The 72,089-nt window shown below is 37.0% G+C and overlaps 3 protein-coding genes across 11 annotated transcripts; all 3 read left to right on the top strand.

Annotated features, from left to right (window-relative positions):
• Window positions 1–41,173: 41,173 nt before the first annotated feature.
• LOC114310378 (2-oxoglutarate (2OG) and Fe(II)-dependent oxygenase superfamily protein) lies at window positions 41,174–44,969 on the top strand. Of its 3 annotated transcripts, none has more exons than XM_028256348.2 (4): window positions 41,174–41,575; window positions 42,889–42,920; window positions 43,877–44,078; window positions 44,446–44,969. In XM_028256348.2, the coding sequence occupies exons 1-4, from the start codon at window positions 41,338–41,340 to the stop codon at window positions 44,463–44,465; spliced, it is 492 nt and encodes a 163-aa protein (XP_028112149.2). In that variant the 5' UTR covers window positions 41,174–41,337; the 3' UTR covers window positions 44,466–44,969. The 3 variants fall into 3 exon arrangements, with proteins under 3 accessions (XP_028112149.2, XP_028112147.2, XP_028112148.2); XM_028256346.2 differs by having other exon boundaries at window positions 41,176–41,575; window positions 43,877–44,083; XM_028256347.2 differs by lacking the exon at window positions 42,889–42,920 and having other exon boundaries at window positions 41,213–41,575; window positions 43,872–44,083.
• Window positions 44,970–46,681: 1,712 nt separating this feature from the next.
• ALG3 (asparagine-linked glycosylation 3) lies at window positions 46,682–57,816 on the top strand. 7 transcript variants are annotated; one of them, XM_028256344.2, is made up of 14 exons: window positions 46,682–46,937; window positions 47,492–47,749; window positions 47,836–47,870; window positions 47,974–48,111; window positions 48,946–49,014; window positions 50,320–50,477; window positions 50,556–50,622; window positions 50,733–50,786; window positions 51,132–51,220; window positions 55,819–55,935; window positions 56,417–56,517; window positions 56,657–56,735; window positions 57,193–57,249; window positions 57,345–57,816. In XM_028256344.2, the coding sequence occupies exons 2-14, from the start codon at window positions 47,599–47,601 to the stop codon at window positions 57,514–57,516; spliced, it is 1,287 nt and encodes a 428-aa protein (XP_028112145.2). In that variant the 5' UTR covers window positions 46,682–46,937; window positions 47,492–47,598; the 3' UTR covers window positions 57,517–57,816. The 7 variants fall into 7 exon arrangements, with proteins under 7 accessions (XP_028112145.2, XP_028112143.2, XP_082760361.1 ...); XM_028256342.2 differs by having other exon boundaries at window positions 46,710–46,959; XM_082904232.1 differs by having other exon boundaries at window positions 46,729–46,900.
• Window positions 57,817–67,593: 9,777 nt separating this feature from the next.
• Window positions 67,594–71,385, top strand: LOC114310379 (heat shock factor-binding protein). The gene is made up of 5 exons (XM_028256349.2): window positions 67,594–67,759; window positions 69,627–69,680; window positions 70,102–70,125; window positions 70,213–70,255; window positions 70,993–71,385. Exons 1-5 carry the CDS (start codon window positions 67,634–67,636, stop codon window positions 71,133–71,135), a joined length of 390 nt encoding a protein of 129 aa, XP_028112150.2. The 5' UTR covers window positions 67,594–67,633; the 3' UTR covers window positions 71,136–71,385.
• The last annotated feature ends 704 nt before the right edge of the window (window positions 71,386–72,089 follow it).

The following is a 72,089-nucleotide window of genomic DNA, read 5'->3' as shown; positions in this document are numbered from 1 at the left end:
GCTCTAAAAATTATGCCAACTACAATGGCGTAATCGATTTCGGGTTCTGTGGCCAATAAGGCCTTCAATTTAATTCCCGAAGCGGTAAAATCAAACAGATATTCCTACGGTGAACAGATAGAAATTCAAAATCACATATTTTCACATAATGGCATACAAAACCAGGCTAAACACATAACCATAAACAACTTAAGGACCAATTAGCATAATACAGAACAGGAATGTCACAATTACACTCTTATGATAATTAATTTTTAGACCCGAGAGCAGCTCAAAGCATCGTAAAATTCTTTTGATATTCACCACTTCCTCCCAGTTAGCTTCACAAAACAAGATAGTATCATCCGCAAATTGTAGATGGGATATAGAGAATCCAGATGTTCCCACTTGAGCTCCTTTTAAAAGTCCTAGCACTTTTGCTTTAGACAACAAAATATTCAGGGCCTCAGCTACTATGTTGAAGAGGAAAGGTGACAAGGGATCGCCCTGTCTTAGACCCCTTTGAGGATGGTATTCAGGGGTTGGTGAACCGTTGACCAGGACTGAAATCTTAGTAGAAGATACACAAGCTTTGATCCATTTGATCCACTTGTTGCCGAACCCAAAGTTGGATAGCATGGAAAATAAGAAGGCCCAATTAACGGAATCAAACGCTTTTTCAAAGTCTAACTTGAGAATAAGGCCTTTACTTTTCGATTTCCTCCACCCATCAACAATCTCATTTGCAATCAGAACCCCATCAAGTATATTCCAGCCACCCACAAAAGCTGACTGAACCTCACTAATGATCCTAGGCATAACCAATTTCAATCTATTAGATAACACCTTGGCAAGAATTTTGTAAAGGGAGCCAATCAAACTAATAGGCCTATACTCATTCAGAGAAGAGGGGCTATCTGTTTTTGGAATCAAGGCAATGAATGAGCTATTAATTCCTCCAACAAAACATGCATTGCGATGAAACTCACACATGAAATTGACCACATCGGATTTCACAATGTTCCAACATTTGTTAAAGAATGCCAAATTAAAGCCGTCAGGCCCAGGGGCTTTATTACCCTCACAAGTCCTGATAACATAGCTGATTTCCTCCTCAGTGAATTCACCCTCTAAGTGGGCTATAGCTTGTGCACCACCAATGTTCTTAAAAGGGCCAAATAATTTGGGTCTGGAACCCCAAGGTTCAGAAAAAAACCTGGAGAAGTGATCAAAAACTGCAGCTCGAACCTCTCTAGGCTCCTCCATCCGAGAGCCATTCACAAGCAAAGAGCCCAAGGTGTTCCTACTATTTCTACTGCAGGCCATGATGTGAAAGAATCTTGTATTTCTGTCCCCTTTCAGAGCCCAGTTTTGTCTAGATTTCTGGAGCCAAATCCACTCTAGCCTTTTGTTCAATTTCCAAGCTTCGCCCCTTATTTCCTTTCTTCTGCACGATTCTGCGGAGAGTTGTGGCCTTACCTCCGCTAGCAGATCTAAAGCATGAGCTTCCTCCTCGAGACTTTTTAACCTGGATTCAACCCTTCCAAACACCTGCAGATTCCATTGTTTTAATGCCTGTTTCAGAACTTTGAGTTTCATAAGACATTTATATCCTGCCCACCCTACTACTTGCATTTCAGACCAGCTTTGCTTCACAAAAGGAATGAACTTAGGATGCAATAGCCAAGCATTGAGAAATCTGAATGGTCGCGGGCCCCAGTCTCTATCATCCTCCATCAAGATAATTGGGCAGTGGTCTGACAACTGTCTAGGCTGCCCCCAGAGTTTGAGAGAAAAGTTTTGAATCCATTCATGATGAACTAGAAATCTGTCAATTCTACTCCAATTAGCCCTATCCTGAGAATTACACCAAGTAAATTTCCTCCCAAGCATGGGTATGTCCAATAGATCCATTTGCTTTATCATGGTGTTGAAATCCCTCATACCTCTATCTCTGTTGGAGCATCCAACCCTCTCAGATAAATTCCTAATTTCATTGAAATCCCCTCCCAAACACCAAGGCCCTGGGAAGTTGGGTTTGAGGTTCACTAAACTAGGCCAGAGCTCTTGCCTTTTTGCCACATCATTAGGAGCATATACATTAACAATTACACAAGGGAAACTAGAAAATAATGTACCTGAAAGTAGCAGGAAACTATGATTACAGCAGGAGCCCATAAGTTGGAAGACGGCCGGATTCCAAATGCACAATAGACCCCCAGCTCGCCCAACAGCATCGACTGCCAAAAATTCAAATTGATCACCGGGCCACATGGATCTTATGAGACTTATGCTTATCTCAGACTTTTTAGTCTCTTGGAGTAAGATAATATCCACTTTCCTTTCAACAACACCTTTCTTGATCTTTCTCCTTTTTTCAGGTCTGCCAATCCCTCTAGTATTCCATGATTGTATCTTCATATGGACAAAGTTATACTCTTGAACCCCAGCCAGCCGTAGCCTAGTTGGCATCCCCAACCCGAGCTCTAACCTTCTCCATATCTTCAGCATCCATCTGCAGCAATTTGCTAATAACCTCTTCATCCTTACCTTCAAAATCGATGCCCAGAGTTTTACCCAGAGCCAAGGTAGCTTCCGGTTCAGACATAGCGAGCCTCCCTCTACTGGATTTGCTTGCCATTGAGAGTGAAATGGCAGCTGCTGCTGATCTGAAAACAGCCCTCTTCCGTAAGTTTAGTGTCGCTAACCCAAAGCTAGAAGTTCCAGTCCAAAGACCTTTCATCCTCCGAAATTTCCTCCCTGGTGCTCTCTGCTGAAATCTGGAGCTATTTGGGGGTGAGCTAGTGGCATTCAACCTCCATGTGTGCTTAGGTTGAGGATGATTCGGAGCCCCCACACCATGGGTTATTGGGGCTGAGAGTAGTGATTGTGTTCCTATATCAAAAGGAATGAGCCCAGCAGTTGGAGGGGCTAGGCTATTTGGGCCGACAGCCAGATGGTCTGAAACTGGAGCCTCAACCAATCCATAACATTCATGGGCCGGGGGTTTTTACAAGTCCACAATTAAATTAATCCCACGAATCAAATTGTCAGGCCCAGACAAAGTTCTAATCAATCCAGAACTTTGAAATTCAAGTTCAGACCTCCCATCATCAACGGCTCTCAGCAGTCTTGCAGGGCTCTTCTGATGTACGTAGCCGATTTCTTCTTACATGCCTTTCTGTAAATCTGATTCGGCCACTATCGAAGTGTCTCTGAGCTGATCGTCTTCTACCATGGTGTTGCTGCTATCATGTGCTTGCACTATTTCATGCTCAACCCCTTCTTCATGCTTGCTCCCCATATCTGCGATCTGATTGCCAACTGTTGCAAGAGTATTATTTTTGATGCCACCAAAGTGCTCTTCGGAGGAATGGCTGAGACCGGCCATCTTCATATCTTGAATGATAATGATTTGTTCCTCGCACACCCTAACTGGGTATGTGACGCCCTTGCATTCTAAACTGAGGGATTGATTAATGGGATCCATGAAGTTTGTCGCAATCTGCACTTTTCCACATTGGAAGTGATTTAAATTTTGAGTATCCTCATCCAAAGTAGTCACCAAACCCCACATCTTACCAATGTTGATGAAGGTATTGCAACTCCAAAGGTGTAGTGGAACTCCATAACAACTGAGCCAAACCTTCCGTTCTTGGGTAATTGACATCCCCTGTTTCCATTCAAGAACGGAATCGCACCAGTCATTTAGCCAGCTCTTCATTAACACAAGTTTTTCCTTCATGATTTCCTGAGAATGAAATGTTAGAACCAAGTCTCTTCCTCCGCCTGCCCTTACTTGAACTTCCCCCAAATCTCTTCTTACTATTTCTGCCTTGAATTCTTCCGCAGCGTAGATTGGTTTCAACCTAGCTATGACACTCTCGTATAACCAACCATTGCCTTCCTCATAGGCTTTGATAATGCATGAGGAGTTAGTTGCTAATGCCTTGCCACTCACCACCTCCGCAAAAGAGCTCTTGCCTTGGTATCCCACATGCGAGCTGTTGCGTTTCTCTGCAAACTTCCCAGGCTGCATTGATGGACCAGCTTGCTGTTTCGTACCATAATCCTTACTGTAATCTACCTTTTTTACCTTTATAGCTTTATCATCGCACCAAAGCCCATTGGCTTTTTGAATAGCCATATCTGCTGCAACAGGACATCTGTATCTGACAAAGCCAAATCAGAAATTCGTCGTTTTCCTCCTCTTGTTTGGAATAAAGGTATCCACCACAACCCCATAGTTGCAGAATAATGAGAACAACCCTTTAGCTCTCATGGTTTCGGGTAGATTATCCACGAAAATAGAATGGATAGACCCATTCATCCATCTATTCCGAACTCCCCTACCGCCATGTCTTCGAACCACCGGCTACCAAGACGGCGCATGATGATCCAGCTTTTTATCGAGTTGTCCACCTACCAATCACGTGATTAGATCAGATAGCTATAACAATTTTGGCAGATTTTTAAGAGTTGATTTGTTAAAAATATACTGACCTTGCGATCGATTAACTTGAGGAGCTCGAACGGAATGTCGTGGAACTTCTCATAAACCGGTCCGATGACGGATTTCACAGTGCCGTCAACGGTCTGAACCCCCGATTTTGGTGGACCAGAGTTCTCCTTGGCTTATTCGTACAAGCTTGAGAAGAAAACGATGACGTAAATCGCTACTACTTGGACGAAATCAAGATATTTAATCCTCTTCTCGTCATCTTGGACCTTCAACAAATAAACAAATCAAAACATCAATATTAAACCCATAAATCTTTGAATCAAGACAAAATCAAATTGAAACGAATCATTCTTGAAACAGATCTCCATTAAATTGAAGAAAACCAAATATCTTAATTCAATGTTACTGGGGACATATTTTTAGGTAGTCCATGTGGCTGAGGTTGTTAGTCGAGGTGTCACGTGGGCGGACCATGGTGCCGAGATATGATGCGATAATACCAAAATTTGAGATATTTGGATAGCGAACTAGAGTCCTAGATGACATCAAGCAACTTATTTAGATAGAGATGAGACTTTTGAGGGAGTTCATCTTAATCTGAATAGTGTGAGTTGTGATAAATGTTATCTTTGTAAAAGATAGAGTCCCATGAAGTAAGACTTCTAGGAAAAGTTGGACACTGATCATTATAAAAGTAAGGCACTCTTGTGGGTCTAAGGTATACTTTATTTGAGATGCTTTTATGCTTTCATTGTTGAAGTTTAAGTACTTGTATTGATATTTGTGAGAGATAAGATTATTGACTTGATCGTTGGGGTGCCCCCGGGTGGACGAACCACTACGGTATTCTCATATTCTTGTTGGTAGGTGTTCGGGCTTAATCTATTCTGCCGGTGCTCACCAACTGAGTTCCCCGTTTGGTTGTGTGGTCGGAAATCAACACCCACAATTTGGCGTTGTCTGTAGGAACTTAGTTAGAATAGATGGCCATCATCGTGCAAGATCAATATATCAGCAACGTCTTGTTTAGCGAAGATGGAGAATGTGTCGACATTAACGGAATGAAGACCCTTCCAGAAAGGATGCAAAGGCATGGGGCATAAGCGCTTGCTCCCAAGAAGATGACTTTCAAGAATAGAAGGATCAGCCTAAGTGAGCAGATCCTGAATTCCAGATTCCGGATCCTAGATCCTAGAAGACAAGATCTCGGCCTAGATGATTAGATCCGAGAAGACAAGAGCTCAGCTTAAGTGAGCAGATCCCGAATTTCAGGTCCCATATCCCAAATCCTAGAAGACAAGATCTCGGCCTAGATGATTAGGTCTGAGAAAACAAGAGCTCAGCCAAGCTGAGCAGATCTCGGATTCCAGATCTCAGATCCCAAAAGACAAGATCTCCGCCCAGATGAGTAAGTCCGAGAAGACAAGAGCTCAGCCTAATTGAGCAGATCCCGGATTTCAGATCCCAGAACCCAGATTTTAGAAGACAAGATCTCGGCCTAGATGATTAGGTCCGAGAGGACAAGAGCTCAGCCTAAGTGAGCAGATCCCGGATTCCAAATCTCGAATCCCGGATCCTAGATCCTATAAGACAAGATCTGGGCCTAGATTATTAGGTCCGAAAAGATAAGAGCATAGTATAAGTGAGCAGATCTTAGATTCCAGATCTCAGATCCCAGATCCTAGAGGACAAGATCTTGGCCTAGATGAGTAGGTCCGAGAAGATAAGAGCTCAACCTAAGTGAGTAGATCCTGGATCCTAGATCTTAGAAGATAAGATCTCGGCCTAAATGAGTAAGTCCGAGAAAACAAGAGCTCAACCTAAGTGAGCGGATCTCGGATCCCAGATCCCAAAAGACAAGATCTCGGCCTAGATGAGTAGGTTCGAGAAGACAAGAGCTCAGCCTAAGTGAGCAGATCCCGGATTCTAGATCCCTGATCCTAGATCCTAGAAAACAACATCTCGGCCTAGATGATTAGGTCCGAAAAGACAAGAGCTTAGCCTAAGTGAGCAGATCCCGGATTCTAGATCTCGGATCCTTGATCCTAGAAGACAAGATCTCCGTCTAGATGAATAGGTCTGAGAAGACAAGAACTCATCCTAAATGAGCAGATCCCAAATCCTAGAAGACAAAAAGCACACAAGATCAGACTGAAGTCGGCCACATGGCCATCTATATAGAAGGACTTTTACTAGACCTCTATTGTGATGTGTACATCCTTCTTAGGTTGAAGACTTTTTACACGAGATCCATACAGGGGGCAGATCCCTTGCCCATAAAGCTATATCATAGGGATTCTGGCGACCCTACATGCAAAATGATGCCAAAGCCTATGTAAAAAAACGTGAAAATGTTATTGGAATCCATAATTGTGTGATAAGACCGAAATGTTTTATTGCGATGTTCCCATGGTGAACATGACAAGTAACTTAGACTTATCACATAGTAGAGATTTATGATCTGAAATTGGGCCGTGGTAACGGCCGGGCAGATTTGGGCTGAACACATTGGGCCGTGGAAGTTTTGGGCCTGTCTAGAGAGTGTTGCTCGGTCAAGGTTAGGCACTGACAAGGCGGTGCTTCACGGCACAAGGCCCGGTCAAGTGAGGGCTAAGCGGAGTTGTTCGCTGCCTCACTGGGCTCCACGGTTCGAGAGTTAGCTTCGTGGGAGTGCCGACGTCCAACCAGCATGAGTTGAGCCGGGCTCGGCTCTGCCGGAATGTAGCCGAGCACGGTCGATATTGAACATGGCCTGGAGTAGCTCGGTTATGGAGCGCTTGGGCTTAAGTGTGGAATGGCCGTTGGTAGCCGAGATAATGTTGATCGGCTGCCGAGCTCCCAGCAGAGTAGGCTAGCAGTTGGGATTAGGTGATGCTCAGCAAGATTTGTGCTGACGGATGGGATAGCAGAGCCACGTGTCGAGAGATCACTCGGAGTAGATTTGTGGCGCAGAGGGTATATAAGCATATCTGCGCCCCCCATACGCGGACGGACAAACATTTGGTAAGAAACTCTTACCCTCAAACTCTCTCATCTCTCTCCCTCTATCCCAAGGTGTGTGCTAACTTGGTCGTCGGAGGGGTTTTCCGGCCACACACCGCCAGGTAGCTCACCGCCGTTGTGCTTTCAGGCGATCGGACAGAAACGAAGCTTGGAAGAAAAGAGTACGGGCTTGCCGAAATATTTGCTCTCCGTACAATTGGCGCCGTTTGTGGGAACTTTGCAGACAAAACCTTGTCTTCTACACTCATCTGATCGCCGTCCATGGCGAACAACAATGAGTTTCTGTTGTCCGCCATCGACTGAGTTACTTCGGAGTCACGCAGACGGAGAGAGGGGCATCCTGACATCCTTCCGATGGCGAACCTGGAGACATTCCCAGGAGGAGGGTCGGGAGACGTGTGAGATAAGCGCGATAGGAGTCATCGTTATTCGCAGAGTCCCAACGGTCATCGGTGACGGAGAGAATCGCACGCCAGACGTCTGGAACATAAGCTCAGAGACCAGGACGCCGTCATCCGGCGAATGGCGGCGGAGATAGAGGAGCTGAAGCGGTATGTTAAGGGGAGTGGGAGACCACAGTGAGCGCACCCAACCCCGCCGTTCAGGCGGTCAGAGTCAGCGACGCACTCCGTCCATTTCTATTACCAGAAGTTACAAGGTTGGTGATTCTGACGTGCATGCAGAGAAGTCTAGCGCACAAGATAGCACTTACCAGCCCTCACGTCCGGTGACGACGTCGAGGTACTCTTACTCCGCTCATTCAGAGGATTTGCGGGCGGTCTTAAAGGAGCGGGCTCACCGGCGGGAAGCTCAGAGGATACCGGCGTTCCAGCGGTTATCCTATGGGGTTCACGCCAGCGAAGAGGTCGGAATGCCTCCACCCCGCCAAGCAGCGCCACTCCTAGTGGATTCAGATTTGGCAAGGTTGAGTGCCACCCCTTTCTCCCTGGAAATAGAAATAACACCTCTCCCGTCGGGCTTCCACCAGCTGAAGTTCACATTGTACGACGGGAAGACCGATCCCTACATGCATGTAAGTCATTTTCGACAGGTCATGGCCGGACATAGGCGGAATGATGCTCTTATGTGCCTCATCTTTCCGTCAAGTTTGGGCGAACTAGACTTGAAGTGGTTTGAAAGGCTGCCGGAGGGGAGTATTGAGAGGTGGCATCAGCTGGGCGAAGCTTTTGTCACGCGCTTCAAAGCCAACACCAAAACACCAAAAGAAGTTGATCACCTACTGAGTGTCAAGATGGAACCGAGCGACACATTGAAGGCGTACAACTCCAGATATTGGGAGACCTTCAACGAGATCTTGGATTGCCCGGTCAACCTTGCAATCACTCAATACAAGCGTGGTCTCTCGGTCGGACATAGACTGCGGGACTCGCTTACCATGCACCAACCGACGTCCATGGGCCAGCTCATGCAGCGCATCAATGAGCACATCCGAGTCGAGGATGATGCGTCAGCATCTACCGTGAAGGCAACTCCGGTAGCAATAGACAAGAAGACAGCAGGCAAAGTGCACGCAGTTGGGTCATAGGTTCTAAGGGTCTATTCAATTTCCGTGAGAAAGCATGCGATACATAAGAATGTGTGGACCCCGAATCAATCAATACATATGCATTTTGCGTACAGATAGAGAGGATACCTGACACAACGGTCTCAGTATTTTGCACGTCTCCCGGTACTAGTGCGAACACTCGGCCTTGCCTCACAGGCTCTTTCCCGGTAGCTCTAGGGTTAGGCTTTGGTGCTACAGTTGATGCTGCTGCGCTTGGTACAGCTTTACTACTAGCTTGTGGAGCAGAGGGGCAGTCTTTAACCATGTGGCCCACCTTGCCACACCTGTAGCAGGCTCTAGATATTTTGTAGCAGTCCCCCTTGTGCTTCTTGCCACACTCAGGACAGGGTGGTATGAAACCACTCCCTTGGCTGGGGCTAGTTGTCAACCCCGTATTCTGTTTCTTGTTGGCTGGGTTGTGCTTGCCTTTCTTGAATTTGAAACCCTGCCTTTTACCATGCCATTCAGGTGTTGGTGTTTCAGATTGCTTCACTGCTGCAATGTTCGACTCGGCCATCAGTGCCCGGTCGAGAACACCCACAAAAGTCGGTAGTTTCAAGACATTTATTCGATCAAGGATTGCAACATTAAGGCCACCTTCGAATTTCCTGGCCTTCTTATACTCAGTATCCACCATATGCGGTGCATAACGGGCAAGTTCAGTAAATTTTGTTTCGTACTCTGCAACGGACATTGTGCCATGTTTCAGCTGTTCAAATTCAGTCACTTTTCTATCCCTGACACACTGAGGGAAATACTTTTCAAAGAAGGACTCCTTGAACTGAGCCCAAGTCATAACAGTATTTGTATCACGGATCAACATCCACCACCTTCTGGCTTCTTCTTGTAAGGTGAAGGTAGCTAACAGTACTTTATTCGCTTCCGAGCACGGGAACACTTCAAATAGTTTTTCTGTTTCCAGAACCCAAGCTTCAGCTTTTAACGGTTCAAGGCCTCCCTGAAAGGATGGCGGTTTCATCTTGCTGAATTTATGGGTGAGAGCAATAATATCCCCATCATCCACATTCGCATTAGGTTCCGGCTGTACCGGAGGAGGAGGAGGAGGTGGGGGCTGTTGGTTCTGTTGTTGTTCCAGTCTAGCAGTTATCACTACTACAAAAGTAGTTAAAGATCACACTTTGAGAAAAAAAAAGATCTCACTTTTATTGGAAGTGTGATAAAAAAAATTAGATTGATATTTTTATCACACTTAATTTGATTGAGTGTGATAATATTTATTTTTTATGTCACTTTTCAATTAAGTGTGATTATATATATATTTTTTAATCACACCTTCTAATTAAAGTGTGATTATATATACACTACTACTTTTTAATCACACTTTTTAAATAAGTGTGATTATAAATATATTTTTTAATCACACATTCTAATTAAAGTGTGATTATATATATTTTTTTTAATCACACTTTAATTAGAAAGTGTGATTATATATACACTACTACTTTTTAATCACACTTTTTAAATAAGTGTGATTATAAATATATTTTTTAATCACACATTCTAATTAAAGTGTGATTATATATATATTTTTTTAATCACACTTTAATTAGAAAGTGTGATTATATATACACTACTACTTTTTAATCACACTTTTTAAATAAGTGTGATTATATATACATTACTACTTTTTAATCACACTTTTTAATTGAGTGTGATTATATATATATATATATATATTTTAATCACACATTCTAATTAAAGTGTGATTATATATACATTACTACTTTTTAATCACACTATTTAAATGAGTGTGATTATATATATATTTTTATCTAATTAAAGTGTGATTACATATACATTACTACTTTTTAATCACACTCCCTAAATAGGTGTGATTGTATAAAATATTCCAATTTGATTTTTATATAAAATATACAATTCCCAAATTTGCGCCTCTGTTCTACACCCATGAATGACAGAGAACGACTCTTTCCATCCCCAACAAGGTTGAATTTCACAAACACACAGGTCTCTTCTCCTCACCACAACAAAATTGGGTTTTCACAGATTTACATTAACGACATACAGTAAATGCAAGCCGTACTATAAAAAGAGTTAAAGATCACACTTTGACAAATGAAAATATCTCACTTTTATTGAAAATGTGATAAAAAAAATTAGATTGATATTTTAATCACACTTGATTTGATTAAGTATGATAATATTTATTTTTTATATCACTTTTTAATTAAGTGTGATTATATATATACTTTTTAATCACACCTTCTAATCAACATGTGATTGAAGATCCATAGGAAGAATTAAAAATATCTCACTTTTATTAAAAGTGTAACTAAAAAAATTAAAATAATTTTTTAATCACACTTAATTTAATGAGTGAGATAATATTTTTTTTATCACATATTTTAAATAAGTGTGATTATATATATTTATACAAAATCTAAATCCTAGCCTAACCTAATCACCCTAACCTTATATATATTATACAAGGTCTAAACCCTAACCTAACACTCCCTCTTACTCTATCTCTCACTCTCCTCACTCCTTATCTCTTTCGCCTCCTACATCGTAGCCTCTGGTGGCGCCATCGGCAACCACCACTGCCGCCGCCTTCACGATGGCGCCGCCTCCACCTCCTCACTCACCGCCCTCTCTCTCTTCTCCTATTCTCTTCACCTATCTTCACCAGTCGTCTACTTCGTCTTCTCCACTCTTGTCGTCAGTTCAAGCTTTGTCGGTTCGTCTCCATTGCCGTCGGGTAACAAGCATCGCCGTCGGCGCACAAGAGCACCACCGTCGCAACACCGTCGATCCCTTACCCCAAGTATCTCTCTCTCTCTCTCGCCCCCTCTCTCTCTCTCTCTCTCTGTCTCCCTCTCTGTATGTCTCGCTGACTGGGGATTTTAAGGTACACAAACTCAAATCGAGCATTCCCTCTCATTCCCCTTATCGAACTCCCTTATCATTTGTTTATGTCATGAAGCTTGGTGCCGATTGGGGCTTGTTGAACCTTGTTGATTATTATAATCTGTTTTTGCTAGTGTATATGATATTATATATATATATATATATATATATTGGTGTGCAACTAGGTCAATTTAGATTTATCTGGGTTCGATTTGCTTTGTACCTATGAATTATCTCTTTCCTTTCCTCTGCACTTTGAAATTAGCTTCCTTCATGAATGAGCTTTCTGTAGCTAATGGTCTTGATGATAACCTCTGGTTTTCTTGGTTTAATTTGATCTTCTGAACAACAATTAGGAAAAAAATATGAATTGACACTGAAACCTATTAGCAGTGGTATGACTTGCTAGTATAGAATTGTAAAACTAGAGTGCATAAAACAAGGCTTATTCATTATTCTTCATCAATTTTCAATGTCATAGGTTTCTCAGGCGCACATGCCTCCAATGTCATAGGTTTTTTAGTTAGAAGAGAGTTAGTTTTGACCTGTAAGAAGGACAAATTGAATAAACATGTTTTCTGCCACAAACCCAAATTTATATCCAATCAGTGATGACTTATGAAACATAGACATGAACTTGGGACATGAAACAACTAGGCAAGGACACACAGGCTGGGTGGATCCTAAAATCTACACTACATGGCAACAAGTTGGGGTGTGTATGTGTGTGCATGCTATAACAGCAGCCAAGTGTCTAAAATTATTAAAATTACTTTGAAACCATGAGGCAAGACTGCTTGTGGAGTATGCTAACTACTTGATGACACAAAATGGGTCAAATCAAACAATGGGGGTCAGACAGACTAAAATAGTAATCTGTCAATACAGTAAAAAGATTTTTTATTAACTTACCTTGTCCCAGTTCTCTTCAATTTCAATACCTCCACATTTTGAAAAGCTAATGGTACAAGTATTTAACACATCAGATGGAAGACCATTTATAATGTCGACTCTTACTTAGCTGTATAGTATGTTGGGAAAAAAAATGGAATAATGTGAAACTGTGACAGACAACAGAAACTTTGGAACATAATTTAGTGCTGGGATTGCCAATTAAAAGAGCACCATGTAAGCCAAGTAGTTGTTTAGTTTAAAATCTAACATCTGACTTGTCAGTAGAGTGGACATTTTCTATATTTAGTTGAACAATTTCCATAGTTTTTAAAAATTTCTCTGTTTCATTAAGTTCTAGATAATAAAAGATCTAACCTTTAAATCTTACTTTATTCTCTAGTCCAACCTTTGCCAAGCAACCAAACAACCCTTTCCTTTATATTCATATTTTTCAATTATGTTTTTCACCTTTTCCTTTATATTAATTAGATTACTATAGATGCCAACTATAACTTGAACACCCCTTCCAAAGAGGGTAGAAAAAAATACATTGTGAAACTTTTTGATTTTAAAAAATATTATTGATGCTTAGGTTTGATGTGTAACCTTCTGTATTATTTTAAGTTCCCTTTCCAAATACATGCTGAAAAGAAATTGTTTTTTTAAAATGGTTTTCTTGAATCTCCAAATTATAATTCTTTCTACTTATCAAGCTTATTTTTTCTTTTGACCTATCCAACATCCTTTCTACTTACAATGATACTTACACTGTTATTACCATTTATGGGGAACATTTGCAATAATTAATAGAAACTATCATTCTCAAATTTATGGCTAGAGCGTTCAATTATTAATAGTATATATTTTCACTTACATGAAAATATGCAAAAATATTAATATTTGGGAATGTCTTTATATAAAATCCAATTCAACAACATTTTCAGAATTGGTCATACTAGTTCATTACTTAAATATGTAAAACATACTTACACGACAATGTCGATTGATTTAGTTATCTTCACTCCTTAGAATGTATGTAATATTATTTTGAAAATTATATATGGAACTTTTTCTATCAAGTTATTGTCAAAATTCATTCAATGGTACAAACTACTTGGGCTTTAGTCATTTAAATAGGCTTTGTCTCTCTAAAACATTTCTCAACAACAAATAATGAGATATAGAATGAGTGCAGATACTTTAATCATTTAAATATGACACATTTTTCATAGTTAAAAGTGGTTGTAACAATAATACTAAAATCAAAACTTCACTCTTTTAAAATGCTTCTTCTTCTTCTTCTTCTTCTTCGTCTTTTTTTTTTTTTTTTTTGTGTAGTTTGGAATTATACGTGTTACCAATGGAATCCTATATGAAAATATCAAATACATGTATCTAGAAGGAGAGTGTATCAAAAAGTTGTACATTTTATGAAGAATATACAATCATTTCAAGCTTAACTAATGATAGTGATTCAATGCAGAGATTGACTTCTTGAAGTTCAAGCGTTGCAGCAGCAACAGTGACAATATTTGTTCCAACAAAAACAAACAGTGGACACTAAGAAAGCAATTTCTCTTCTCATCCAACATATGGAAAAGGTAAAGTTGGTGATGTGAATCATGACTTTACATTTTTAATCAAATCAATTATGTTTTAATTACCCACAATTTTTTTTTTCCAATTAACATATGATTGTATTTTTTGTTGCACACGGCTTTCCTTATGTATACATCTAAAACTCAGTTCTTTCCCTATATAAGACTTTTAAAAAGTTGAATACTCAGTTGATTTAAACCTTACTACATGCTATATGAACATTTCAGAATAGAGGAGAAAAGGAAGGGCCCCAAAGGCTTATATATTTACATTATCCAGACATTTTTCTTAATCTATACTCACCAAATCTGAAATCCAGTCCCAAGGTATATGCATAACATTTAGTCTGTGCTACCCTTATGGTGATCGTTTACATTTCTTTAACTCTTTGCGACGTCAGATTGAACCTTAGGATTGTGATTGGCTTATGATCATTCGCTCCATTGGATCTGTATACTTATATGAATACATATTGGTTTGATTTTCATGTTACTTGATCTTATATGAATACATATTCACTCCATTGGAGTACTTTTGAAGTTGGGCCTTTTCTTTTATTTTTTTGTACTTCACTTCCACTAATTTTTTTTCTTCTCCTTTTCATCATCAAATAGACAAAAGGTTGAATCCTTTCTACTCGTGGAAGGTAATATTTTGAGTTATGTTTTGATTATTATTATTATTTTAATCACTCTGTTTTTATTCTTGTATTTGTCTACCTAAGACATGCACTTAATGACTTCACCCATTGCTTTTGATTAGATCTGATACTTGATTTTACAAGTTTTTGGGATTTCTTCAGTTGTTTTATGCACGCAATGGATTAGGTCGATGTTGTTCCTTATAGTTACCATTAGTTTGAGTTGCTACTAATCCTTTCATCTAGGATACTGGTGTGGCGTCTACTACTTTGGATAGTTTACCTGGTGGCATCATTCAGGCCAGGTTAGATTTGGAGTTAAAACCTCTATGGTCAAAAAGTAGTTCAAAGTCAAAGGTTAGGTTTTGATCTTGGTATACTTCGGAATCAATACACAAACTTCCTTAGAATCATGTATTTTGTCTTCAAGTCACAAACTTTAATTCACAGCGAGGGTTATTATTTTTTAAATATATAAACAGTAACATTTTAAAGTGGTGTTAGTTATGTAGAAGATCACTACTTCATACTTGTTGCCATCGTGCATCTTTTCTTTACTTTTCAGGTTAATGTTTCAAGCTTTCATATCTTCCTGGCAATTCCAGTTGGTATTAAACAAAAAAGTAATGTTGATGACATTGTTCAAAAGGTATAATTGTATAACTATTTATTAATGGTTGGTGTTTAAAATCTGTATCAGTTGTTAACTTAAGACATGTCATTTTGTTGACATTATTTGCCTAATTTTAGTGAATTAAGTTTCTTTGAGAGAATTTTACAATTATGTTAGTCCATCATGATGGGAATGTGGATGGGTGACGGGAATTGCTTAGTCATATGATTTTGTCTATCATATATGCTCGGGCCCTAACATAGTTTTTCTATTTTACCTTTTCAGCGCTACCAATATCATCTCTCTTCCCATTCCTTTATTTCATGGTGAGTATATATTTTACCTTTTCAGCGCTAGTTTTTCAGCTATATTTCTAGCAAGTCTGTTACTCTAATTTTTTTGGATATCTTTTGTTTCAATAATCTTTAATTTCTATGTGGTTTGTTACTCAATAATATTGACAACAGGTTTGTCCAATTTAATTACTTTATTGATGTTTATATTATTAATTCTTATAGTTTGTGCTTGAAACATTGTCTTTGAAGCATTGTGTTTGCTTAATAGGCTCACATTAGGTAGCTTGACGACTTCCTTAGGACCTTTCATATCCAAACATTGTGGTAAATGTTTGATTTTGTATTCTTACTAAAGCAATGATTGATCATTGTTATTCTGTGATTATTTCTTTGGTTGGTTGTCTAACTTGACTATACATGAGCATTTCATGATAAGGATCAGTAGAGCATTTGAAAACCGAATGATGTTAATAAATTGATTAAATTAAGAGCTTGAATTGTCCACATGGTTCAATAAAAGTGATGTGATCTAGTTAGTGCCTGTTGAAATGTAAACATTAGTTTTAGATTGAGGAAAGTGCTACACCTAAATATTTGGTTTTGTAGGCACAAGCTTTTGACTGATGCAATGTATGTCTTCATTATTTTTTAAAGGTTTGTCTTTGAAGGAATTGATGAAGGATCCCTGAATGGAGCTCTAGACCGTGCATTTTCTCACTATCGAGAGAGTAAGTACAACGGAGTTTTCATACCTTGCATTTCCCATCTTGTGTTTATTAAAATTTCAAGAAATTCCATAGTTTTGTTACACTATGATTTACATCCTTGCCGCTAAATTCAAACAGTTGGAGATGTTTCTTTCTTCTCTAAATCTTACTCAGTAATTACCACCAAATTCAAACAATTTTTCATATCCAATAACTATTACAATAATTTTGTACCTTCATCAAACTATAAATGGCTAATCAGTTTACTCAGTCGTCAAACTATTCAAAAATTCAAAACACCACTCATACCACTTGTCCTATATATAAAGTATACAAGTTGTTTAGTGTGAATTATTTGTCACACTCTTTGCATTTTTCCAAAATGCCCACAATAATTGATAAGTTTGAAAATTGCGATGTGAGAAAATTAAACTGATTCAATATTTTAAAATTAAACTGATTCAAGCTATGTCTCTTAACTGTTATCTCCATTTTTTTGTTTGCCCCGGGTATGCATTAGATGATATTGGTTCTGGATCTCATGTGCATCTCAGTTTGTGTCAGAGTTGAACCCATATGAATAGGTAGTTTGGTACTAACAGAGAAGTATGCATTTTTACCAGTTTTGTTAAAATATCTTGTCTACATAGAATTATTTTTTAAGCATGCAGTTATATTTGGAAATTTGATGGGTGAACTATTGATCTTGAGGAAAACCTTTCACGGTGATGTTTCCATCGATGGGTGTACCAATTTGTAATTATTCAGGCTATGTGGTTTCTGCTTTTAAGACCAATAAGGTTTATTGATCCTTATTTGTTTTATAGTTTTTAGTGAGTTATATGTTGATATCATATGATTTTGATTGTCCATATAATACTCCATTTTATCATTTATGTGATCCTTTCTGCATTGTTGCATATTGTCTTCTTTTGTGGTGCTGTTTTACTGATATTTGTGTGGAGAATCAAAATAATTATGTCATTTTTGGTGGCTGTGGGGAAAGGATTGGGGGCAGTTTAACAACTGGATAAATTATATTATTTTTGGTGTGATCTAAATGTAAGTTTATAAATTAATTAGTAAGTTTATTCATATGCTTCTGACGGTTTTTAAATTAATTTGTTTTTTTATTTTTCAGGTCAGAAATTTCTTGGAGAGATGCAAAATATGGTCAAAGAATTCAAGAATTTACTTTTTTCAAGTTTTTTATTTTTTATTTTTTAATGTATGTAATCACAGTTAATTTTTTTTTAATTAATTTCTTTGTATATACTTTTAAACATTTAACTTTCATTTATGAAATATATGATATTATTTCATTCAATATATGGTTGTGATTCGAAATATAGTAAATAGTGTGTATTACATTATTCAAATGCGCGTGCAAAAATAATATTGATTATTCTTTAAATATGTCAATTTTTTTTTTTATCACAGGTTTTATTAGTTATTAATCACATTTAAAAGGTGTGATCTAAATGTTTTTAATCACACTTAAAAGGTGTGATCTAAAGTCTTTAATCACACTTAAAAGGTGTGAACTAAGGTTTTTAATCACACTTAAAAGGTGTGATCTAAATGTTTTTAACCACACTTAAAAAATGTGATCTAAATGTTTTTAATCACACTTAAAAGGTGTGATCTAAAGTCTTTAATCACACTTAAAAGGTGTGAACTAAGGTTTTTAATCACACTTAAAAGGTGTGATCTAAATGTTTTTAACCACACTTAAAAAATGTGATCTAAATGTTTTTAATCACACTTAAAAGGTGTGATCTAAAGTCTTTAATCACACTTAAAAGGTGTGATCTAAAGTCTTTAATCACACTTAAAAGGTGTGATCTAAATATTTTTAATCACACTTAAAAGATGTGATGAAAGCATTTTTTAATGACACTTAAAAAGTGTGATTAAAAATGACCATTTTTAATCACACTCCTAAAGACCACACTTTAATAAAACTTAAAAGGTGTGATTAAAAAATATACATCACATCAAAAAAGTGTGATCTTTATCTATATTTGTAGTAGTGTATCAGTTCTATCATTCTTTCCATTCTTTCCATTCTTGCCTCGGTAGACGAGGATTCAGGTTCATTTGCATTGTCCATTTCACTATAAGCAGTTATAACAGTTTTAAACATAAGCAGTCATTTGTTTAACAGTTTACCACATCAGTATGTATTCAGTCATAACATAACCACACACTTATCATGCTCATGAGATGCCCTATTAACTTTTCTAGGACACCCTATAGCTCATTTGGACACGTGTGTGCGGTATAACTCGTGGTAAGTATCGCTCTGATACCACTCTGTCACGACCCAAACCCGGCCCTATGGGTTTAGCACCGTAACCGGCCAGTAATCCGAGATTACCGAAGGCCTGCTTAACAGTAATACAGTAAAACAGAGTACAGGGCCTGGCGGAAGCCAATACAGTAATTAAACAATGTCCAATGAGCTGTGACAGTCTGTATGCCAAAAAGATTTTTCATGCATTCATACATACACAAACAGTACAGTCTATACAGAATTTACAGTCACACAGTACAGGGACCTAATCCCTTGATAACAGTACGGTAAACATTCAGTCTATACAGAACAGTTAGACAGTATGAAGACAGGCGGGGGAAAACAAACAAAACACCCCCAAGCCATAGCATGGCAACTCGGAACCTCGCAGTGAGGCACAAAGGCTGGCTTGACAAAACTGGAGTTACCCTGACGCTCCTAGCTCCGATCTGGTGCCTGTACACCTACATATATATATGAGCAGTGAGCTAAAGCCCAGTGAATAACAAAATGCGTAAAGAGGTTTAGAATGAATGTCCTTACGGTAATGAAAACAGTTCAATTCAATCAGTATTTCAGTTGTTCAGTACAGTAAACAGTCATATGTGGTACATCCATTAGCGTAACAGTAACAGTAGGTCTTAAAAGACCGAACAGTAATGATGGCCATCAGTCAGTAAACAGTAGTGGTTCCACGAGGGAACCGACAGAGATCTCTGTAACAGTAACAGTAACAGTAGACAGTAGGTACTAAGGATGCCACAGTACAGTTCAGAAATAAAGGACATACATTCATTCAGTAATACCAGTTCAGTAAACAGTTCAGTTCAGTATTCAAAAGATATCAGTTGAACATATCTTTACACAATTGTTACTCACAGAGTTCGGGCTACAGTAAGCTAGAGCGTGTCTCCCCAGTCGCCAACCCTACACAGTTAACAGATTGAACACACTAAGCTACGCAGTTGGGAAAGTAACAACTTAAACCCTAATTTGCCTCGGTGTGTTCTACATATATATCCTCAACAAGATGCCTTAAACTAGGCCTAAGAATGCCTAGAATGGAATGAGGATGCAAAGATGTACATGCAAAAGTATTTTCAAAAAAACAGAGTTCCGCTCGAGCTCAGGTTTCCCCGCTCGAGCGTACATGAAACAAACTTTCCCGCTCGAGCGTACCATGAAAGTACTGGATGGGTGAAATCTCCGCTCGATGCCCGCTCGAGCGTGAGACCTGACTCCGCTCGAGCGCCCAATCCTCCGCTCGAGCGGACTTCAGAACAGTGCAGAGATACTGGATGCTCGAATTCTACGCTCGAGCGGTACTTCCTCCGCTCGAGCGGAAGTGCAAAATCTGGAAAACCCAGATTGCACCTCCAAGCTCAAAACCAAGTTGTTAACAACTCAAAACCGATCCTCTTGGGCTCATTTTCTGGAAAACTCTTATAAACACATGGAATAACATGATTCAAGCTCAATTTTGAGAAATCAAAGCCCAAGGGTGTTTAATTCAAACCCAATTTCAAACCATTTTCCAAGAACAATCCTCAAACATGACATGCATGATCTTAAATCACTTTCAAAGCTTTAATGCTGTTTCAAAAGAGCTCAAACCTTCAAAAACAAGATGAACTCATGGAGTATGACCAAAAGATGGACATGCATGTGAGGAAACATGGACCACAACCTCAAAACTTCAATATATGTACATGCATGCAACAATTACGCTTCAATTCAACATCTAAACCATGTTTTGGCTCTACTCTCCATCAATATGACATGAACCATGCAAGAGTCAACTTAAAACATGAACAAGAAGACAATGGAGCTACCTTTAGTCTTGTAGTTCAAGAAGGGAGCTCAAATTAACAATCAACCTCAACAATTTCTTCAATTTCCATGCAATTCTTCAAGATGAAAACCAATTCTCTCTCTCTCTCTAGGTCGGCTAAGCACAATGAGAAATGGCTGATGAAATGTTCTGAGTCAAGTATGCAAGGCTCTAGCATCACTAGGTAGTGTGCCACTAAGGGTGGCAATATGGTAAATAAACCAAACTCTTTAATTAGCTTATTTAATCTAATGTAAGCATACCTAATCAGTTTTCGGATAATTATACCATAAAATCTCATTAATTATGACGATCATAAAACATCAATCGGTTTCTAATTCGGCCGCCGATAAGGCCTTCAATTAGCAGTTTAAACATATAAGCATGAACAGATAATCATACAGTCAAACAGATAGAATGCAATTTAACTAACATATACTCAATCAATTCGGTTTCCAATTTCAGTCAGTTAGTTCAGTACTTTTAATCAGTTCAATTATCAGTCAGTTATCAGTCATTATCAGTTCCGTTTAACAGTAATCGGTGATTATCGGTAATCAATCGGTCATTAATCAGTAAACAGTATGGGGGTTGTTACACTTCGTTCAAATGATAGAAGGACCGGAAGACCGGGGAGTTCTTGACGATGTGGGCACCAAGGCAGAGGACAAAGCTGTTGAGGAATTGGTGGAGGTGCGAGTTGATATGGAGCAGCCGGATAAGTTCTTCCTGCTCGGTTCCAGCCTCACGGCCCAAGAAAGGACCGAGATGGTTGAGTTTTTGATGACCAACATCGAAGTCTTCATATGGTCGCCTTACGATATGCCCGGCCTCGATCCAAGTTTTATCTACCATCACCTCAATGTCTTCCTCGGAGCAAAGCCAGTCATTCAGTGAACAAGGAGATCGGCGCTTCATCATGCCGAGGTAGTTGCAGAGGAAGTGAAAAACTTGCTTGAGGCACGAGCAATTCAGGAAGTGCACTACCCTCAGTGGATTTCCAACACAGTAGTGGTGCCCAAGAAGAATGGAAAATGGCGAGTCTGTGTCGATTACAAGACAGTTAACCGAGCTTGTCCGAAGGATAGCTTCCATTTGCCCCGTATTGACCAGCTTGTGGACTTGACGGCTGGACATAATCGGCTCAGCTTCTTGGATTCCTATCGCGGCTACCACCAGATTGCCATGTATGGGCCTGACCGAGAGATTACTTCCTTCACGACTCCAAGGGGACTCTTCTACTACCGAGTCATGCCTTTTGGTTTGAAGAACGCTGGGGCAACTTTTCAGAGGATGATGACCAAGATGTTTGCTCCTTTGCTTGGCCGGACAATGGAGGCCTACATTGATGATATGGTGGTTAAAAGCCGACATGCAGGAGACCACTTATCCGACTTGGCCGAAATGTTCGCCATTCTCAAAAAACACAAGCTGCACCTGAATGCGTCTAAGTGTGCCTTTGGCGTGGGATCCAAAATTTTTTTGGGATTCCTAGTCACGAACCGAGGCATCAAAGTAGACCTCACTCAGATCAGTGCCGTGCAAGATTTGAAGCAGCCCAGCTCGACTAAGGACATGTAGCATCTGGCCGGGATGGCCGCCGCGCTTAATCGATTTATAAGTCGGTCATCAGATCGCTGCCGCCCTTTCTTTCAGGCATTGAAATCAAAGTTCTCGTGGGACGAAGATTGTGACCGGGCTTTGGCCGAGCTCAAGGAGTATCTGTCTTCTCCGCCACTGTTGGTTACACCAAAGCCAAGCGAGGAACTCTAGCTTTACCTTGCCGTCTCACAGCATGCAGTCAGTGCGGTACTTGTCCGAGCTGAAGGAATTAAGCACCTCCCAATCTTCTATGTCAGTAAGACCTTGCTACCGGCAGAGTCGAGATACTTGCCGTTGGAAAAGCTTGCGTTAGCATTGATGATGGCTTCAAGGAAGTTGGCGCACTATTTTCACGCCCATACCATCATCGTTCTGACCGAATTCCCCCTTAAGGCCTTGTTTGAACGGGCAGATTTCTCTGGCCGAATTCTCAAGTGGGCGGTCGAATTGGGTCAATTTGATGTTAAGTTCCAGCCGCGCACTACTATAAAAGCCTAGACCTTGGCCGATTTCGTTGCGGAATTCTCACTTGGAATTCATCCAGTGTGCCCGGTCGACATTGCTGTGGCAGATAATGAGGTGAACGCAAGCATGACCGAGACACAACAACTTAGTAGAGTTGGCGACGCGGACTTTGCGCTCCCCTCCAGCACACCCTCAGTTTGTACAAATCCACCGCATGGTGATGCGATAATGGAATTGGGAATCACCGTCCAAGCTGCTCTGTCCGGTACCGCATCACAAATGGGGAAAGAAGTGGAAGCACTCAGCACAGAGCCTGCGGCCGGCATAATACCACAACCTAGAGATTCGCCTACGGACTTGGGCATTGTAGATCAACTTGCCGAGTCCGGTGCCGAATCACCAAGGAGGGCTGAAGTGGAACCAGTCGGCACAGAACGTGCAGCCGAACAGCCGAACAACCATGATCTCATCGACCTTTGAAACTCTCAGGACCCTTCAGAATGTTGGAAGCTCTTTGTGGGGGAGATGTGGAAACTTTTCGTTGATGGAGCGTCGAACCGTCACGGTGCCGAGCTAGGTATCGTTCTTATCTCGCTGGATGGCCTAACTATTGAACATTCTATCACCCTTGGCTTTCCAGCATCGAACAACGAGGCTGAGTACGAGGCACTTTTGGCCGGACTCAAGAGCGCCCTTCAGATGAAGGCTTCCGAGCTAATGGTGTACAGTGATTCCCAGCTTGTGGTTAACCAAGTTGCTGGGATTTATGAGGCAAAGGATAACAGAATAGCAAAGTACCAAGCTCTGGTCAGGGAACACATCAAGCAATTTCAGGCAATCAAAGTTCAACAGATTGGCCGAGAAGAAAACAGCCGAGCTGATGAGCTGGCCGACCTTGCTTCAATGGTTGATTGTACATCTCCTAATCCCCTATTAATTGAATTCCTTCCACGGCCAAGCATAGAGGAAGCCGGGCAAACGGATGTACTCTGCGCCGCGCTAGGTCCTTCCTGGATGGACCCTATACCCCTGTTTCTCAGAGATCGGACTCTGCCAGCCGACAAGAAAGAAGCGCACAAAGTCCGGGTGAAGTCAGAGCGGTTTTGGCTTTCTCCATCTGGAGCGTTGTATAAAAAGTCCTTCACCGGTCCTTATCTGAAGTGCGTGCACCTGAGTAACATGGAGGCCTTCTTGTACGAAATTCATGAAGGCATCTGTGGCAGTCATGTAGGGGGCAGGTCCTTGGCTTATCGGGCTATTTCGCAAGGCTACTGGTGGCCGTTCATGCAGGCCGACGCACAAAAATATGTCCGCAAGTGTGAAAAGTGCCAGAAATTTGCCCATCAAATCCACCAGCCGGCCAGGGAACTTCTTCCCCTCACCAGTCCTTGGCCCTTTGCAATGTGGGGCTAGATATAGTCGGGTCGCTACCAACAGCACCAGGCAACCAAAAGTTCTTCATCGCGGCCACAGATTACTTCACCAAATGGGTTGAAGTTGAGCCCTTGGCAACAATCAAGGAGAAAGACGTGAAGCGGTTTGTCTGGCAGAATGTGGTCACGTTGTTTGGCGTCCCTAAGATTTTGATCTCTGATAATGGCACCCAGTTTGACGGTCGCCTATTCAGAGGATTTTGTGAAGATCTAAAGATTGAATTCTACAACTCTACTCCGGTTTACCCGCAATCCAATGGTCAGGCCGAGGCATCAAACAAGACCATCCTGGATGGGTTAAAGAAATGCCTAGAGAAGACGAAGGGAAAATAGGCTGAGGAGCTACCCATCGTCCTTTGGGCATACCGAACGACCCCGCGGCGATCTACTGGGGAAACTCCATTTGCTTTGACTTATGGTATGGAGGCGGTCATACCTTTGGAAATTGGCATGCCCACCCTAAGAAGTGAAAGTTTTGAGCCCGAACTGAACGCCGAGGCCATCGCCCTGGAACTAGACCTAGTGGAAGAGCGTCGGGAGAAGGCCCTCATCCACGTGGCCGCCTACCAACAAGAGCTCTCAAGGAAGTACAACAAAACGGTGCACCCCAGACCATTCAAAGTAGGTGATTGGGTTTTGAGGAAAGTTATGGGCAACACCCTGGTGCCAGGTGAAGGCAAACTAGGGACAAATTGGGAAGGACCCTACAAGATAACCGGTCTGGCGGGCAAGGGGGCATACCACTTGGAGGATCTGGATGGTAGAGGAATACCCCGGCCATGGAATGTGGCCAACCTCAAATTGTATTATTTCTAGCTTTAGCTTTCTTTTTGTGCAAAGGAATTTTTTGGCTTACACTTCAGAATGTAATTCTTTTTGTCAATATATAGAGGTGTCCTCTTTGCTTTGGCATTTTGATTATTGCGTTGTTTTGAGTTTCCCAACCGAGTTGATTTTACTCCGGTTGGAAGAGTTGATGACTTGTTCAACTTAGGATTCCCAACCGAGATGATTTACTCCGGTTGGAAGAGTTGATGACTTGCTCAACTTAGGATTCCCAACCGAGATGATTTACTCCAGTTGGGAGAGTTGATGACTTGCTCAACTTAGGATTCACAACCGAGATGATTCACTCCGGTTGGAAGAGTTGATGACTTGCTCAACTTAGGATTCCCAACCGAGATGATTCACTCCGGTTGGAAGAGTTGATGACTTGCTCAACTCAGGATTCCCAACCGTGATGATTCACTCCGGTTGAAGAAGTTCAATTCTGCTACTTATACCATGATGTGAATTCTGGTCAGGCCAGGTGGTTCAAACCGAGATGTTTTGCTGAAGATATAGTTGGAGAAAACTGTGCAAACACTTGATGAAATTAAAGCTTTTCATTGATAAAAAGTTAATACAAAAGATGGGGAACTTAGCCCGGTTACATTTGCAGACAAAGAAAAAAGAAAACTAAGCTAAGGGGGTGAGGTCTGGGAATTCCCCATCAGCTTCCAGGTTGACCATTGTTGTCTGGTCCTGGACACCGGTTCCAGTTTGGCCGGGCTGCCCCTGCTCGGTTTGGTCATCTCCCTCAGCGTCTGCCTCGGCTTCTTCGAGTCCTTTCTCGGCCTCAGCCTGCAGCGCGCTGAAGACGTCATTGGCGTATGGAATGAGGTAAGTCGGTAAGAAGACAACCGGTGAAGAGGCAAACACATCAGTGCCAGGACCTTGACCAAGCTGTTGACAGGCAGCCTTCCATCCAGCTTTGAAATATATGTCCTGGGTGGCGAAGACTTGTTTTTTATAGTTGTCTTCCGCCTCTTTGAAGCCGGCATTATTGGCGTCTTCACAATCCTTCTCCCTAGACTTCTTGAGCGCGTCCAGCTCGGCCTGGAGCTCGTCCATCTTTTTCTCGGCTTCGTCAAGTTGGCCGAGCAACCGGTTGTTGTCGGTGTTGGCGATTTCAAGCGAGGACTTTGCTCGGCCAAGCTCGGTTTGGAGGCTTTGGACTTGGCTGGCAGTGTCGGCTGCCTTTTGCCGAAGTCGGTGGATGCACTTCATGATTAAGTGTTGTTTTTGGATGACCTGCAAAAAGGAAACTTGATCAGAGAAGAAACCGTGCAAACACTTGTGAAAATTTCAGAGGCAGATTAAAGCTTACCCTGGCCATGGACTTGACAGACGACTTCACCAACTGGGTGTCAGGGACGTGGTCGCTGCCGACCACATCTCTCGGTAGGAGAAGGGCCTTGGAAAGATCGTAGGCGAGCAGGTGCTCTTTGTCGCCCTTGATCGAAGCTGTCGCCGGGATGTCTTTACCCCGGTGCTTGAGTAGAGGACGCCAGATTGGTGTTGGGTCAGCTGTGACGGTAGGTTGCTCGGTGGTTAGCTTGGTAATCAGCTCGGTAGACGGGTCCGCGCGAACTCTTTTGCCAGCCCGGCGTGTTTCTTGGCTTGACTGCCCGGCAGCTGGAGAAGCTAGGGCGACCACAGCGCCGCTTGACTGACCGGTGGCTGGCAAGCGGATGACGATGCTCGGTATCTCGACAGACGTTGAGGTGAGCAGGTTCTTGATTCGGCTTCGTTTGGCCATCTCTTGCTCTTCTGTCAACCGGATTAGTGGAACATCTGGCAAAGTTGGATTTGGAGGAGGTGATGGAGCACGGAGAAAGTCTGTAACTTTACTCCGGCGGGGAGCAGAGTATCTGTAGGTTGGAGTGTAACCGAGCAACTCGTTGCAATCTCGGTCGCGGTAGCGAAGCGCGGTCCTGATGGCTTCTACGTTGGGGTATTGGTAGTTGGGTTGCAAGGCCTGGATTGCTACAAAAGAAACAAGAAAAATGGTTAAGTACAGAACTATGAAGAAAGTAAGCTAACCGAGCAAGTTTGAACAGCTTACATGTGGAACGAAAGTTCTTGCTTATGAACCAGCCCGGTACATCGGCTGTTTCATAATTGCCAGACACCCAGAAGAAATCGTCATCATGCAAGTCCTTGTCTGGTGTGCCGGTCACAATTTTTTCTTTGCCCGACCTAATCTTAAGGTAGTAGGCGAGGCCGTTGCCGGTGTGCCCAAGGGTGTACTGCCCCAGTATCTCGGCTAAACCTAGGTTTATGCCTAACCGGTTGTTTAATTCATGCACACCGTTTACTATCCGGTAGGTGTTGGTGGACACTTGAGTGGGTGCTAGCCCGGTGCGGTGCAGAAATTCGGTGATTAGTGGATTGAGCGGGAAACGGAGGCCTCCTTCGATGATGGACAGCACAGTGAAGGGGCATTGTTCTGATCTGCCCCAAGGCGTGGTCTCTTCTTCTGCGAGCTCAAGGTGGACATCGGCCGGGATGCCGTACTCCTCCCTGAACGCAGCTAACGCAGCCGGAGTATCCACCAAGAAGCGAAATTTCCCCATGTGGCTGACTAATCTAGCTTGGCCGAGGTGGTTTGGCACAGACTAGGAATGGGTGGCAGTTCGGTCCTTATGAGCCTCAGAATTGGTCTTTGGTCCCCTTGGACTCTGCAGGAAAAAGGATGGTAAGTATAAGAGGAAGCGCGGTCGCGCAAAACGAGCTTGACTTTAGCTCGGTCATGGATTGTGCCAAACCACTACGGTCATAAAGTCTAACCAGGAGCTCAGTCGCCCAAACGGACCGGTTGTTAGCCCGGTCGAGCGGCCAAGTCCTATGGCCATTCCGATTTTTGCTAAGATTACAGCAAACAGTTTATTTGCTCGGTTAAACTGATTTCTTGGATCAAATGAAGATCTGGAGCTCGGTCAGCCCCAGATCCTCAGTGTTCTTCAGGAAAAATGAAGAACAGTTTGAAGAAAAATGAAGAAACTAAGGGGCATTGAAGGTTGTGGATGGGGAAGGCCCTAAAACCTATGGATTTGGTACCAGAGAGGAAGAAATATCAAATGAAAATGACATGGGTTGAAGGACTTACCAATGGAAGGCCTGCTTCTTCAAGCACAAACGCAAAGAATCGCAGACGAGGTTTGAAGGAAGATGCTTGAGCTCTGAAGCGTCGGATTGCAAAGAGGCAGTAGGAGCGAAATAAGGGAGAAGGGGCTTGTATGTATAGATGGAGAAACCGTCAAGAATTCAAATTCTGGCAGACGGCTGGGTTGGCTGCTCGAGGTCCAATGGAAGTCTGCCACGTGTCCCTATTTATGACGACGTCAGAACTAAAGGGACAGGTTGAAGAGTTGAGGAGACAACCAGGCAATTTTTAAAGAAGAGAACGTCAACCGAGGAATTGAACCGGACAAATTTCGCAGACAGGAGTCAACTAGCCCGGTCGCCAATTCGCATTCTGAGGACCAAGGAAGTGTTATCCCGGTCGGAATATGTAATCCCAGTCACGCTTTTGCGGACGGAATTAAGGGGCAATTGAGAGGGCGATTTATGATCTAAAATTGGGCCGTGGTAACGGCCGGACAGATTTGGGCTGAACACATTGGGCCGTGGAAGTTTTGGGCCTGTCTAGAGAGTGTTGCTCGGTCAAGGCTAGGCACTGACAAGGCAGTGCTTCACGGCACAAGGACCGGTCAAGTGAGGGCTAAGCCGAGTTGTTCGCTGCCTCACTGGGCTCCACGGTTCGAGAGTTAGCTTCGTGGGAGCGCCGACGTCCAACCAGCATGAGCTGAGCCGGGCTCGGCTCTACCGGAATGTAGCCGAGCACGGTTGATATTGAACATGGCCTGGAGTAGCTCGGTTATGGAGCGCTTGGGCTTAAGTGTTGAATAGCCGTTGGTAGCCGAGATAATGTTGATCGGCTGCCGAGCTCCCAGCAGAGTAGGCTGGCAGTTGGGATTAGGAGATGCTTAGCAAGATTTGTGCTGATGGATGGGATAGCAGAGCCACGTGTCGAGAGATCGCTCGGAGTAGATTTGGGGCGCAGAAGGTATATAAGCATGTCTGCGCCCCCCATACGCGGACAGACAAACATTTGGTAAGAAACTCTTACCCTCAAACTCTCTCCTCTCTCTCCCTCTATCCCAAAGTGTGTGCTAACTTGGTCGTCGGAGGGGTTTTCCGGCCACACACCGCCGGGTAGCTCACCGCCGTTGTGCTTTCAGGCTATCGGACAGAAACGAAGCTTGGAAGAAAGGAGTACGGGCTTGTCGGAATATTTACTTCCCGTACAGGAATCCATAATTGTGTGATAAGACCGAAATGTCGTATTGCGATGTTCCCATGGTGAACATGACAAGTAACTTAGACTTATCATATAGTAGAGTTGAATTATTCTTGTATATGATAGAGTTGAACTAAGTTGGCGATGTTTCTAATTGAAACATGACGAATAGTTTAGACTTATTATATGGCAGAGTTGAATTATACTTGCATATAATAGAATTGAACTAAATTAGCGATGTTTCTAAATGAAACATGATAAATAACTTAGACTTATTATACGGCAGAGTCGAATTATACTTGCATATAATAGAGTCGAACTAAGTTGGCGATGTTTCTGAATGAAACATGACGAATAAACTTAGACTTTTTATATGGCAGAGTCGAATTATACTTGCATATGATAGAGTTGAACTAAGTTGACGATATTTCTGAATGAAACATGATGAATAACTTAGACTTATTATATGGCAGAATTGAATTATACTTGCATATAATAGAGTTGAACTAAGTTTGCGATGTTTCTGAATGAAAACATGACGAATAACTTAGACTTATTATATGATAGAGTCGAATTATACTTGCATATTATAGAGTTGAACTAAGTTGGCGATGTTTTTGTCATGACAAATAACTTAGACTCATTATATGGCAAAGTCGAATTTTACTTGCATATAGGCCCTGTTTGGTAGGACTTATTTTTAGCTTATTTCAGCTTTTAGCTTATTTCAGCTTTTAGCTTAATTTAAGCTATTTTGATGTGTTTGGTTCAGCTTAACAATACAGCTTATAGCTTTTTGTAAGTCAAAAATCAACTTATTCTTTGAGTGGGGGAGGAGAAGCTTAATTAATAAGTCAAAAATCAGCTTATGTTCACAGTTATAAGCTATAATCTGTTAGGCTATAAGTTATAATCACTTTCCCACAGCTCTACCAAACGGGGCCATAATGGAGTTGAACTAAGTTGAATTAACCTGGACTTGCCATTTTAGCAGAGTTAAACTCAGAATGGAACTAAGTTTATTAATAGAGAAACCAAGGTTGAAACACCTCGGGAAGCGTTTGTTTGAATCTGACTTCGGCAAAAGACCATAGTCACATGTTTAATGTGAACTTAAGTGGAACTTAGGTTCACATTAGGGGGCAGGGAACTGGAGTGATGAACAGACTTAAGGGTTTAAGACTTGTTGAAATTTTCAGAAATGGACTTAACACTTGTTGAAATTTCAGAAAAATTTACAAGTTGGAGTTAGCCGATGCAATGATGAATAAAGAATCCGAGGTACATGTTACCCGAGGTGACTAACCAGGTTGTCAAAACTTGGAAAGGGTGAAATCTTAATAGAAGATAGCATATGGAGGTAAAAAAGCAATAACACTTGTAAAAATATTTTTATTTTTAAAGTGTTAGCCGAGGTAAACAATTAAGGTTTATCCGATGTATTGTATCCCAGAGTTATTATACAGTTAAGGTACACTTTGAAGAAATGCAAAAATATTCTAAGTCTGGAAGCATGAAAAGCATGAAAGAAAGTAGCAAACATGCATAAAAGAAAAGAAGGCATACATTCAATACTTGGAAGAAAATATAAGACTTGCATTCAGAAAAGAAACTTGTTCAGATACAAAAAGCACTTCAGCCTGGCATAAGAGATTACTTGTTCATTTACAAAGACAAAAAGGGCACATCGGCCAAATATGAAGCTAACATTTTTCAAGCAAAAGATTACAGTTGTCCAAAAGTAAGAAGGAAAAGTACACAAAGGAGGAAAAATCAAAGTGCATGCATTTTCCACAGTTTTCCCTGCCTTGGCAATTGGCGTTATGTCAGCCTCGGTAGACAGCTAGGCAGATTTTTTAGCATGGACCTTGGCGTCGATCTCACGCAGTGTGTCATCTAGGCTCTTGTTGGTAGTCTCGTCATCGGCCTCAGAAGTGGTCTTTTGAACCTCATCCTCCTCACCCTGAGTCAAGTAAGGACTTGTTCATTCAGAGTTGGGGACTTGGCCCTAGCAACAGCTTCAGATTATTTCTCGGTAACCTCAGTCTCAGCTTCTTCCTTGTCTTTGTCCTCCTCGTCGTCAGCATTTTTTACTTCCCCGGCCTCATCCTCGGATTGATTGGAAGAGGGAGGGAAAAGGAAATTGAGCTGACCCATATCATGGAGGGGTGAGTCCTCGGGGACAGACATCTTTTTGAGGGTTGTCATCTAGTCAAGATAGTAGCCTTTGTTGCAGGCCATGTTGACTTGTTTTTTCGGCCTTAGCAATGGCCTCGGCTTTGGTAGCAGTAACTTGATCCACTTGCTTCATGTGCTTCTCTTTCGAGATATTGAGTTGTTAGAGGCATGAGCATGTTGGATTGACTATAAGGAGATGGAGTGGATTGCACAGTTATGACATCAGGGATGTCAACAAGAAGGTCTTCTACAACAAGAGTTCGGCGAGACATGTCGTCATTGGTTACGGCGATGGTTACTCACAGATAAGGCGATTGGAAAATTATCAAGGTCTAAGGTTGGGAGCTTAGGACCTCAATGTTACCTGTTCCTAGTTCTAGCTGCAAGATTGTAGTTGTGTCAGTGTTTTCACTGCCATTGAGATGGTGGGTTGATGTGTGGAGCAGCTGATGAATTGCTTGCTTGTTAGTCTGGTTCATCTAGTAGAGTTTGAACCTTAGGCACAAAGGGAGTCTTCATAGTAATGAATGCTTCAAGAATAACAATGATGGTTTGCAGAGGCCAAGAGAAAGAGAGTCTAGGGACATAAATAGAGACGAAATAGGAAAATGAAATGATTTTGCTGAAATTAGAAAAATATGGCAAAAAGTTATGATTTCGAATCCTGACGTGCCCGTGCTGACGTTAGACGGCGGGGGGCAGAACTGATGCGACATGATGGGGACGTGATTGGTACTCTTCAATCTCATGATGATCTTGGTTGACATGATGACCTCAGTTGAGATATTGATCTCGGTAGAGATGGCGATCTCGGTTGAGATGGTGATCTTGGTTAACATGATGATTTCAGTTGAGATGTTGAATTTAAATGGGGGCAGAACTTGTTTATTCTTGGTTTTCTGATGAGTTGATACTAGGATCTTGACGTTCTTGAACTAGCAAGTCATGATCTTTGCTAGCAGTGCAATCTCTGTCGAGATGTTGGACCAAGATGAAATGAAACATAATGGTTCATGGTTTTTGGATCTTGATTCTTGATTCTTGACAAGTGGACATTTGAGTCCTTGTTTTTTGGTGCCAACGAGTCACGATCTCGGTTGGGGAAGTACATGTATAGGTTCTATCACCTCAGTTTGCCAAGGTAATAGAATCTAGAGGGCAGTTATGGGGGCATATTTTTAGGTAGTCCACGTGGCCAAGGTTGTTAGCCGAGGTGCCACGTGGGCGAACCATGGTGCCGAGATATGGTGCGATAATACCCGAATTCGAGATATTTGGATAGAGGACTAGAGTCTTAGATGACATCAAGCTACCTATTTGGATAGAAATAAGACTCTTGAGGGAGTTCATCTTAATCTGAATAGTGTGAGTTGTGATAAATGTTATCCTTGTAAAGGATAGATTCCCATGAAGTAAGACTTCTAGGGAAAGTTGGACACTGATCATTATAAAAGTAAGACACTCTCGTGGGTCTAAGGTATACTTTATTTGAGATACTTTTATGCTTTTATTATTGAAGTATAAGTACTTGTATTGATATCTGTGAGAGATAAGATTACTTACCTGATCGTCAGAGTGCCCCCGGGTGGATGAACGACTGCGGCATTCTCATATTCTTGTTGGCAGGTGTTCGGGCTTAATTTATTCTGCCGGTTCTTACCAGTTGAGTTCCCCATTTGGTTGTGTGGTCGAAAATCAACACCCATAGTTACAATTTCTATTATTTTCCAGCCAACCAAGCAACGCAAGAGGGGAAAAAAACACACATACCGTCTCGGTTGGCTATTTAGCTTCTGTATCAGCCATTTTTAAACCTTCCAAGACGCTTTGCAACGTTTATATAGCAAAAATCATTTTCAATACCTTTTGATTAATAACAATCGAATTAATATGAGAAACAGAGAGAGACTTTAGCAGTATAAATTGTTGGTAGGAAACTCTTCGAATGGAGTTTCGAAGGTTGCAACCATTTCCACTTTTATAAGGATTCCCTACATTAGGGCAACATTCTTAGTTATGAAACGTGTTATGTTATAACAGAGCGATGGGTCTAATGCATTAAGATTTTGGTGACCGCACCTTGGTGGCGAAGTTAACTAGGGAGAGGATAGTTAGATTAAACCTCGCATGTAAAAGTTTTAGTTTAAAAATAAAAAATTATTAAAAAATCAAAAAAATTATAATCTATATTAAAAAATTAAAAATTTCTTTCTCTTTATTTTTTATATATTTTTTTTGTAAAAAATTAAAAAGTTATTTTAAACATACTAATTTTTTTGTCTTGTATTTTAATCAAAAAGTCAAAAAGTTATTAAAATAGTCTATTTCCAAACCAAGCCTAGGACTCTGTTTGGAATACACACGACTCTGATTCATAGCTCAAATTTGGAGGCTCGAATTTGGCTCGAATTCGGAAAAGAAGAAGAAGAGAAGAAGAAGAATGAGGAAGGAGAAGGAAGAAGGAGAACTGGAGGGGAGGGGGCCATCAAAATCGGGCTGGAGGAGGCAGGGCCAGAGGCGGGGCTGCGACGATCGGAGCTGCTGCTGCGACGATCGGAGATGCTGCGACGATCGGCGACGGCGGAGGCACAGGAGGGGCCCTTCTCTCCTCTCCTCTCCTCTCTCTTTCTCCCTCTCTCCCCCTCTTCCCCTCTGTTCTTCTCCTGTGTTCAACGAAGAAGAAGAAGAAGAAGAAAAGAAAGAAAGCAAGAAAATGAAGAGAAAGAAAGGAAGAAAAAGAAAAAGAAAAAGAAAAAAAAAAGAATCGCAAAACGATGTCGTTTTGCGATTCGAGCCAAAATCGGGCCACTTTTTTCGAGCTAGCAGTCATTTTTCGAATACACATTTGAGCTAAAATAGCCATGTAGGATAAAATAAGTTATTTTAATTAAATAGGATAAAATGTCACAATTAACTCATAATCATTTTATTTTTTCTCTTATAAAAGTTAAAAAGTCAAAAAAACTTATCCTAAATGAAATTTTTTAACCCCAAACTAGTTAAAAAAATTAAGGGTAAATTACAAATACACCCCCTAAGATTTGATTAAAATACGAATCGCCTCTTGTGTTTTGAAAATTACATTCCACCTGAGATTTCTAATTTCATAATAAATCGCTCATTTTATTAATAAATCATTAAGTAAATTAACTATTTTTAATGATGTTAAAAATATATTTCAATTAATAATTTAAGTAATTTTATTTTTGTATAAGAGAGTAATTATGAATTTTATTTTTTTAGTTAATTCTGTTAAATAAAAAAATTCTAATAAAGGGATATTTGTAATTTTTCAAACTACACAAAATAATCTATATTTTAAACAAACCTCAAAAAATATATTTATAATTTCCCAAAAAAATTTAAAAAAAAATCAATTCACATCCCAAACCAACAGTAACTCGACGTGCCAAAAGGGAAAAGTTATTCAGCTTGGTTTTGATTTTTAGAAAATACCTTTTAAAAAATTATACTTTTTTATTTTTCATATTTTTTTATTTTTAATAATTTTTTTAATATATTAAGTAAATTTTTTTTAAAATTTTTAAATACACTTATTATAAATATATTTAAAAAGTATAATATTTGTGGAATTTTTTTAAAAAAAATTCTCTAACTATCAAAAATATAAAAATTTAGTATATTTTCATACATATTAATTTTTTAAAATATTTTTTCACAAATATTTTACTATTTAGATACATCTAACTAAGGTGTATCTAAAAAAATATAAAAAAAATGCTTAAATTTTTTAAAATATTCACTAAAAATAAAAAATATGAAAAATTAAAAATTAAATTTCGAAAAAATTGAAACAAAACACACTGATTAGTTGATTGAGAATAGCACCACATCATGTTCTATATGTATTTTAATTAATGAAAGAAATAAAATTTATAATTTTATATTAAGGGTAAATTACAAGCACACCTCTTGAGATTTGCTTAAAATATGAATTGTCTCATGTGGTTTGGAAAATTATAAACGCCTCTTTGTCAGAATTTTTTATTTAACTGAATTAATTAAAAAAGTAAAATTTCTAACTGTTCACCTATACAATAATAGAATTATATGAATTATTAATTGAAATAAAATTTTAACTTTACTAAAAACTATTAATTAACTTGATAGTTTACTAATAAAATGAATTATGTTTTATGAAATTAAAAATCTTAGAGAACATAATATAATTTTTAAAATTAGAAGAATAATTTATAATTTAAGTAAGGGCCTGGCTTTGGTCCAGTCCACCATCGGACCCATCGAACTGGACCGTGTTGTTGGGCTCGTAGGGGCCCACCATGGGTCTTGTTTTGAAAATCTGAACCGTTCAATGTGTAGAACTCGTCGAGTACTATATGTCTAAAAAAAATCACGTTGATCGGATATCAATAGCTATGTGATCAAAACAGTTTTTTATAAACCGTTAATTTATTCACCGTCTATTTTTTTATACAAAACTGATTTGATCACATAGCTATCGATATCCGATCAACGTGATTTTTCACAAATATATAGTATTCGATGAGTTCTACACATTGAACGGTTCAGATTTTCAAAACCGGACCCGTAGTAGGTCCTCACAGACCCAACAATACGGTCCAGTCCAATGGCGAGAACCAAAGCCAGACCCTTTAAGTAAACCTTTGTAATTTACCCTTATATTAAATAATTCGAAAACATTAAAGAAAAAAAAAAGAAAAGAAAAAAATAAGAGAATTTATGACTAAGACCATCTCCAACGGTGAACCAAACCCAGCATCAAATTCAAATTTTGATGAAAAACCTACTTTTTCAAGCTCTAACCGTTGCACCAGATTGATATCAAAATGAGTTTTCAGCAAAAAAAAGTATCAAACTGAGAACGAGAGACAGATTTTACCAAATCACTGTTACTAACCGTTGAAAGAGGTACACCGGTCAACCAGCCGGTTGTCCGGCCGGTTGACCAACCGGTCAACCAGTAAAAAATTCAAATCGTTAAAAAAAAAAAAAAAAAATTTGCCTAACCGGTCAACCGGCCGGTCGACCACCCCGGTCGTCTAGAAAAAGTTCAGAAAGTTCAAAAAAAAGTTCAGACAATTCGCAAAAAAAAAAAAAAAAAAAAATTGCCTAACCGGTCAACCGGCCGGTCGACCACCCGGTTGTCCCGGCATAGATTTGGTGAAAGGTGAACCGTTGGAGCGAGTGGTATCAATTTAGTAAAATGGGTCATTTTTTACTCAAATTTAGTGAAAAATTTGAGTCACCGTTGGAGATGCTCTAAATATGATCACATCTGCCTAAAACAATCACTAAACTTTTGGAGGGAAGAGATAGGTTTTGCGCGTGGCACGGATTGTTATGCAAAACCTCATCGCATTGGAATGGATCGGCACGGTGGTCAAGGTTGTCTGCTCATTACGTCACTACTCTCTCATTATATTCTCTTCGATTTTAGGAAAATGCTAGAGATTTGGTAAAGAATTTCAATTTTTCTGAAATATCAGTATTATAGTCTAGATTTTATTGTGCCTTGCTGTTAGGGGTGTTCGCGGATCGATTTTGTGCGGTTTGCGATTCGGTTTTGACCCGCTCGCATCTATGCGGTTTGGGAAAAAGTCAACCCGCAACCGTCCGCAGTGCGGTTTGCGGTTTGTGCGGATAGGGTTTGCAAATGTGCGGGCGGTTGCGGGCGGTTTGCGGTTTATACTTTTTTTCTTTAAAAATTAATTTTCGAATTTTTTTTTCCCAACGAATTTAGGCATCAGATTCATTTTATATATTTGTGATAACAATTTTTTGATGAGTTTACAAATAAAAATTGAATATCAATGCATTAAATGAAAATACCCAAAACAAAGAGACCCTACACTAGTATTTTTGCCATGAAAAAAATGTATATCAATGCATTAAAGGTTGTACTCAATTAGAATTGCCAGTTCAGTAATCAATAATCAAACTATAAGTTCCATCGACCATTAGAAGGAAAATTTTATTAGGAAAAGTAGATGAATCACCAATGAAAATCATATAAGAAACCAAGTTTAAGACTTGATAATTCTACGGCATTAAGAAAGTTGAGAAATACTTAAAAATAAGGATCCTAGTGTCATAGAGAATATAATGGTGCTCCTGTAAAAGTTACAAAGTTGGTATATAAAAAAAAAAAATAATAATAATAATTAAAGTGCGGGCGGTTTTTGCGGGTTGCGGGTTTAAACCGCGACCCGCCCGCAACCCGCAAATTTGTCATATTTCAAACCGCATCCGCCCGCATTATGTTTGCGAAACCGCCCATTTATATGCGGGTTGGGCGGATTGGGCGGTTTGAGCGGTTCGGATAAACCGTTGCCCACCCCTACTTGCTGTGGTTTTTTTATTTTATATATATATATATATTATCTTATGGCTCTGTTTGGCAAGAGTTAAACGGGGTTTTTTTGGTTATTTTAGCCACAAAAGATAAAATAGGCTATTTTAGCCACAAAAAACAAAATATCACATCTAACCTATAATCATTACATTCTTCTCTCATAAAAAAAGTCAAAAAAGCCAAAAAGTCCTTCTCAAACCAAACTTTTTAGCCCAGATTAAAATAGTCAAAAAAGTCAAAAAGCTAAAAAGCCAACCCACTTCCCAAACGGAGGCTATGTCTCTCGTTTGACAAGAGAATTACTTATTTTAATTAATTTTTTAATTTTTTTGAAAAAATTATATAAAAATATTAAGAAATCAATATGATTATTTTTAATTAAAAATCAAAGTTTTAAAAGGGAGCCTTAAGAGGTGTTTCCCGATCATAAAAAAGTTATGACTTTTTAAATTTTTTTAATAATTATATTAAAAAAATTTAATTTTTAAGTATGTTTTGTATAGATCAATTTTAAATTTATTTTTTAAAAAATTTTAAAATAGAAAGTCAAAAAAAAATCAGCTTGTTTGGTTCTACTTTTTCAAAAATACTTTTCAGAAAATTTTACTTTCTTATTTTTTGTATTTTTTTTATTTTTATTGAGTTTTTTTAATATTTTAAGTAATTTTTTTTTTTTACTTTTTAGGCGCACCTAACATAAATATACCTACAAAGTAAAAAAATTATAAAAAAAATCTTTTAAAATTTTATTAAATACCAAAAATATAAAAAATATAATAATTCAATATATTTTTTTGTATTTTTATGTATTTATTAATTTTTTAAAATATTTTTTCACAAATTTTTTACTTTTTAGATACATCTAAGTAAGGTGCATCTAAAAAGTAAAAAAAATGTTTAAATTTTAAAAATATTCACTAAAAGCAAAAAAGCACGAAAACTAAAAGATTCAGTTTTCAAAAAACTTAATCCAGAAAACTCAAACCAAACACGCTGATTATTTTTTATTTATTTTTATCTTTTCTAAAATTTTCTTAATTTTTTTTCGCCATCTCATCAAGCTAAATCTATAAGGTTGATTTTTTTTTTTTTTGAGAAATAAAAAAACAAAATTACTAAAGAAGTAGATAATAAGCGCGCGCACGAAAAAAAAAAAGAAAAAAAAGAAAAAAAGACATCAAATCAGCAAATTCTTTAGTTTAAAAAATCGCGTTATTATTTTATGAATTTTTTTTTTGTCTTTAATCTTTTTTAAAAATTATGTTAAAATTCTTTATTTTTCTATTGTAGAAGAATTTTATAAGTAAAAAAATGTGCAAAAAACTGCGTTTACTAATGGCAAAAATAAATTCTAAAAAAGTAGTATAGGTTTATTCATTTATTATTTTTTAATTCGTTATAAAAGTTTAAATTTACTGAAAACAACTAAAAATCAATCCAAACAATCACAAAGGGATGTTTTGGAAAGATGATAAAAAGTAATTTTTTGATTTTTAACTAAGCTTTTGACTTTTTTAAACAAGTGATTTGGGAAGTTGATAAAAAGTTACTTTTGACTTTTTTTATTAATATTTGTTTATGATGTCAAATCACAATAAAATGATCAAACTATCTTTATTCAATTTAAAATATTTACTTCACTCATGTAGCATATTTTGACCCATGAGGGATAGAATTATAATTTCATCAGTGTCTGAAAATCAACTTTCTAAAAATCTTTAAATACAAAAAAAAAAAAAAAAAAAACTAACTTTTAACTTTTACTATAAATTTAAAAAAGTGACTAAAAATCAAGTAACCAAAAAGACGCCTTAGTGCCATTTTGGGAATATAGTAAAACGCCACGTTTTTGGACAAAATGTCCAAAAACGTGGCTGCCAAAAAAGCAACAAAATCCCTTTGGGAAGTGCCAAAAACGTAGCCCTAAAATTACAAATTAGGGCCTATGAAAAAAAATAAAAAAATAAATCTCTTATGTTGGGTAAGGACATTTTGGTCATTTTAATTTGATTTGACACCATAAATAAATATTAAACTAAAAAGTCAAAAGTTAACTTTTTACCAACTTCCCAAAACAACCCTTAGTCTACAGTGAATGATGACAATGGATTGACTTTTCCTCAGAGCTCGTAGGCTTTGAGCGTGGGCTTTGCCTATCGGCTTCGTCTTTTTAACGTGGTGGGATTAAGGGTGTAATTTTAGTCCGTGACTTGTAGACGACTTGAAATCTGCTTGCGGTTCGAGGTGGGCCTAGCCCGTTAAGGTCTGTTTAGGCCCGAGCCTAAGCCCAGCCCAGCTCAGCCCAAGGCCTTGGGCCATCGTTTTGAAGCCTGGCCCGGCCCATCGGCCCGCCTAAAAAGCCTAGCCCACCCAAGACCCAGTGTTGTTTTTAATAAAAAATAATAAAATTTTGGTGAAAAAAATATAAAAAATTTAAAAAATTGTTTAGGCTCACCCAAAGCTTGAGCCCAAGCCCAAGCCCAGGGGCTCGGCCTAGCCCGAGCTCGGATGGGTCGGTCGGGCCGGGCCAAAATTACATCCCTAGGTGGGGTTTGTTATTGATTCGTTACGACCCATTGAATTATGGTAACAAAAAAGGGAAATATAAAAAAATATAGAAAATAAAATAAAATAAAATTGTGTTTTTTATTATTTATTTAGTTATTAAAAAAAATTAAAGGAGTTTTTTTTATGAAATAAATTTTTTATTATAACTTCATTTTGATTATTTAATTTATTAAGAAGGTGTTTAAGATGATCTAAGGGATATTTTAAATGATCTAAATAAATATATTTTTTGACTTTGGTTGAAAATATGTGCAAAAAAGTAAAGAGATGATCCAAATAAGTATACTTATCTAAATAAGTATATTTATATAAGTTATGCCAAAAACTCCTAAATAAATACACCTTTTAACTTTTTACAAAAATATATATATATATATATATAAATAATATGATACTAAAAATAAAAAAATATACGGGTAAATTACACTCACCTCCCCTGAAGTTTCTAACAAATATAGGGACCTCCCTTGTAGTTTCAATAATTACAGTAACCTCCCTTACTTTACCTGACATTGTACAAATGGGAAAATCTGTACAATGTCAAGTAAAATATGGGAGATTACTGTAATTATTCAAACCATAGGGGAGGTCCTTGTATTTGTCAGAAAATTCAAGAGAGGTAAATGTAATTTACCCAAAAATATACTAATATCAAAGATGCCAAAGAATCCATAATTTAATCCAAAAAAATCCCTTTTTTTTTTTTTTTTTTTTCCCTTCCTTGTTATAGGAGTAGTAATTATGATTTGGGCTTAATTAGCAAAAAAACTGGCCGAAAAAACTGAAACGAAACGGAGCGAGAGAGAAGGGGGGCAGGCGGTCTTGATCGACTGGAATGGAAGAGTACAGAACGGTTCTTAAGGACGTGTTTGGCGAATCATCAGATAGCGAAGGCGACGAGCTGCATAAACACCAAATCCAATTCGAAAGTCCAAACAATGGAGTTCAATCTGAGTCCATCTTTGGGGAAAACCCCAGTTGGGAACGAGTTGCTGAAATCAATGGCCTGTGGCTTTGCAGAGACTTTCTTTCTCTTGATCAACAGTCTTCATTGCTCTCAACAATCGAAAACGGTACTTTCTCTCTCTCTCTCTCTCTCTCTCTCTCTCTCTCTCTCTTCGTTCAATTGCTTAGATTTTGTTAAATTTAATTTTTTTGGTTTGGCATTCAAAGCTATTCAACTATTGATTTGTTTCTCTATTTTATTCTCTATCTCTATATATGTATGAGACTAATTTATTTGCTTGGTATGATCGTTGATTTAGTTGCTTGGTATGATCGTTTCGATTAATATTTGAAATTGATATATGAGGGAATTTACCGAGGAGAAGTCATTACTAATGTATAATTTCAATTTTATCATCGTGATCACGAATCTTGATTTTATTATTTGTTTAAATTATATTTACTCATCTTCCGTTACTATCTTGGTTTGTGTTATTGAAGATAATGAGGCAGTGTTATTGTTTAAGAAAAGTTATAATTTTTGTGATGAAAATTATAACTAGGGAAGTTATGATGTGCACCTAATGTTATGTTCTTTTGTCTAAAAGTCATACGTTTTTTGAGAAGCAAAAGAAACAAAGGTTATATTTTATGTGAATAAAGAAGTTACAGTTTTTGTGACAAAAGTTATTTGATGGATCATTATACTTTTTGCATGACGTGCATATGTAGCCTTTCCCTATTGTTTATATTATGTTCTTGTTTCTTTGTTCACACACATATATATACACTTTCTTGTTACTTTTTGGTCAAAAAAACCCACCATTTTATTATTCAACTTCCATGACCCAAAATTTTGGCTCTTGAGTACCCAAGTAATGTTGGGTTTTCTCCAGTGTTTGTCATAGCTGATTTAGTTACAAGGCAGATAGAGAATGATAGGTCTACTTGGAGGGGACTCTATAGTGCCTACATTTTTAGTATTCTAAGCAGCCAAAAAATGACACCTTCAGTTAAGAGTCACATACATTCTATCTGGATTGGAAATCAGAAATTCAAAATTTTGCATTTGGATCAAGTTTGGTCCAGTCACGCGCATCACACTACACGCCTCACATTATCAAGTGTTTTTCTATGGGCAAACACTCATGCTCCTATGAATTTAAGATGAAAAAGTTGTTGCTGTTCAAGGTTGTTTTTAGGCACACTCCATCATTTAGCAAAGTAATTGGTTTATAGCTTTATGATATTAGATCATTCTTCAATGCTGCGTTTCTTATACAGCTTGATGTTTTCTTACACACATGATGAATGTATCCAAAGGTTTCTTGTCTTATATGTAATTGTCATTCCTTTGGAAAAATTAAAAAATTATTCTTTATTGGGTTGATAGTTAATGCCGATCTCTTATATGCATTCTTAAATTCAATTGTGGGTGCAGAAGGATGGTTTACTGAAGCCTCTCACAATCAGGTTTGACATAGCCTAAACCTAATATCTGATTACTTTACATCTCTTTTATTTGGCCTGTGGCTATCTATTAATTGGCAACAATAAGCATAGAGATGAGTTAATGACATACGTACTATTTGTTACATGCTTGTGAAATGCTTTACTAGAATTCATTTAGCAGTACCAATTGTATGTCAATTATAGTGTTTCAGAACTTGCCAAGCTCAGTTGATCCTTAGCCAAGTTAACTTCACTCAATTGTTTGTATAGCAAAATCAGTAAAAATCCATGTAATTCGTATTGGGCATTGATACTCCTCATATATATACTGATATTTATCCCATACTTCCTATATGTATGCACAATATATATATATAGAGAGAGAAGTATCAGATACTTTTTGGATGCTCTAGGTCATGTATCCGAAGTATTATGAAATTGAAGTTGTAATAATTCTTATATAACATAAGAGTATAATTGTTAGGATAAAGACGATAATATTTTTTCAATTCTTTGCTTACTTCTTAGAGAAAAGAAAGTAGTGATTAAAGTAAATTTTACTTTTTTAGAGTTTATCATTATTGACGTATCATTGATGTGTCACATGTTCCATATTTGGTAGAAAGTAAGGATAATGATACTAAAATTGGATTTCGATATGTAAACAAGCAAGCACAATTGTGTGCAACACTCCAACTGTAAAAGGGAAAGCACAAGGGCAGTATAAACAGCTTTGTCAATTTACCTTTCAAATTGACGGTGTGGATTAAAATTGCATGTTGAACTCGTTGAATCACATGACAAAGGCATCCTTTTCAGTGACTAATTATGGCGGTCTAATACATTTGTACATGCTACTATCAATTAACATTGGTCATACTGTTTATACATTGCATGTAGATTTGACAGTTTTGCAGTTAGTCTTGCATATGTTTATCCTGGAGGCTTTTGAACTTCTTGGATTCCATTCAGTGCAGGCTATGAGATTTGGAGATCTTCCAGTATGGGCAACTGAGCTTGCTAATTTAGTTCGTGAGGTGGTGCATTTTAGTGATTATGTTTCTGAATTTGTGGACATAGCAGCTTCTGATGATGGTAAAAATGCCTATCTTTTCCCATCAAAATTACTTTGGAGAGAGCCTCTCTTTGACCAACTAATTATCAACTTATACCAACCAGGTGAGGTGCGATATCATTTTTTGAAATTTTAAATTGTATCTGTATTTGAGACGGACTTAAAATGAAACTTCTTTCTCACACTTGTGTAAATCTGGTAGCAGCCTTCCATTTGACATCAGTTTCCTTGTGAGTTGCGGTTCATTTGAATACAACACATGCTTGGGCCAAATTTTTCTTTTTTAAATATATACTCTCGTATTATTCTGTTGCATTACTCTATAATCAATCTTTAATGATTTTGTTGCATGCAAAATTACCCTTGGGCATTTTTACACTGGTAAAGCTCTCATTAGCTCCAATTGAATGTGTTATTGGCCGAATGTGAAGATAATTGAGATGACAGTGCTGGCTTCTGGATGATGTGCAGGGAATCTGCGCACATGTTGATCTTATGCGCTTTGAAGATGGAATTGCCATTGTCTCCCTGGAGTCATCTTGCGTGATGCATTTCAGCCGAGTTGAAAGTGACGCCGGCATTATTACAAAGGAATCAGAAGGTGATCCACACAAGGCCAAGATTCCTCTGTTTTTAACCCCAGGATCTTTAGTCTTGATGTGGGGAGAAGCCCGCTACCTTTGGAAACATGAGATAAATCGAAAGCCAGGTTTTCAGAAGTGGGAGGGGAAAGATATTGACCAGAAAAGAAGAACCTCCATTACTCTAAGGAAGCTTTGCCACAGCGAGTAGGGTGCCATAGCACTTCAACATATGAATGAATCGTTTTATCATGTTCTGTGAACTTCAATGGAGAACAGTGAGCTTAGTTTGTATGTTCCCATAGTATTCTTAATTGTTGGATTATGAGCAAACTGTTAACGTGGTGTTTTGGATTTGAAAAGGCCGTCTTATTACCTTGGGATTGGAAGGCAAATCTAATTCAAAATTATACACTTTCTTGTTTTTTTGGTGGGAAAGGGGCAGTTGCCCCGTTTACTTTTTACAAATCATATTCTCACCTGTAATTTTTAAGTAATTTACAATATTGCTACCATTGAAAGTTTTATAAATAATAAATTTGCCTGTCATTTATTTATTATTTTTAAATTTGCCACTCATTTCCATCAATCTTTAACCTTGAGCTATTTGAATAAAAATTATAATTTTGAGAAAAATAAAATAAAATGTGATTCCAAATACTCAAGTTTCCATCATTTAAATGAAACTATAATGGGTATGCAATTCTTAATTTATCAATTCAAGTGAAAATAAGTTTATTGAAATTTAAAGTAACCGTTGAATAATGACTAATTATTGAATTGTAATAAAAAAGAATTGAAGGGGATTTTCGTTCTCATATTTATTAAGCTTGGGATTCAGTTATGTAGTCGAGTTGGCCCAACTCAGAGAATAATAAATTTAATTTTTTGTTTTATGTTTATTATTCTTTATCTATGTAATGTATATTTGTCAATAAATCTTATCTCACAAATAAATATTTCAATTAATCTTAAGTTTTTTTATTGATATGTTATATCCTATTTGTAGAGAGTTTCTTTCCGTATGGTCTTATTTTTTTTATTTTATTTTGGTAGTGTTTTAGTAGACAATTATACCATTTTATTAATGTGATAGATACGATGTGATACTCTAATACAACAAGTATGAATGTGACACCCCAACGATGTAACAGTCCAAAAAAATTAAAAAAAATTTAGTTTACTTTTTCTAAATGTGACAACGTTGTGGATATGATGTAAGACCAAAAAAAAAATTCTTTAGTGTATACTTTTCTCAAACGTGACAACGAAGCGGGTATGATGTAACACTCTAAAAAAATTGAAAATTCCTTACAGTATTTTTCCTAAATGTGACAATGTGACGGGTATGATGTGACACTTCAAAAAAAATAAAATTTCCTTAGTTTACTTTTATCAAACGTGACAACGTGACAAGTATAATGTGACACTTTAAAAAAAAAAAATAAAAAAAAAATAAAAAATTCCTTAGTATACTTTTTCCAAACGTGACATGTGACACTTCAACGTGACGGGTATGATACGACACTCTAAAAAAATTAAAAATTCTTTAGTGTATTTTTCCCAAATGTGAGACTCTAACGTAGTGTATATGATGTAGCATTAAAAACTTTTTAGTCTATTTTTTCAAATATAACACTCCAATGTGGCAGACAAATGAGTTTTTACACATCTAAAAGGACTAAATGAATTACAAGAAAAAATATGAAACCATATAAATTATAAGTTCAAAATATGAGATTTATTGATCAATATTAAGTAGTAAATGGGGAAATGGTACTACAATGTTTTTTTTTTTTTTTTTTTTTTTTTTTTTTTTTTTTTGGATAGGATATTACAATGGCTTCGTTTGGGAAGTTGTTATTTTAGTAGGCTATTTTAGTTTTTGACTATTTTAGTAGGCTAAAATTTTTGTGCTTAGGAAGATGATTGGATTTTTTTATGGTTGGATGTGATGTTTGTGAGAGAAAAAGTCAAATGATTATGGGTTTGATGTAATATTTTGTCTTATTAGCTATTTTAACCTATTTTGTCTTTTTGTGAATTTTAACCTAAATTACACTATTTTTTTTCTTCCCAAACACCCCAAATGTTTCATTACCAGTGAAACATTTTGTTTGGAAGACATAAAATGACGACGTTTTGAGGAGAATGGGATGTGTTTTGAAAGTGTAGAATACTACATCGTATTTTAGTCGCAGCAAATCCCAACCCTTGGGCTGCTTCTCTCTCATCTGAAGTCACAATCCGGAGGTCCAAGTTCGGCATCAACCACCACCGAGCACCACCACTACTCCACTACCCACAGTATTCTCAGTCACCGGAGCCTCCGACATCGCACTACGGTGGGGTTTTGACTCACCGGAGAGGCACCGGAAAAAGGTTTTTTTGCCAGAGCAGCAGAGTTAGGGTTTTGAATTCTTCCTCCAATATTTTCATATGTTGTTGGATTTTTCTGTGAATTTATTAATGCTTGAATATGAAGAGAAGACGTTGTGAATATGTGATTCGTGATTCATTTTGGCTGTTGGAAATATGTTTATCAAATTTTGTTCTTTTGTGTTTTTGAGCTTTTTTTTTGTTGTTTAACATTTGGGCAATTTTCATAGAGTAATCAATTAAAATAGAAATCTTTGAAGTTATTTTCCTATTTCAAATATTGGTCTTCTGTGATCCTTGTTGTCGCTGTTGATCATTTGGGCAATTTCCTTCCTTGTGTTTTCTAATCACTCAATGACTAAAACTGCTTCATGATCATACTATGTGATTTGAAGACACGTCACGCGTGTGTGTGCGTGCTAGTACAAATAAAGTTACCATATGAATTTTTCGATGGAATTATTCAATTGTTTTAATTCATTCAGTTGAAACAAAAACTCTTATCATTGTAGTTGAAGCCTTGACCCAACAATCTTTTTTTGAATGTGACCATATAGGACAGTGCTTTGAAACTGAGATCATTGCGTAGAATGGAGCTCCACTACCTAGCCTTGATCTAGCCACTGTTCCCTACAGAGGAGAGAGCCGCTCCGGTGAAGAAGCCATGGCAGGCCGATCATCCACCAAAGATAAACCCATACACAGATCAGGGACTTCTGTTCATAAACTTTTCAAAAATCCAAATGTGGGCTTTGCTTTCGCTTTGCTTTTCATTGATGCACTCCTGGTCGCTCTAATCATCGCCTACGTTCCCTGTAAGAGAAAACCCTCATTAGCTTTATAGTTCTTTCTCTCTTTCTCACAAATTGTTTTTTTAACATATCTATTGCAATATTTCCAGATACAAAGATTGATTGGGATGCCTACATGTCACAGGTGGGTGCCATTTGTAAAACTTTATAAAGCAAATTTACCATGTTTTTGGGCTTTATCTGTGTGATGTACATTTTTCGTTCAATTTATAATGATTGACAAACAGGTGAGTGGGTTTCTTGAAGGAGAGAAGGATTACAGGAACTTGAAAGGTGACACAGGCCCTCTGGTTTACCCATCTGGTTTTCTTTATGTATACTCTGCCATACAGTTTGTTACAGGAGGGCAGGTCTTTCCTGCTCAGGTAATTTTCTTATTTTTCTTCAGTTCACCCTTTTCAAATTTGTGAGCACACTGAATGGATCTTTGTTTAAAGTTAAGGAAATTAGATGTATCAGAGCGGTAACATTGCAATTTTATATATGTATTTCTTCTAGTTAGTTATTGGTAATAGTTGCATATGTTGAATTTTAATGTTTTTCTTCGTGTTTTCGCCAACAAGCATGGGCAGATTTTACTTGATGGAAAAGAATAAAAAATTTAAAATATGTTACTTAGCAAATTTATCCTTCTCAATCAAGAAGTCTTTAATTTTGTGAATAGCTATTGTGGAATTTTCCTTAGAAATGCAGTGGAAAGCTGAGAACTTAAAAAAAAAAAAAAAAAAAAACAGGGCAAGGCATCATGGAAATGATATATGTCTTAAATTGATTTCCTAGTATTTATGCAGCAAAAAATATGGTTAAGAACATCGATACTAAATACTTTTTAGTAAAGGGACATTGGATATAATATAAGAATTTGGTGGTGTTATTCATGCGTGACATAACACATATCTCATATAGCAAGGCTCACTGTAATAACTATACTCAATCAAGTTATTTGACCCCAACTAAAAGGAAAGAAAGAAGTTCTTTGGATGTGACTCTGTTATTTGAAACCAATAGTCTTTAATAGTCTCATGGATTCCAGGTTGCAGTCATATGCTATGGATCACCTTAGTGCCAATAAAATATTTCTTTTGATTATTGGCTTATAATTATATGTTATGGATAAATCAGCTATTTTTTGTGTATTGTTGGTGTTGCACATGAACATACTACATGCTAACATCTTCTACTATTTCATGTCAGTGCAGATTCTATTTGGCATTCTCTACATTTTAAATCTGGGAATTGTCTTGTACATCTATGTGAAGACTGATGTGGTATGGAACGTTCCTTGTGTTATCTAAAGTAATAAAGTTTGTTGTACTTGGGCATGTGTTATAATTTTGGGATGCTTGACTAGTCAAACCCACTTGACGATTCTATCAATAAAAGAACAAGAAAAAAAAAAAACTGAATCCTGATTTGATATGTTTAAGATCTTGCAAAGTGCTTGACAAAGGTTGCAACTCCCAAAGATAAGAACTAGGGATGCATTTTGTTGTCTTAAAGCTTGTGCAAGTATACAACTAATATGTGCATGGTTTTGTTAGGAGGGTGATTAGCCTGGGCCTTTGGCCTAGTGGTTGTGGAGCACCACTTTGTGGTGTGAGGTTGCGGGTATGATACCCTTTATGTTGCCTCTACTGATGTATACTGTGTGACAAAAAAAGAAAAAGAAAAAGTTAGGAGGGTAATTATTGAATGTCAAATGAATAATTTCAGTGTCAAAATTTTACTACTGTGTTTCATTTTAAACTGTCTGGTTATCATTTTGCACTAGTGGGCAATATCGGACCCTAGGATCTATCAAGGTGTTTTCTTTGGAAGCTAATGGATATTTAACAACAATGTAATCACCTTTTTCTACTCCTATATCATGTCTTGCTTGTATGCTCAGACCATTTTTTACCTGTGAAGAGTGAAGCAGAATGCTCAAACATGCATCTTTGAAATTCTTTTTATTTTCTGTCTGGTTGCAATACAATTGACATCAGATTTTTCCTTTTGATTCTTTTTGGGAAGGATTGAGTGTTGAGTTCTTGTTAGAACTTAGAAGGTTCGTTTTTTCTTTCTTGTCATATATATTTTTTTCCTTATTGCTAGGCTACGAGAGTTAGGAAGAAAGCAAGGACTGTCAAATTACTACTTTAAAATGTGATATTTCTTGTTGTACAAGGACCATAAGATTATTTTTCATTTTGATTGTGTAACTTTGTAGTCCTAATATACTGCAATCGCAAAGTTTGAACTTAGTTGTTACTGTACTGTAAGAATAATCTTGATCATGAATGAAATGAAGCAGAAAACTTAATGGTTGACCCTTTTTTCAAATTTTCATTTGGAAGTTTGAATGTATCTGGTTTAAGGATACCATATATTTTGTGAGAAGAATACCTCCTTCTTCCCCCATCCTCTCATACGCACATGGATATGTATGCACACACGAACGAATGCTCACACACTTTCTTAATAATGTTACAAGTTCTTACTTTTATGTATCAGAAACTACTCCATGCTGCATTAATGGTTCTCTTATATCTTGCCTTTTATATGTCTTGCATTACTATCGAACTTCCTTGCAGCTTCCATGGTGGGCCCTTTCCCTGCTTTGTCTATCAAAAAGAGTGCACTCCATCTTTGTGCTTCGTCTTTTCAATGATTGCTTTGCCACGACTCTCTTCCATGCTGCACTGGCCTTACTTCTTAACCAAAAGTGGCATCTGGGTTTGATTATTTTCAGGTGATATCTTAATCAATTATTCAACTTCCAAAACACTAAGATGGGTTTGATTTGACTTTTGTCATGATATTATTACAGTGGAGCTGTTTCGATAAAGATGAATGTGCTTCTTTATGCTCCACCTTTACTATTACTCATGTTGAAGGTACATCAATCTGTGTTTGGCTTTATTTTTTGAAAAAAATGAAAGTATATTTCAAGAGTGTTATCTGTTTATAGCATATAATTATTGAAGCAACGATTTACATAGTACAGGCTATGGATATAGTAGGGGTGTTTTCAGCTTTAGCAGGTGCAGCGATTGTGCAGGTGCTAGTTCTTACATTTTTTGTTTTTGTAAATTGTTGTGCATCATAATACACAGATGCACGTAGAATGATATTAATATTAAGATTTTTTTGGGCAAACCTGAGTCTTTTGCTACATAATGCATCTGACTGCTGGTTTTTGTGGATGCATTTTTGTTTTCATCTATCCACTGTTTTGTAAAGCACATGTATTGTTCTTTATTGAGGAAGAATAATCAACATATTTTCCTCTTCTGCAATCTGATTAGGTGAGTTGGACTGCAACTGCAATTAACATGTGATGGAGCGAATTGTCTGATCAAGATGCTTATTGTTTTCCCAAACCATTTGGCATATGGTTCTGCAGATTCTGTTGGGGCTGCCTTTTTTATTAGCGCATCCTATTGCATATATATCAGGAGCTTTCAATCTTGGGCGTGTCTTCATCCACTTTTGGTACACTTTTTAACCTGATAAAAATTGCGTACAATTGTAAGACATTAGCCACCTGAAATGGACATAATTGTTTTGTTAAATTAATGAATGGCATAGGCAAATAGAGATCTTAGATTGTTCATTATATGATATTCTTTGGAATATTGCTAGGAGATCAACCCAAATATAACAATGGGGGTGTTTGGCAAAGGCTTTTTTTGGGCTTTTTGGGCTAAAATCCACAACAAGACAAAATAGGATAAAATAGCCAATAAGACAAAATGTTACATCAAACCCATAATCATTTCACTTTTTCTCTTACAAACATCACATCCAATTACAAAAAAATCCAACTATCTTCCCAAACACAAAAATTTTAGCTTACTAAAATAGCCAAAAATTAAAATAGCCTACTAAAATAGCAACTTCCCAAACACCCACAATATTAGACATGTGTCCGGGAGTGTCCAAGGAGTGTCTGTGTCTGACTGGACACGTCACCTTTTTAGAAGTGTTTGTGCTTCTTATTGTTAAATTTGATGTATAGAGAAATAGAGAGAATTGTATTATTGATTGATATGTTTTTGATTTCTATTACAATGATTCATGATTCCTATATATAGAAGAGAGGATGTGGGAAGAGAATAGGTGAGTGTGTAGTAGGTATGGAGTAGGTGAGGAGTAGGTGGAGAGTAGGTGAAGTAGGTGAGTGTGTAGTAGGTGGTAGTGGTAGGTGTGTAGTAGGTGAATTTTAACAGCCCCCCGCAAACTCAAGGGGGATAGGAACTAACCAACTTGAGTTTGGAGAGAGTAACAAAATAAGAAAATACATAAAAATAAAAGAGGATAGGAGACACTGTATGGTCGTGTCAGACCATTGGTGAAGACACTGGATGGTGATGTCATAACGTTGTAGAGGACACTGTATGGGGGTGTCATAACGTTGTAGAGGACACTGTATGGTGGTGTCATAACGGTGTAGAGGACACTGGATGGCGGTGTCAGACCGATGTAGAAGACAGTTTATGGGGTCATGTCGGACCGTTGTAGCAGACAATGTTGTGACAGTGGTTGTGACAGTTTACAGAGTCTTGCTGGACCCTTGTAGAAACTAACCGGAATCAATGTCGGGACAGTTTACAGAGTCTTGTCGGACCCTTGAAGGAGCTAACCGGAATCAATGTCGGGACAGTTTATAGAGTCTTGTCGGACCCTTAAAAAGTCGCACCCTCAAAAGGTGTGCCCAATCTGTCAAAAAAGGCGTGCCATCAAAAGGCGTGCCCAATCCATAAAAAGGCGTGCCAGATATGATGGCGAGGCACGTGAGTGCCTTGGCTGGCGCGCCCGTTTGTCGTCTGGCGTCAAGTGGCGCGCGATACGCGTGGCTGCCTCGGCTATTTAACCAAGACGGAGGCTGAGGCTGAGGCTGAGGCAGAAGCTGAGACAGAAAAACTGAGAGAAACCTCTGAAAAATTCTTCGTTTTGCTGAGAAAGATACTCTGTAACACTCTGTTGCCCAGAAAAATGGCTTCGTCTTCCCGAGGTCTGCTCACTCTCTTTCCCGACCTCAACGAGTCAACAAGAGAGATAACTGGTGCGGTGGCCAGTGAACCTCAACCAAGCGCCTCTGGTTTTGCTCCGTTGAACTTTCCGATGCGGTCGGTGGAGCAAAAAATGGCAGTGCAAACTGATATTGAGGCCAATCAGTATACTTTGAAGTCATGTGTGGAGACCATGACGGCAGTCACAAACCTGTCGCACCGGCTGCAGAGTAGGACAAATGAGGTGCAGCAGTTAAACGCCCAACTGGCTCTGCTCCAACGCATGTATAAGGATGCGCGAGCAGAGATAAGTGTGCTAAAGGCGGAAAATAAGGAGCTGAAGCGGAAGGCCACCGTGATGTTCCGATTTGGAGGGCCGCCATATGCTGCAGTGGAGGAGCAGGGAGTAGTGATCGTGCCCAGTGGAGCGGGAAACACGGAGGCAAAACCAGCAAGGGCCGCCCAGGACGGAGGCAAGAAGAAAAGACCGGCGGAAGAGGCGAAGAATTGAGGTCGGTGGGTGGCCGTCTGCAAAAAAGAAAACAAATCTTTGGTGGTTGTGATGGTGGTCTTTGTTTGGTGTTTTTTTTTTTTTTTTTTTTTTTTTTTTTTTTTTTTTTTTTGGTTTGTTGTTTTTTTGTTTTTTGGTTGTGGTGTAAAATGGTGATCGGGGTTCCCGGAGATGAATAAAATATGGGTGTTGTGCAAATTGGTAAATTGTTTTTTTTTTTTTGGAAAAATTAAAAAAAGAAAGAAAAAGCAGTGAGGTGGTGTGGAATCTGTGTTTTGTTTGGAATAGTACAGACATTTTATTTATTTATTTATTTTTTTTTTATATGTTTTTATTTGGTTAGAACGAAACTTCCAGTGAAATATGCACCTACCAATGAAATATGCACACAAAAAAAAGTAAGGAATATATTATTCACATATGATATATACCATGTGACTAGTTTTTTTTTTTTTTTTTTTGATTTAAAAAAAAAAGAAAAATAAAAGAAAGGAAAATATATAAACATATATATATAAAATAAAAGAAAGGAAAAAGCAGAGGAGGCTGGGTGTGTTGGGAGAGTGGTGGACAATATTAAAATAAAAAGAAAGGAAAACAGAGGGAATGTGTTGAGTAAAAAAAAGAATTATGGGTTTGAAAGTGGAAAGATAAGAGAGAGAGAGAGAGAGAGTGGGTTGATAATAAAATAAGAAAAAAACAATGTATTTATATGTGCCCCAACAATAAAGTTGGGGTTTGTGTCTTTAATAAAATCGGGATGGCTACTGAAATGCTTGAAAAGGTGGGTCTTAAGAGAGTCTGCTGTACTTGAACCACCATGACCATCAAATACACCAAGAAAAGCAACCATCTGGCCAGCAACTTCTGATATTCTTGTCGCATAAAAATCCTCCATTGAAGATCTTTTACCTTTGAAACTGGAATATCCAAAGCTGAATCTTGCATTTTTGGTTCCAGTAAGGAAGCTGATACCATCGTGGTGTTGCCGGAAGGGGGAGCGGGTGGGACATCTGCCGCCACGGACGATTTGGTCAGATTGGTGCTGACGGAGGCCGGAATAATGGCGGCGAAACTCCACCGGAGGGAGATCGAAAAACTTGGTGACGCCGTGCACGGCGGAGGGAACGAGAAGCTGATGGGTCTTGGAGCAGCGTGGGTCAGGAGCTCATTGGCATAGGAGGGGTTGTGGTGGCGGAAGACAACAGAAGCGGCTGCCATAGCAGCGGTGGTCTCGCCGGCGAGGTCCGACCCGGGGTTGTTCGGGTCGATCTTGTAAACTTGCCTTGAAGTGGTCATGTCCTCTGGCCTTTGAAGGTAACCAGATCTCTGAGCATTGTAAGTAACAACAGAGGGTATATTAACCGAACCTAGAAGAGTACACTGAGATGTTCTGACAAGAAAAAAATGATAGCGAAATAGGTTGAGGTCCGGCGGACGGCTAAGGTGAGGTTGCCGCCCGCCGGTGAAGCGAAAATACTAGGTTCTAAACCTGCTGTTAAATTTGATGTATAGAGAAATAGAGAGAATTGTATTATTGATTGATATGTTTTTGATTTCTATTACAATGATTCATGATTCCTATATATAGAAGAGAGGATGTGGGAAGAGAATAGGTGAGTGTGTAGTAGGTATGGAGTAGGTGAGGAGTAGGTGGAGAGTAGGTGAAGTAGGTGAGTGTGTAGTAGGTGGTAGTGGTAGGTGTGTAGTAGGTGAATTTTAACACTTAGGTTTGCATATATATGATTTGAGATTATTAGAACTATTTGTTTTATGAAGATGGTTTTCTCGTGTTCCTTTCGGAACCATAAGTATAATTTGATCAGCTACACATGAATTTGGTTCCTCCAGCTACCTCTCTTTTTCTTTTTCTTCTTCTTGTGTGGAGGCTTTGCCTACTTGTCATTTTGCCTTCAGTGCAACATAGGCCAGTTGCTTGTGAGATCACCCCCTTTCCCCCCAATCGTGAGTCAGATAAAATAGATTCAAAGTGCTTAATAACTCAGGACTTATTAGATGCTCATCTTTGCCATTTGCCTGCCACCCTCTCTGACAATGTAGTGACCATGTAGAAAATTTGGGGTGTACTACTATCTTCCTGAAGATGACTTCAAGCCATTAGATTACTTCTCAAGGAACTCTAGATGACCTTGAGCCATTAGATTTTTCATCTAGAATTTCTTAACATGTGGAAAGCACATATGATACACTCAAGTAGACAAAATGCAAAAGCAAAGAAAAAAATAACAAAAAGTTGGATATCTTGCCTACTACTGTCTTGATTGAAGTCTGTCAGTGTAAATACATCGACTATTGTTGAACAACAGTTTTAAATAATCAGATAAACCTTTTTCATTGCTATAATATCATTACTTCCTATTAAGGTTGTTGATTTTTTCCAGATTTCGACTTCTGAAAAAACCAGTTAAATTTATACAATCTCATTTTGATGTTGCTTTAGAACTCTGCTTTAGTGTTTATTGTGATATAATGCTTGTTTGTAATTTTATTTTATGTTCTTTGTCCAAGTAAGTTGATTAAAAACTGACTTCTCATCTATTGATCAGGTCTGTTAACTTCAAATTTGTGCCTGAACCAGTTTTTGTATCAAAGGAGTTTGCGGTCTCTTTGCTTATTACTCACCTGATACTACTTGCAGTGTTTGCCCACTACAGATGGTGCAAGTAAGTAGATCTTATGCTCTTCATTGTCGGTAAATTAAATGAAGGGAAGTGGCAATGACGAGATATTGAGATTAAGAAAAACTCTTGCCTCTTCCTGTACCAAATTCAAAGTTTAAATAACATAGCTCAGAATTGTTTCCAATTTTGGTATTGCTTTCTGCTTTTGGATAAGATAATTGGATTATTGGCTATAGATGTATTGCGTGTGTGCATGAGCCCTTGCAGAGGGTACTCACACAGTTGTTTGGTTTGATGGAAAGATGAGCACGTGGAACTTGGAAATTTAAAAATAAAATAAAAGGGGTAGACAGAGTAGTAGGTGGGCATGAGAAAGGACTACAAAAAAAACAAAAAACTAGAAACTGTGTTTCTTTGGTCTAGGACACTAGTTTCTATTTTTTTTCCTCCCATCAATATTCTCATGTCGGTAGTTAAGTCAATTTATTTGAAGTTATGTTCTCATTGTGTTTGTTTTTGGCAGGCATGAAGGTGGACTTTTGAATTTTTTGCATTTGAGGTTTGTCCCTGTGAAGCTAAGGGTTGTTGATAGTCAATCTACCATCAAGCTTCTAAATAAAGAGCGTAAGTCATAAACCTTCTCCTTTCTAATGTTCTCGTTAACTGTTTCCTTCATTTGTTTCAAAAGCTCATTTTTTTGAGTCTTCTATATTATTCCTTTTTCTGAATTGGAGACTAAATATGGATATTGTAATTGATTCAGATATTGTGACTACCCTGTTTGTTGGGAACTTTATTGGCATTATATGTGCCAGGTCACTGCATTTTCAGTTCTACTCATGGTAAGTATTTTTGGACTAAATTCTTTTCTAATTCTTGTAAATCTAATAGCTAAACAAAAGTACTCCAACAATGATCTGTTACCTTCATATTCTCATTCTATAGGATGCGCACCAAGTTGTACTAACAACAAACAAGCAAAAAATGAAAAAGAAGTGTACCTGATGCCTTTTCTTTTGTTCTTGGTGCAATATAATTTATACTTTATTTCATATTTTATCATACCTGTGTTACATGGGCTCGGGCAATTGTGTGTGTCCAAGTCTCTGACCTTTATAAAACCTAAATCTTAAGATATTGGGATGTGTATCCAAAAGTTGGATACAGATACGGGGACATGCCATGGATGAGACTTTGATGTTGTAGTTATACATTGAGGAGACTTTGGGTTAAATTCTAACTACTAGATTTTAATTTGTTAAGAAATATTCGTGTTTAGTTAAGATTTTCCATCTGCAGGTATTTCTACAGCCTACCATATCTGATGTGGAAAACATCTTTTCCTACATTACTACGGTACGTTGATCAGACCTTTCTTTTTTCTTTTTTTATATGGATAATTTTTCTACCCCGGTGATTCGTTGATCCACTTGGTGCCGTCTATTGTGCAGTTTAATGTTGTTTGTAGTGGTGGAGTTTTGCTGGAATGTCTTCCCATCGAATGACTATTCATCCGCCCTGCTGCTTTGTGTTCACTTAATTATACTATGGGGCCTGTGGACTGCCCCAGCTGAGTATCCTTATGTGGATAGTAAACCATTGACTAAAAGCAAGAGAAAATGATATCCTGACCTCGGAGCTACTTCTATATGATCTCCTTTGATTTTACCTTCCCAAAAAAACAAAAAAAATAGAAATCTATGAACCAATTTTGTCTTATAGATTAAGTTGAATGTTAGACACAAGTGTATTCGAGCTTTCTTCATATTGTTTTTTTTGTCACCTGATGACTAGTGTATTTTTATTTTCTTTATTTTTTACCCTGTTTGTATCTTTTGGGTAAACTGTTTCTTTTAGTCCAAGTGGATGAGATTTTCCAGAAGTGGGTATTACAAACAAATTTTGTAAAATACTATTTATTCATGTGTTTTTGTGTTGGTGATAGAACTATTTTTCAGTAGAAAGTCTTGAGAACATAAGCTGGATAACGGATAAAGATTTTTTCAAGTGGGTCTTACCAGTAAATTTTATGAAATTTTATTTATTAATGTATGTTCTTTGTTGATTTTTGTGTTTGTTTTTAGTGTTCATCATATATATATATATATATGTATATATATATTTCTTTTTCAATTGATATTCCCAGTGTCCAAATGGGAGTTTTTCTTTTTTATTTATGTTTGGGAACTACATATTTTAATTTAAAAGTAAAAAATTATTATAAATTGTTTAATTATTATTTTTTTAATTTTTTTTTGTAAAAAATTAATAAGTTATTTAAAAATTTAATTTCCAAACGAGTTGTTTGGAAATTAAATATTTTAAACAAAAAATTAAAAAATCATTAAAAAATTGATAAGTCATATGAAAAAGGAATATTTAAGGGGATGTTTGGGATGTTCCAAATAAGTGTATTTTTTGATTTTTTGGACTAAAAAGTTGAGGAAAAAAATATGGTTGTTTAGGATAATTTTTGACTTTTTATGAAAAAATGTGTATTAAAAAATTGTATAAATTAATGTATAGGAGAAGGTTTGAGGGAATAGGTTGTACGATCCGGTGAAGTCAGGGACAGTGTCGGAGAGTAGTGCCTGGGAGATGATTCTTTGCTTTTCGGGCATTGAATTGAAGGTGTTGTTCAGCTCTTGAAGGTCTACCACGGATCCTATTTTTCTAATTAAAGCCGTTCAATGTGTAGAACTCGTCGATCACACTATTCTTGTAAAAAATCACGTTGATCGAATATTGATAGCTATCTCATCGGATTAGTTTGTTTTCAACCGTTAACTATAACACTATCCATTTTATAAATTTTAACTTATTTGATCATATAGTTACCGATATCTGATCAACGTGATTTTTTACAGGCATATAGTACTTGGCAAGTTCTACACATTGAACGGTTTAGATTATTAAAAAGAGACCTGTGATGAGCCCCCACAGACCGAACAGTACTGTGTTATTTATACACCTAAACAAAGTAATTTTTCCCAAAAGTCAGTCCGCCTACTCTGTCGTCATAGTTGTTTGAAAAGTAATTTTGTATAAATTAATTTTTTAATATTTTTTTGAATAAATAATGATAATTTTTAATTTTTTGAATAATTTTTTAACTTTTTTGTGGGTACTCAAACCAAGCCTTAGAGCATCTCCAACGCAGGAGCCAAAAGGGGAGAATTAGGCATTTTGCCTATTGAAGTTGGATTTCGAAGCTCCAACGCGCTCTGCAACTGAGGAGGCATTTTGCCAATTCTTGTTTTGGCTCTCCACATGTAGCCAGCATCCTTTGCTAGGCAAAGCACTCTTCCCGCCATTGTGTTGGCTTCCATCACTGCTTGTTCCATATCTGTTCCAGCCCATTGATGATCACAGGTATGGCTCTCTTTCTCTTTCTCTTTCTCTTTCTCCACTTCCCTGTTCTTCCCCATCAAAAGTTTCGATTTTTGTTTTTTGGTCTGTATTTTCATGCTATTTTTGTATATTTAAAGCTGCATTTGATACATTTTTTTGGATAAAAAATTGGGTTTTGGGTTTTATATTTAGTGTTTATGCAATGTGCCTGGTAGATTGAGTGATTCACTTTTATATTTTGTTGTATTTGTTTTTATAGATTGCTTGATGATAGGTTTTTCAATGTGTAGAGGGTTTTCTGCAATGTCATCTACATGTTCGATAAATTGCCTCAAAGAATTGACCCCACAATTCCACCCAAGAATCTATACATGTTTTATATGAAAACTCACATCCAACCATGAAACAATCCCTCTGTTTTCAAGACCAAGGGACTTGTGTGCTCTATGGAGAATCACCCGATGGTTTTGTTAAATTTATTTAGAGTCACATTTTCTTGATGCGTGATTTTGTGGTTTTCTTTTTCTTATATTTTGAGACGGCAGAGGTTTGATTATCCAACCTCACAAGATTAGAAATTACACTCAGTCCAAGGAAAATTGAGGCAGCAGAAATTTGCTAAAATAACATTGAGGTGCTGTTGGGTTTTTTTTTTTTTTTTTGGCTGGTAGGTAAGCTATTGGTATTTTTAATTACCATGAAGGAAGATTTGATTAATATACTAAGAAAAATTGCATTGCTTCTTGATTTTCTTTTTCATTTGATGGGCTATATATATATATATATATATATATATTGATGCCAAATTTGAAGATTTAATTTTGAAAGCATCTTATGTTGGACCTGTGTCCATGTAATCTGGAGTCTATATATTTGTGACCACCGAAATCTTGAGTTGTTTCTATTCTTGTTTGTCTTAGATGAAATTGTCTAGTAAACCCAACTGCTGGATACATCTACTAGGCTTTCTACTTTCTATACCTTTCAGCATTTTTCCTAGATTAATTTACCCATATATAATCAGGCTAACAAATTGAAGAAGTCTACATCCCCTATTGTCCTATCTAGATCAAAATTTAATTGTGCACGATGGGATCAAATTACTTTCTATGCATTAGGAAAATTTTAGATGGGATCAGATTACTTTCTATGCATTATGAATCAGATTTGTTCCAATTGTGAATCGGGAAAATTTTAAATTACTTTGAAAGATGTCCAATTATGTCCAATTTTAAATTACTTTCAAAGATGTTCAATTATGTTATGTCCATTATGAATCAAATTTGTACCAATTTTAAATTACTTTGTTCCAATTAGGAATTAATTGTTTTTATTTTGTTTTGCAGCTATGTTTTTATTTATTTTAAGTTTGACTAGATTTTATTTTTAAGTTTGACTAGTTGGTTCTTATAGAATTGCCCTCATATTTGGGTTTGTTTCCGTAGTTCAATGAACTAAATTTGTGATTTTGGGGATATTCTAGTATGGTGGTGTCATAACGTTGTAGAGGACACTGTATGGGGGTGTCATAACGTTGTAGAGGACACTGTATGAGGGTGTCATAACCATGTAGAAGACAGTTTATGGGGTCATGTCGGACCGTTGTAGCAGACAATGTTGTGACAGTTGTGGTGACAGTTTACGGAGTCTTGCTGGACCCTTGTAGAAACTAACCGGAATCAATGTCGGGACAGTTTACAGAGTCTTGTCGGACCCATAAAGGAGCTAACCGGAATCAATGTCGGGACAGTTTACAGAGTCTTGTCGGACCCTTGTAGAAACTAACCGGAATCTATGTCGGGACAGTGTACAGAGTCTTGTCGGACCCTTGTAGAAACTAACCGGAATCAATGTCGGGACAGTTTACAGAGTCTTGTCGGACCCATAAAGGAGCTAACCGGAATCAATGTCGAGACAGTTTACAGAGTCTTGTCGGACCCCTGAAAAAAGCTAACCGGTATCAAATGTCGGGACAGTTTATAGAGTCTTGTCGGACCCTTGGAAAAGTGGCACCCTCAAAAGGTGTGCCCAATTTTGTCAAAAGGCGTGCCATCAAAAGGCGTGCCCAATTCATCAAAAGACGTGCCAGATATGATGGCGAGGCACGTGGGCGCCTTGGCTTGCGTGCCCGTTTGTCGGCTGGTGGCAAGAGGCGCGCGATGCGCGTGGCTGCCTCGGCTATATAACCAAGACTGAACCTGAGGCTGAGGCAGAGGCTGAGACAAAAAAAAAACTGCGAATTTCTCTGAAAAACTCTTCGTTGTGCTGAGAGAGAGAGTCTGTAACACTCTGTTACGAGAGATAGTCTGTAATACTCTGTTGCCCAGAAAATGGCCTCGTCTTCCCGGAGTCTGCTCACTCTCTTTCCCGACCTCAACGAGTCAACAAGAGAGAGAACTGGTGCGGTGGCACTGGAACCTCAACCAAGTGCCCCGGAGTTTGCTCCGTTGAATTTTCCGATGCGGTCGGTGGAGCAAAAAATGGCGGTGCAGTCAGATGTGGAGGCCAACCAGTATACGTTGAAGACATGTGTGGAAAGCATGACGGCGGTCACTAATTTGTCGAACCGGCTGCAGAGTAGGACAAATGAGGTGCAGCATGTAAATGCCCAGCTGGTTCTGCTCCAACGCATGTATAAGGATGCGCGAGCAGAGATCAGTGTGCTAAAGGCAGAAAACAAGGAGCTGAAGCGGAAGGCCACCGTGATGTTCCGATTTGGAGGTCCTCCATATGCTGCAGTGGAGGAGTATGGGGGAGTGAACTTGCTCGGCGGCGTGGAAAACACGGAGGCAGCACCGTCAAGGGCTGCTCAGGACGGAGGCAAGAAGAAGAGACCGGCGGCAGAGTAGAGAAGAAAATCCTGCCTGTGGATGTGGTTGTTGTTGTTGTTGTTGTTGTTTTTTTTTTTTTTTTTTTTTTTTTTTCGTAAAATGGTGATCGGGGTGAGCCCCTGATATGAATAAAATAGGAGTGTTGGGCAAAGATGTAAATTTCGTGGGCAAAGACAGTGCTTTGAATTTTGCTGGTTTGAATTCTTGTTGGATTTTAGTGCTTTGACTTTGAATTCAAGTTGAGAAATATAGTTCAAATTGGTAAAAATGAAAGAGCAAATCTTTTTTATAAACAAAAATATATGACCGTTAGGAATATGTCCGTTACAGAATATTACCGTTAGAGAATATTACCGTTTGAAAATATGACCGTTGAGAGAATATTACCGTTTGAAAATATCACCGTTGAGAGAATATTACCGTTTGAAAATATGACTGTTGAGATAATATGATTGTTTGAAAATATTTTTTTTATAAATAATTTAATTATATATATTAAATAAATAAATATTTACAAATGCCACGTCAATATATACAGAATGTTATAAAAAGATTATTTATTTATTTATTTATTAATGTTTATTATAGTTTTCTTTTAAAAATTAGTTAAGTTAGTTTGAATGGTTAGCTAAAATAAAGAGTATGGTTGGAATGTACACTAGCTAAACTAGTTAGGCAAAATAAAGAAGGTAGTTTTTTGTGTACTTTGAAGAGGCATTTTAGAGAGCATGGTTGGAGATGCTCTTATAGTCTAATATTTCTTTTCAATTTTTAATAATAGGCAAAGTTTATAATATTTTTCTTCTTGTTGCCTGAAGTCTTTCACCCACATTCAAATATCACATCCACTCTCTCATTCTCTCTCATCTCTTCTTTTTCTTTTCCTCTCTTTATCGTAATCTCATGCTCCGTCAAATTTTGACTTCAACGAGTGGTCTCTACAGCAATAGCTTCTTGTGCATCAGCGGAGAGAACCAAGTCTGACTGCCTTTGCTCTTCCAAACAGGCCTCTTCGTGCGCATCGCTCTAGAGGTTCTCGGAATCCCTATGGGAGCCTTCAGTAATGAGATCAAGGTGGCGTACCAGAAGCTCGCTAGGATTTGCCACCCCGACGTTGCTGCTGTAGACCGGACGATCTCGTTGGCCGACGACTTCATGAAGATTTGCTCTACTTACTTTACCGATATGTGCATATATACATATATATATATATATATGTATAATCTATGTGTGTTGTTGATTTGGATGATTTGTATATGTATCATCGTCACCAGGTTCATGGTGATGATATATATGTGTATTTATTTCATTTTATCGAGTGTTGTCTATGTTCAATTTTGCATATGGTGTTTCAAAAATTAATTCCATACTCAATTTTGAAAACTCGGTCCACGAAGGAAAAATTTGGGCTAACCGATTGTCCCATCGGACGTTCCACCGGTCGTCCGAACAGTTGACCGGAACAGTGCATTTTTTTTTTTTTTGCAATTGACACATGTTAATTTTTATATATTCAATAAAAAATATTTTTTGAATTTTTAAAATTTTTTATGAGTTTTGAATAGAATTTTGAGTTGTGTGTTTAGTTATAAGTTGTAAGTTTTTATATCAAATAACATATGACACATCAAAAATTCCTCACTCAATTCAAAATTCTTTTCAAAACTCATTCACCAAATAAATTTTCACACTAAAATCATAATTTCAAAACTCACAAACTCAGAATACAATTTTATTTTTAAATCATATTTAGAAAACTCTACCAAACCCAACTCAATTTTTTTTCTTTCTATTTTGAATTTTGAAATAAAATCAAGAAATGCAGATGTTGCTCACTTTACCGAGCTTTGAATTTTGAAATTTTGAACACAAATGGCGCTCTTTGCTATAATGGACAGAAATGCCCAAACTGGATCTCTGATTTGGTTTCGAATTTTAATTTGGGTCATGCTTTGGAGCTCCAATTAGAGCTGCAACAGTGCAGTTCTAATGAGCTGTTCAACCATAAAAAAAAAAGAAAAATGTTTAGGAGCACTAAAATGGGATCACTAAAGGGAGCACTAATGATGTGGCAGCGGGTCCTGCTCACTTTCTATGTCTTGTTTTATTTTTTTTATTATTTTTTTTTTATCATTCCCAATGTATTACTGCTATTAGTGATGTATTTTTTAGTGGTCTAAATTATTGTTGAAAAAAAAAAAAAACAGTGAAATAAAAGAAAAAAAAAAAAAAAAGAAGACAAATTAAAGATACATTAGACATCTTTGTTTAGTGGTTCAAATCATTTTTGTTTTCATTTTTCACTGACAAAACGTGCTAGGTAAAGAGGAAGAAGATAATGATGAAAAGGCTCAAAAAGGCTTCGAGGCGTTTTGGGAATTTGTTAAAAAAACAATATGAGTGATTTGAGTTTTTTGAATTAACTTTTTTAAAAATTGTATTTTTTGATTTTGGTATTTTTTGTTTTTAGTAAATATTTTTAAAATTTTAAATATTTTTTTTTACGTTTTTAAATGCATCTTACTTAGATATATTTAAAGAGTAAAAAATTTGTAAAAAAATATTTTTAAAAATTAATAAATATATAAAAATATAAAAAATGTACTGAATTCTCGTATTTTTTTTTATATTTTTTGTATTTAGTGAATTTTTAAAAGGTTTTTTTCAATTTTTTTTTTTACTTTTTAGGTATATTTATGTTAGATATGTCTAAAAATTTAAAAATTGCTCAAAATATTAAAAAAAATTAGTAAAAACAAAAAAACACGGAAAATAAGAAGGTAGAATTTTCTGAAAACTGTTTTTAAAAAATGGTAACCAAGCATTGTGAATGGTTGCGTTTGGTAGAGTTTTGTAAATATGATTTGAGAGTATAAATTGTATTTTGAGTTTGTGAGTTGTGAAATTATGATTTGAGTATAGAAAATTTGTTTGGTTATGGTTTTTGAATAGAGTGTTGAATTGAGTTTTGAATGAGCTTTGAAAGCTTGATTTGACATGTGAAGTAAGAAAATTTGTTTGGTTATGAGTTTTGAAAAGAGTTTTCAAAACTTAATTCAAATTGTTATAACTCATAACAAACACATTACTTTTACACTATTAAAAATTCTGATCAACACTCATAACCAAATTCTTTTTAAAATTCAATTAAAAAAATTTATTATTAACAGAAAATAACATTAATCAATTTTTTAATTGAAAATACTACAAAGGAAATAATTTTTTTTCAAAATAAATATTCAAAAAATTTAAATCATAAATATTTAAATAATTTAAATATTCTAAAAATTTAATAAGTAAAAAATTAAAATAAATATTCAAAAAATTTAAATTGTAAAAATTTAAATAATTTAAATATTCAAAAAATTAAATAATTTAAAATGTTAATATTTTAAATTTAAAAATAACTCTACACTCAAATCGTAACCAAACACATCAAACAAAACTAATTAAGAAATTATTTTTAAAACTCATGACCAAACACATAACTCGAAACTCCATACTACTTTCACAACTCTACACTCAAATTGTAACCAAATACATAACAAAAAAAATTAAAATATTTAAAAATATTTTTATAAAATAGAGTTTGGATTTATTTTTATAAAATATTTTAAAATTTAAAAAATTAAAATCATAATATTTTGAAATTAAAATATTTAAAAATATTCAAAAAATTAAAAAATTAAAAAAATCGTAACACATTTAAATATTAAAATATTTAAAATCTTAACAAAATTAAAATATTGATTTGAATTGAGTTTTGAAAAGAGTTTTGAATTATGTGTTTGGTTATGAGTTTTGAAAAGTAATGATTATGTTTTGAATTAAGTTTTGAGAAATGAGTGTATAATTATGATTTGAAAGTTCAAAACAAACAACACAGTCAAATCAGTGAGTTTTTAGTTTTTTTACAAAAAAAAATTATAAAAAGTTAGCTTTTTTACATAAAAAATTCACTAAAAAGTCAAAAAAAATTAAAAACACTAACTTCTTAAAATACCACTTCATGTGATTTGCAATATGATTTTTTTTTTTTTTTTTTTGCAGTGTGACGGGGTGTGTATGGTGTTGCCACCAAATAAAAGCTAAAAGCCTAACAGGGGCCACTTGATGATCCTTCCTGAAAAATTTGATTTCAAGAGATTTGAAAATTACTAATTAATAGAATGATTTAAGTTTCCGCTTAATTTTTAACAAACAAAAAATTTGTTCACAATCACCTTGCATTTAACCTATTAACAGGTTATACGTACATATTTCTAATGTATTATTTATTTATTTTGATAGTATATGTATTACTTGTTTTTCTATTCATAAAAATAAAAATGCAGTTAAAAAAATAAATATAAGTCAAATTATTGAATTTCATGTGCGTTAATTATTATTAGTGCGTTTTTGCCAGTGTTAATCAATCCCAAGTTTGAAAAAATAAGTTGATAGGAATTGTTTGGCGATTTTAAAAAAAAGTCAACTTTTAACTAAAAAAATTAAAAAGTTTGTTTGATATCAATTAAAAATCAGGTATTACATTAATTTTTTTACTCACAAAAAATTAATCAGTTTGTTTGGTTTTAATTTTTTGAAAATTGAATTATTTGTTTTTCATATATATTTTTTTAATTTTTAGTGAATATTTTTAAAATTTTGATTAATTTTTTTTTTATTTTTTTAGATATACCTTACTATTATTTTTTTTGTTGTTGTTATGTAGAGTATCTTGGGTCAAGGTACGCATACCAGATTAAGTTCCTACAGCATAAACAAGCGTTCCGAAACAGGGCATATGCCTTACGGTTCATGGCCCCAAGGTATACATTTGCTAGTTAGAGGATTCGAACCTGAGACTTGGGAGGGAGCAAACCTTCAGACCCTAGCCATGACCCACTAGGCCAACCACCATGTGGTTAGATACACCTTATTTAGATATATCTAAAAAATAAAATATTTGCTAAAAAATATTTTAAAAAATTAATAAATACACAAAAATATAAAAAAAAGTATTGAATTTTTCTTTGACATTTAGTGAGTTTTTAAAGGTTTTTTTTTTCACAAATATTATATTTTTTAGATATATCTAAGTAAGGTGTATCTAAAAATTAAAAAAATTATTTAACATATTAAAAAAATTTAGTGAAAAAAAATACAAAAAAATAAAAAATAATACTTTTTGAAAAGTAAAATTTGAAAATCAAACTAGACAGAGTGAATAATTTTTTTAATTAAACAATAATATTATAATAATTACGGTTGTGTATAATATCTTAAAACAAAAATGTATTTTTTTTATTTGTCACAACAACAAAAACATTGTAACATTATTTCATATCATTAATACCCGAAAACAAACAATTGTTCTTTCTTTCTTTCTTCATCTTCATCTTCTTCTTCTTCTTCTCTTTTTTTTTTTTTTTTTTTTTTTTTTTATTGGCAAAGAAAAGAAACAAACAAACAAGATTGAAAAAGGCTGACTTCATTCTTACAAAGGGTAGTTCCGTCATTTTGACATTTTTGAATTAATGGCAAACCGGTAATTAATCGAACTGTCCGGGAAAAGAATGTCCGCGTTCAGGATTTACGATTATTCGCTTCAAATTTTGGGGTCGTTATTATTATCATCTCAACGCATCGCGCAGAGAGAGAGAGAGAGAGAGAGAGAGAGTCTCAGGAATAAGCGAAGAATGGTAAGTTATTCTCTTCCTCAGAGAGTTATTTTGAAATCTTCATCTCTCTTATATGCGTATAAAGTTGTGTGAATTATTCTTTTTGCTTCCACGAATTTCAATGCCAATTTGTTCAGAAATCTTCATCTAATTGCAATCCCTCAAATCATTCATTTGTTTTTGTCCCTCTTTTGCACATGGCCTGTTTTTCATTTGGTTGGCCATATATCTAGGTCAATTTCGGAGAATAATCGGAGCATCTTGAGTAGTATCTAGGTCAATGTAGGAAATAAAATTATAGGCTTCCCTATTACTCCTCTGTGCCCTAAATGGATGGACTGCAATAATAATTTAAGTAACAGACATATTGACTGTGCATAAGCTTTGTTTTTCCTTCCCAGTTTTGTTTTTTGTTTTTTAATTTTTAATTTTAAAATTTTCTATTGCATCTCATGTATTTCTAATATGAATTTTGCTATGAATGTTACATCTAAATTTTATTTGTTATTTAATTACTATCAAATTGGATAAAATTATACACGCATTGCAGCAGCCGCTAGTATATATATACAATGCAAGAAAATAAGGTAGTCTAAAAATATGGGTGCAATTATAAAAATCTAATAAAAGCTGAGTTACAACTATTACCTGATTATGCAGTGAAATCAAGGTCCGGGAACTTTAGAAACTGGAGGGTGATATTTTGGATCATCCATTCCTATTAGAGTATTTTATTAATTTAGAACAATTTATTGGTTAGTCTTCATCTGTTTCCCTAGTGTAGCTGCAAGTTCAAATTCTTTAAAATAGTGATTTGTTCGTTTTAAGACACGGAACAATTTTAGTTGATATGTTTATCTGTTCTTGTGGTTGTTCAAGATACTCCCCTCTCACTCTTCTGTTGAGCTGACAGCAAGGTTTTAAAAAGCGGCCGCAACCGTTACGTAATGGTTGTGGCAGTTACCGCCACTCGTTACGGCTGCTTTTGCAGTGTGATTGAGATTCATAGGTGTATCGGCCGTAGCGGCTGCTATAGCGGTCGTAATGGTGCAGTAACGGCCTGTTACGCACTGTTACGTAACAGTTTTAAATTGCTTCTTTCGAAAAAATACAAAAAAAAAAAAAAATTGAAAATGGGAGAAGAGAGATAGAGAGAGAAGAGGGAAGATGGAGGAACAAGAGATAGAGAGAGAGAATAGGGAAGATGAAGAACATGTTATTGATTTGTTGAAATTGTAAAACCTATGCTATTCTATTCAGCTGTTATCACTTAATCATTTTGTTTGTATGTATCTATCTATATATTGTTTGAAAATAATAATAATAATAATAATAATAATAATAATAATAATAATAATAATAAGTGTGGTCATTATCTATTTGGCTTGATTAATATATATATATATATATATTTAGGCTCTTATTTATTCTCTTACATTTGTCATTGTTTATCTTATATATAATAGTTAGTGATTGATTTTTTGTATAATATAAAGTCATTAATTATTAAAATAAAATGTAAAAAACTCAATTTATAGCGATTTAAAAATATGAAATATATTAGATCAAACTTAAAAATTTATAAAAATTAATCAATATTTATTTTAAAACCTAATAAATATGATCATGGAAAAAAAATGTGCGTATCGGTAAGTTTTTTTCAAATTGTGCGAAAAATAAAAAAAATTACGGTTCCGGTTACCACAACCGTTACGCTACGGCCTTTACACCCCGCAACAGCAACCGTGTCACCGCCACCGTTACGGAGACAGCAACCGCTTTTCAGAACCTTGGCTGACAGTATACCGTACTTCCTATTGTATTTTTCAGATTGTAGTTGAAGTTTTTGTGACATGTTGTGCAGTAATCTGACTGATTTTACTTACAGGATGGACAAGATTCTGAAGATCCAAAGCAAAGCACTGCTGATATGACAGTTTTTGTAAGTCGCGTGATTTGTGGTCCTCCTTATAAGAATTTTTGTGACTCTCTGGCTTTCATCTATCTAGCTGTGGTGATACTTTTCTGGTGATATGAAGCATACTTTAGGCATTTGGATTTGTTCTGCTCTTATTGTGACAACTCTTGGTTCAAATGCATAATACGTGTATATATATATATATACAATTTGAGAATTGGCATTCTTTATTCAATTTTGTATCTCCTTGGATGTGCATGTCAGCTTTTGATTGATAAAGCTTATCCCACTGTACATAATCTTTTGTTTTACTGTCTTCAAGAAAATAGATTGCTGAAAAAAGAACTGCTCTATCTGATAGAAGCATGTTAAAATATTTTTTTCTGCCTTTTTCTATAGTTTCAAAGCCTCAGAAATGACTGATTTGTTTAAATTGTTCTTTCAGGTACAAAACCTTCTTCAACAGATGGTGAGTTGTAATGTAGATCTTATGTTTTATAGTTGTAAAACTTCTACTGTTATTGATTTATTTATATCTCTTTTTTTCATTGTGCAGCAAGGGAGGTTCCAGACAATGTCTGAGTCCATCGTGACAAAAGATATCCTTTTCCTTCATTTTTTTTTCTTGATAGTTTGATGGGGTGATAGTTTTCAAATATTAGGATTCATAAGCATATGAGGGAAATAAAGCAATCTTCCAACCTAGGCCACATTTTGTTTTGGCTGAAAGAATTTAGTTGATCTCTCTTTTCTGTGATTCCCAAGACCATAGACGTGTCTGTTTCTCATCGTTGTCAAGCCTTTCATGAATTCCAGTAATACTAACTATGGTACATTGATGGATGCATGAGCTCTTTGAATTTATAACCATGTTTCATACACTTGCTGTGCCATTTGTTGATGGGGCTTAATGGGGCTGGAGTGAGGAGTCCTTGGGCCGTTCACAAACAGTTATTTGAACCTGGTTGATTATGGTCCAAACGCCATCATAGTAGGAGTGCAAAAAAGGTGTCTACTAAAATAATGGTGCCTTACCAAACCCTGACACAAATCTGCTTGTTGGAATATTATTTTTGCTTGAATGGGTAGTTCATTTGGGCCAATCCATTAATGATTGAACTCTCTCTCTCTCAAGATGCAATATGAGTAAATTGATCACAGATTGTGGTTTCAATCTACATGCTGGAACCTGTGGTAGAGTCACAAACTGCAATATGGATTTATTGCTCTGTGTCTAGATTCCAGATTATTTGGTTCTGCAGTTACTAATTCATAGTTTGCTATGTTAATGCTTTCTTATATGATGTACTGGTGTTTTTCCTTAATTGCAAAGTACTTGATGAAATGGGAGCCCGGATAAATGAATTGGAGCAGAGCATCAATGATCTCAGAGCGGAGATGGGAGCAGAGGGCTCTCCATCCCCTTTGCCACCGTCAAAGAAGCCCGATGATGTCAAGCTAGAGGAAGGTTCCGCGTAGAGTTGGTGGAATGTGTTGCAATGCCCATTGCCAGTTTAATTTCATGCTCACTTTTTTGGTTTACAAATCTTTGTTGGAGATTGAATACTGATTTTACATGAGATATTGAATCAGTGCGCTAGAAGTTTATGTATTAGATTCTTCTTGCTTCCGTATCCTGAGATTGCAAAGTTACAATTCATGTTTGTCTGTTCGATGTTACAACTGCTCTCATATGGTAATTAGGAGACATTTTAATCTGTTGTGCAAATTACTACATTTGTTCACGCTTGTGAAGAGATTGAAGTCATTTGGTTAAATTTGTTAGAATTGTAGGTGCTTTTTTTGATGGACATATCAGTACAGGCGAACGGAACAATCACCAATCAGTGATTTTGAATGGTGATTGGCCATGTCGGTTGTACTTACCTGAATTTCCATGGCTGGCGCTTTGCCATTTGAGATTTTTTTTTTTACCTTGTTTGATAAAGAACTTGTATGTGTCTATAGGTTAAAGTGTGTGTAAATGCCACCATATTTACATTTACTCTTTAGAGATGGGTCTAGAGTGATCATGATCATAAGGAATTTAATCAAAAAAGTCAAAATGTAATTGTAAATTGTCATATCATTCTTTTTATTTTATGTATGTATTTTTTTTAAAAATTAAAAAATTAATTAAAATATTGGCTAATTCCCAAAGGGGAAATATTTAAAACTCACACACGATTTTGAAGTTGCAAACCAACTAGAGGAGGTTTCCTAATGGGTATATTGTGATGATAACTTGCTCAACCAACTTTGATCATCACGAAAGGGGTAATTTTAAAGGCAATTCAAATCATCACATACAAAATTCAAACACACGATGACACCAATAATGGACTCCAATCACATCGAGAAATACCAATAAAAGTTAAGAGAGAATTTATACAGAGACAGAGTGGGTGTCACAGCCTCACTCATAGCTCCATT

This window comes from Camellia sinensis, chromosome 14 (genome assembly GCF_055761805.1).
Source record: "Camellia sinensis isolate YWXY chromosome 14, ASM5576180v1, whole genome shotgun sequence".
In the NCBI taxonomy this organism is placed as follows: domain Eukaryota; kingdom Viridiplantae; phylum Streptophyta; class Magnoliopsida; order Ericales; family Theaceae; genus Camellia; species Camellia sinensis.
The sequence above is the reverse complement of the archived record's forward strand: the minus strand, read 5'-3'. Positions and strand labels throughout refer to the sequence as shown.

Bases quoted from the DNA above. Each gene is read 5' to 3' on its own strand.
- ALG3 (XM_028256344.2), top strand. From the start codon at position 47,599: ATGGCAGGCCGATCATCCACCAAAGATAAACCCATACACAGATCAGGG. The intron at 47,750-47,835 runs GTAAGAGAAAAC...CAATATTTCCAG, and splicing joins AATCATCGCCTACGTTCCCT to ATACAAAGATTGATTGGGAT. The intron at 50,787-51,131 runs GTGCTAGTTCTT...ATGGTTCTGCAG, and splicing joins CAGGTGCAGCGATTGTGCAG to ATTCTGTTGGGGCTGCCTTT.
- LOC114310378 (XM_028256346.2), top strand. From the start codon at position 41,338: ATGGAAGAGTACAGAACGGTTCTTAAGGACGTGTTTGGCGAATCATCA. The intron at 41,576-42,888 runs GTACTTTCTCTC...TTGTGGGTGCAG, and splicing joins GCTCTCAACAATCGAAAACG to AAGGATGGTTTACTGAAGCC. The intron at 44,084-44,445 runs GTGCGATATCAT...GATGATGTGCAG, and splicing joins ACTTATACCAACCAGGTGAG to GGAATCTGCGCACATGTTGA.
- LOC114310379 (XM_028256349.2), top strand. From the start codon at position 67,634: ATGTCCGCGTTCAGGATTTACGATTATTCGCTTCAAATTTTGGGGTCG. The intron at 67,760-69,626 runs GTAAGTTATTCT...TTTTACTTACAG, and splicing joins TCAGGAATAAGCGAAGAATG to GATGGACAAGATTCTGAAGA. The intron at 70,256-70,992 runs ATATCCTTTTCC...ATTGCAAAGTAC, and splicing joins TGAGTCCATCGTGACAAAAG to TTGATGAAATGGGAGCCCGG.